A 72,089-nucleotide genomic window follows, 5' to 3' on the forward strand; every position below is an offset into this window, starting at 1 on the left:
TGCCTCTTCCGGGTAGACACAAGCATAATAGTCACAGCAATGAAAAAAAACTGTGCTGTGCACAGAACAAATCGGAAATTTCCCAGGACTTTAAGCCATCGTCATCAACCATGTTTAATACACTGCTGGATAAAGGCCTCCCTCTCCAATGCCGCTGCCGTCCACTCGTGTAACAATCTACCCGGTGATCGCACACAAAGGAAATAAAGTAGTTCTTCGAAATAAGCGAGAAAAAATAAGAATTGCAGAAGGATTTTTTTCATCATAACATAACCTTTAAAGGTTGCACGTGCCAAAATAGGCAGATCAATTATCAAGCCCTAGACTATACTTGTCAATCTTTAATGATGGTGAGCACCTCCTGTTGCATTTAAGCCGGGATGAGCAGCTTTGACTGTATGAGCTGAAGTGACTGAGACATAATTAAGACCGCATGTATCCCATGCCACGGTTAATTCCGAGCCGCCAGTAGCCCACGTGCGTGTGTATGTTCAACTTCTTTTGTAACGTATGTAGCCAACCACTCTCATCGGAGGTGCAACACGTCGTTTGCAGGGCCACTCCATCGGCCAGACAGTGGTCGGATCGGTGGGCGTGTGCTTTTACATTGGGCTGGAATAAAAGACAAATCGCGATAAACAGATTCATTACATCAGTTTAACTGTTCGTGATACATTCGTGCGCGGTTACTGTTATAGATTTATTGATAGTGAGTTTTAAAATTCGTGTAATTGGTTGTTGTTCGAGTGATAAGGCCAAGAAATATTAAAGTTTGTGCTCTCTGCTTCCCTGGGCGAAAAGTGGTGCTGCTGTGTCCTTGTCCGATTCTGGCTCAGCCTGGCTCAGAAACGAATTTTTTGTTTAAACTGTTAAACTATTTTTTATTTTATCAGGTAAAGCCCACTGAGCTATATCGCTCTTTTTCAGAAGCGATCTGGCTATCACAAATTAGAGCTCAACGAAGTGGCTTATCACGTTTATAGCAGACAAATACTCTAACGCATACTCTTTGGTTTTATTCGGTAACGTCACGTAGATAAAATAAAATAAAACAATTAAATCACGACGTTTCGGAGGCAACACAAGCTTCCGTCTTCAGGTGGAAAAGTCAACGCAGAATATCTGTGTCAGGAGCACAGTTCAGAGACGACCTTGGATTATATACAGGTAAAGGGAGGGGGGAGGAGTCAGTAAGGGGGCGTGGGTGGGTGGGCTGGGCTAAGCAGCCTTTTGATAGAATGCTGCTTAGACCAGCTAAGCAGCGGGTAACACCCACTTCTCAAAACGTCGTGATTTATTTGTTTTAATTTTATTTTATCTACGTGACTTTACCGAATAAAACCAAAGAGTATGAATCCTTGCAGTCACGAAAGCTGCAACTCTAATGCATGTTCATTCTGAATGTGGAGGTACAAATCTGAGGACCTGGAGAAAAATCCATGTGGCAACGGGGAGAAACTCCAAATATACAGGATTCAGGGTCGGGATTGAAGCCACAACCTCCTGTATACGAGGGTAGGCAGTAAACATCTCGCCACCCTAGGGCCATAAATACAGAGAGAGAGCCGGGCAAATTCTTTGTTTAGACTCTGGGACGACACTGCACTCTGCTGATCGTTTTTGGACCAGAGTTGTTTGTGCTTCAGCTATTTGTGTTTATTTACAACACACGACTCAAAATCAACGGTGGAATGTCCAGAAGTACCGACCCTCACCATCAGCCATGATCAATCCACTGCTGGATGAAGGTCTCCCCAAGATGCCACCACTACTCACGATCCGGCGATGTCACGCGTCACCAGCACCAGCTGCACATGCCACGAGTTTATTTAATCGCTCCGTCTCCACGCTGGACGAAATTTCGGATGCCTTCCCATCCCATGGATGCCGTTCTGTTATTCTTATATTTCTTGTTATTTTGTATTCTTTTACCAGATAAGGCCCACTGAGCTATATAGGTTTTTTCAGAAGCGAAATGGTCACAATTATATCTCAATGAAGTGGCTTATCACGTGGCAATGTGTTGCAGCCCAATACTCTAAACGCGTGATGTTGATTCTAAATGTGGAGGGAAAAACCGGAGGACTCGGAAAAAATCCGCACGACCACGGGAAAGAGACGTGCAAACTCCAAATATGCACCTCCGATTATCACGATTGGCTACGTACGGTGCTATATAAGTTCAACATACATACATACGTCAGGGTCGGTATCAAACCAATGCACTCCTGCATACCAAGTGAGGTAGTCAACATCTCGCCACGGCGACCTTTGGGCATCGTCCCCTCCGATCGACGCGTCCTGCCCAAAACCCACCGCCTTTTCTCAAAAGTTGGAGTGATGTTTTTAGCCTACGTCTTCCTTACCCTGTGTTGCACTTTCAGTCTCTCAATGTAATTCCAAGCAGACATTCCCTTCCCATTCTTCTTTGCGCACTTTACGTTGTTTCAGTTCTAGAGTTTTTGTCAATGACCTCGTTTCTGAACTATATACAACCCATGTGCGAAATGTAAATAATGTTTTAATGATCTGTGGTATTTTCTACATGCACTCTTAGTAATATCTGCATTCAAATTGTAACATACAAACTAATGTGTAATCCAATCATATAACTGGCAAATCAAATTGAAAATATGATACCCAACTACAACAGAACTCTTATCTGCGGCCCTATTATCCGCGACTTCTCTTATCCGTGGCAAATACTCCTATTATCCACGGCCCTATTGCTTTAAAGTATCTGCTATCTTACCCATGAAAGAAAAGTGAAACTGCTTAACAATTCGCTGGATGTTTTTTAATGGATAAGGGAAGTCGAGTGGCAAATTAATCCGATTACCGCACGGGCGTTATCTGTCATTGTTTTACCCAGATGATAAGAGGAGTAAAATCGCGGATAAACCCACAGATAATAGGATTTGCGATATTGGTTCCCCTATATCAACGCGGATAAGGGGAGCTCTCGTGTAGGTCTGGTTGCTTTGATGTTAGCTGTTGCGGTTGGACCACAAGAGGTCACACGAGGAACACAACACCGAAACAAAGGGACCGTTTGCAGTGAGGCATTTCACTTCACAGACACAAGAGGGAGATATTTCCGTTCTGCTTATGAATTCGTAAAAAAATATATACACACGTACACACACATACATGGAATTGCAAAACTATTGTTATTTATATCATGGAGGAGAATGTTCATATATGTGTCGTGTGCTGTACGGAGGCACACACAGGAGTTGGAGACAACACGTTTATTTAATAACTCCCCAACAGGGTAACTTAACTAAACGTCCACTGGTTCTACTGCTAAGCGACAGCTACACAGTTAACTATGTCGATAGCGGGTTAACTACACGAACGGGTCAGTCATCCTACACGCAGCCTGACCCACGATGCCGAGCGAAGACTGAAGACCGACGAGACACAGCCTCGAATGCTCTCAGGACCTCCCTCGGCCACGCCCCCCTCGAGACCCTTCCCGAAGTGTCTCAACGGAGCGTCACGTGTCCCTCAAGACCCCCTCGGGCCCCCCTCACTACCACGTCCTGACTTGCCCTTTCTCAGGCCGCCACCAGGACTATGCCCCCTAGGGCCCGTTTGCATACCGTGCGCACTCTGGCCCCAGAGAGAGGTTCCAGACGCACAGGAGCACTCTTATGACAGTGCCTGGCGCTACCACCATGGTGACACCCTTAACGTCACTACATCTGTATGCAGTGCCGGATTATCCTAGTAGCAAAAATAGCATATGCTACGGGCCCTGCACTTTCAAGGCCCCCTCGCTAAATGCTGTAAAGCTATCCATTCCAGTTAAGTGATTCTGCACTTGCTCTATTACTATAGTACTATACTGCCTTAAATTGTTATGAACGACTGGGTGTTTAAGGTTAGCGATTTGTCTTTTTATCTGGCTGTATAACAAAGGAAAACATACAATGAATTTACTATGCAAGTAAAAAAAAATCGTTGTAATCTTTACGTTTTTTTAAACTTACGGCCCCTTTATAACATATGCTACAGGCCCCGCACTAGCGTAATCCGGCACTGTATGTATACAATACACGCTTCAGTGCATTGTTATTGGGCAACACAATCTGGCTCGATTTTCGCGTGAGCACCACCGCGGTGCGGTGACCGGAATTCGTAGAACAAATTTAACGCCGTCTACGTCCACCGCTTCTGCCACGGACAAAGCTTGTTGCCGCAGCGTCCACATTTAATCCCTGGCGAAGGACGACTGTGGCAGTAAATTACACCCTTGGCTGAGTGGGTGAAAATCGTTTGGACACACTGCGGGGTAAAAGGTCAACGAAGGCTATTGGTTTAATTATTTTAATGAAGATACCGGTAGCACTTGGCCACTGTGGTCACGATGTCAGTCACCTTTTGAAATGCTACGTTGGACACGCGGAATAAACATGAAATGTTCGGCACGGTGTCCAATACTTTCGCTCAATGTGCTGGGAGCGAAGCTCTCTGGAACGTGGAGCAAAACGTCGAACGTTGCACCCGACAGCACGCGGGCACAAGCCAAATGAGCGTAGATAAGAGAGCGGTACGTGGCATCTATACAGTGGCCAATTTCAAATGTGCTCCAAGAACCTTTCAAATGGCTCCGATATAATTGATGTTTCAAGATTATGCTACCGGTCATCCACACAGCCTGGCGTTTTGTACAGAGCTTTGAGTTGTGCCTGCATCTACATGTTATATATAAATCCAAAATGTAAAAGTGTTGTATTAGGAAAACATCGATGTACCCAGACTCTTTTGTCAGAACATCCGATTAGCACGGTTGAAAACGTACCATGTGAAAGAAGTTCAATATTTTTACATACAGCAGGGTACTGCATTGGAATCTGTTTGGCCCATACCATTGCAGCGTCTTCCTTCGTGACAGCCCGGGTAATTAGAGCCACACGGAGACCAAGTCTTTGCTCAGGGCTGCTCGCCATTTATTCTTTCTCCCTTCTCTCCACGCTTCTACCCGACGCGACCACTCACTACCTCCCTTCCCCGTCTTCTCCCCGTTTCCCTCTCTCTCCTAGCTCTTCCCCTACGTCTCCACTCCAAACCCCTCTCTCTCTCTCTTCTTCTCCTCCTCCTCCGAGACGTCTTCTACCCCATCCTCCCGCTCTACTTCTCCCCCTCCTCTTCCGGTCCTTCCCATTTTTACCCCCCTTTTCCCAGCTCCTCCTTTTCCGTCCCTCTTCCCACGCTCGTCCCTCGTTCGGGCCTCGCGTTACTCCTCCACATCATTAATGAAAGTCTGGCTTTGTCCATGGGGAAACCAAAGACTCCAGAGAAAACCCAGCACCACACGATATCAGGGGGTGACACTCCACATCGCCACCTTGTGGCCACCTGGCAGCCCCACACCTTTAACACCTGGCAAGCCCTGGTGCATTGTTGTCATCCATCCCAGTGCTCTACCAGGTTCAAACCTATTTAGCTTGCGAGACCTGTAGTTGGGGCAATTTCTTCAGTGCATTAAAGGCGCTCATGTATGTATACTTTTATGTGTAGTGGGTTCCCCTGAGGCGCACACTCGAGCTTGGAGGCAACACGTTAATTTCTTAACACAACGGGGAACCTATATTATCACTTGACGGATAACGATCTAGGTAGTAACCACCACGAGTTGCTACATAACCACTCGATGTGATAACGACATAGGGTCGTGGCCACCACGGTTAACTACATAACCACTCGACAGGATAACTGCACAATCGGACTAGGTCAGCTAACACGCTGCCTGGTTCACGATGTCGTGCGCGAAGCCCGAAGACAGAAGACCGAGGACCAAAGACCGAGAAGAGGTAGCACGGCAGGTTGAGTCCGTAAAACAGCCGCGATTGCTCTCGGGCCATCCCTCTTATGCTGCCGAGCGTGGCCTTGCTCCGCCTCCGGCTACGCCCCCTTCTGGATCTTTCCAGAAGGATCTGGAGCCAGCATCAAGTGTCCCTCAAGCCCCCTTTTGGGCCCCCTTGCTGCCCTGTGCCGGTCACGTGTCCTCTCGGGTTCACCCAGACGTCACGTCCTCACTCGACCTCTCTCCCACTCTCACCCGAAGCATGTTTATCTGTTCACTTGTGATGCATATTTCCTTTACAAACTTTATAAAGATGCCCATGTGAAGGAATGATCTTGGGCAATCGGATGCATGGTCTGCTGTGTGACATAACATTAATCAACGCGAGGGCATGCTATTCGTCTGTGAATCTGGGACATGTTTTATAACATTATTTTTTGTGAGGGGTAGGACAGTTTAAAGAGCGTCAGGGCATTCCCACTGTCCATAAAGAGACTGTGACCTTTCATTGAGGCATTAATCATCAGATTCAGCACAGCCTGATTATTTCTGTTGTTTTCTACTGAATTCAGAGATGTTAAAATTCACGAGGCTAGAGAGACACAGTTATTAATTATCAACGCGTAGGTCAATGTTCTACAACGTTCAGATAATTTTTGTTTTCATAAATGTGGGTTTTAGTTCAGAGAATGTTTTTTTTTCATAAATGTGGGTTTTGGGGTGTTAAAATAAGGTACGATTTTGTTGGTGGTTGATTATAAAGCCACTGGATCTATGCACTTTTCAATCCAGATTGAAAACTAATTTATTTCGAAATGCATTTTGTGTTTAGTTTGTTGTCCTTCATCTGCACCTCAGATTAGCACGGTTGGTTACGTACAGTGTGAAAGAAGTTTAACATAATACATTGGGGACGTGTTGTTTATCAAGCGATTACAAATAATATCAGTGAGTTTTATTTGGTTGGGAAAGCCTCGCTGAGTCTCGAGACCTCCCTTCAGCTGGGTACTCCGTTGGCATGTTTGGCCAATTCCATTGATGAGAGTTTAGTTACACATGAGAGAAAACCAGAGAACCCGGAGAAAACCCACCAGGCATAACAGGGGGCGAACATCTCTACGCACCACAAAGTTAAATTCCATCCACTTTCTCTTCTGGCATCTCCTGGTCATCTCCCTGCCCAGCAGGTTGGGAAGTTTCATAAAGTCGCGTAATCCACCAATCCTGAGCACGCCATTTCTTGGTCACATATCGTGCCACCTCGCCCAGCTCATGAGAGATTTAGATTATAAGGGTTACCAGGTACTATTATTCTGCTTGCTTTCCCAGGCAAGTCTCACCGAGTCGCAGGACCATTTTTCAGGAGTTGCCCTACCAAGTTTTCACAGTAGGGGGCGATGTTGCTGCTGCTTTGTGTGATCACATTTGAGTAATTTGCAGGTAAATGTTCAGCATTGGAATGATTGAACAATACCAGTTAGTTTTTTTAGCTATGGAAGGAAACCGGAGAACTCGGAGGAACTCATCTAGAGCAGAGCTAGAACACACAAACTCCACACTGGAAAGGCGTGCGAGTCAGTAATCGAACCCAGACGTGTCTTGCTGTGAGACACGAGTTTAACCACTGCGCCGCCGCCCTGTCTGCCGCCCGGGTTTGGCTTAGGTATTAACACATTCAGCCCTCCCACTATTGTTCCCTCCAAGGTGTGTTTCGCATTACATTGATGAATCTCCTCCGATTTGGACAGAAAACATTCAGATGTTGATGCACTAACAAATGAAAGCGTAGTCTGTGCACATGTGGTACGTCAAAACGTGTTGTCTTATGAGCAGTCAAATAATATTCCACGTTGTTATGTTGGGGTCTTTTGCTTCCTGTCAATTATAAAATTTATCAAATCTGTACGAGCTACTCAGAGAAATTGAAAAAGTACAATTTGTTTTAAACTTTTTCACTTTCAACTGCACTTGGCATTGGAATGTGATGTCTCGTGCCGATAAGATAATGACCGTATATTGGTCTTTTTGCTGGAACGTCTGCGTGTTTACCCCGAGTCGTTTCACAATATTTGCGTAACTCCGTTTGAAGGCAACTTTCTCAACCTGTCATGCATAGAAAAAAAAATTAGCGCACGAGTTGTTTTATGTGGTACAAAAACACAGTCATGGACGACGTGTGGAAGAACAAAATATTTATAAGTGTGCAAAGAATAGTGGAGAGATGCATGTTTGGCATTACACCGAAAGACAACAAAATACGATTTATTTCACTATTTTTATTTTACGAGGTAATGCCCACTGGGGCGAACAAAGTTGACCATACACGCGCGCATACATAATAACCAGGGTGGTCCGGAAATCCATCTGTGATCCTCTGCAGGTCGTACAGCGTTGTTCATCTTTATCAGCCATGGTCGATCCACTGCTAGAGGATGGCGTCCCCAAGGCGCCGGCGCCCCTCACGATCCTGTAATGTAACAACCCACCTAGCACCTGGGCTGATTTCATCTCCCTGGTGGACGCCCTCGTGGACGCGTTCCATTCCTTGACCATCAGCCATCGTCCCTTCTCCCCACTGGCCTTTCTGAACAGTTTGAATGACGTTATCAACTTGAATATGTTCTCTAATCCACGTATTCCTCTTTGGGTGGCAAGATGTTCACTCCCTCGCCTGGTTTACAGGAGGTCGTGAGTTCGATCCTGACCCTGGCTTCTGTATTTTTGGAGTTTGCATGTTCTCCCCATGGTCGCGTGGATTTTTCTCCAGGTCCTCCGGGTTTAGAGTATTTGGCTGCTATAATTTTCCACATGATAAGCCACTTTGTTGAGCTATCATTTGTGGCCAGGTCGCTTATGAAAAATAAGCTAATAGCTCAGTAGGCTTTACCTGGCAAGATAAGAAAAATAGTTTGGTTTCATTTGTATATATGTTTTAGTGATTTGCTTACCTTCGCTCTACTTTTCACTCCTATCGTGTTTGTTCTGGTAATGTTCTTACCCGCCCCTTCTGAAAAAGAGCTGTATAGCTCATCAGATTCCTCCAGTATGAATAAATATTCTGATTCTGAAATAAATTTTAGCAAATGTGACACCGACTGACAGCAGTGATGCAGTCGCAGACAAACGAGGACCTGTATCGTCCTTACTAGGACTCATCAGCACAGTCTAGTGGTCCACCAGAATACTCGTGTCACTGACAGATGCACAGCACAATGCGTGTATTCTGGTGGAACAAGTGGATTCCACCAGCTACCACCTCGGATGCCGTGGAATGGTTTACGACGTTAAAATCACAATTGTAGCCACGCGATAGAATAAGAAGTCACCAATGCTCAACTCCTGCAAAGTCTGTCTCTGTAAACCAGGCATGATGTGGATTCCAACATACACACTACGTGGGGCCCATTAGCCTGGCTTATGCCGACAATCATCACATTTGCAAATGACGATAAGCGCACGCCGAAAAAAACTATGTTTCTCCTCGTCAAGAAATTTGACTTTCGTTGGTATTAGCCAAGCTAATTGGCCCCGCCGTGTGGAAGTAGGGGACTCCACATACGCATGGTTTCCAGACGCAGACTTTGAGGCAGTGAGCATTGGTGACTGTACTCTGCTGAGTCCTAATAAGAACGAAACCGGTCCACAGCTGTATATATCTGCATCACTGCTGCTGCTGCTGTTGATCAGGCACATTTGTTCAAATTTATTTTGATGGTGACCTAAGATCAATAGGACCACAATGCACTTCTTCAGGAATTGGTGATGATTTTGGTTTTCTTACGCATACAGAGGGCGTGTGCCCTTTAACCCAGCGGACGTTAAAGATCACCTGACGTCGTTCGAAACGAGTAGGCCGTTGTGTGCTAGCGTCGCCGTCCGAATTAGCCACATTTCAAAGATACAATTGAGTCGTTGCCACTGGGAGTGTCCCTTTTCAAATGGATTGAGATGCCGTGACGTGAGTCGCTCATCGTGTGCGATGCGCTCTCTGAGACGGATCTATCAAAGGGTGGCCCTATCCAAACAAATCTTTACCACGATTCGTAGTGGTAGTAGTGTTACAGTACAAGTGAAGACTAACGGTAGAAAAATAAATCGTGTGCTTCCTGCCCATGTGAACAGCACAAGCAGTCCTTTAAAAAGGGCACATTTTGTTTAAATGATCTCCCAGGGTTGTCAATAGCTCAGCAAGGCACAGCGACTAGCTGTCTCAACACAACCTCGCTGTGCAAGAGGACGTCGCCTGTTCGCTGTGTGCATGTATGGTGAACGTCGTTCGCACCGTACGTAGTCAACCGTGCTAATCGGAGGTGCGGTAGAAGGACAACCAACTCAACTCAAAAATCAGATCTAGATAAAGAAATCTAAATTTCGATTTAAAGCTTTCGTGACTGCAATGATTAATCTTCTTTGGTTCTTTCGGTAAAGTCACGTAGAATGAGAATAAAATAATAAATTGATAAAATAAAATAACACAATAATATTCTCACGACGTTTCGGCCACAACACAAGCGGCCTTCATCAGGTGAAGGGACGAGACTGTCTGGTAGGACAGCGCTGGAGTGAAAGAGCCGTGATCTGAACGTGGCTCTTTCACTCCAGCGCTCCAGATTTGTATGGGATTAAGGTCTAGAGACTGGCTAGGCCACTCCAGGACCTTAATGTGCTTCTTCTTGAGCCACTCCTTTGTTGCCTTGGCCGTGTGTTTTGGGTTATTGCCATGCTGGAATACCCGTCCACGACCCATTTTCAATGCCCTGGCTGAGGGAAGGAGGTTCTCACCCAAGATTTGACGGTACATGGCCCCGTCCATCGTCCCTTTGATGCGGTGAAGTTGTCCTGTCCCCTTAGAAGAAAAACACCCCCAAAGCATGTTTCCACCTCCATGTTTGACGGTGAGGATGGTGTTCTTGCGGTCATAGGCATCATTCCTCCTCCTCCAAACACGGCGAGTTGAGTTCATGCCAAAGAGCTCCATTTTGGTCTCATCTGACCACAAAACTTTCACCCAGTTGTCCTCTGAATCATTCATATGTTCATTGGCAAACTTCAGACGGGCATGTATATGTGCTTTCTTGAGCAGGGGGACCTTGCGGTCGCTGCAGGATTTCAGTCCTTCACGGCGTAGTGTGTTACCAATTGTTTTCTTGGTGACTATGGTCCCAGCTGCCTTGAGATCATTGACAACATCCTCCCGTGTTGTTGTGGGCTGATTCCTCACCGTTCTCATGATCATTGCAACTCCACGAGGTGAGATCTTGCATGGAGCCCCAGGCCGAGGGAGATTGACAGTTATTTTGTGTTTCTTCCATTTGCGAATAATCGCACCAACTGTTGTCACCTTCTCACCAAGCTGCTGGGCAATGGTCTTGTAGCCCATTCCAGCCTTGTGTAGGTCTACAATCTTGTCCCTGACATCCTTGGAGAGGTCTTGGCCATGGTGGAGAGTTTGGAATCTGATTGATTGATTGCTTCTGTGGACAGGCGTCTTTTATACAGGTAACAAGCTGAGATTAGGAGCACTCCCTTTAAGAGTGTGCTCCTAATCTCAGCTCGTTACCTGTATAAAAGACATCTGGGAGCCAGAAATCTTTCTGATTGAGAGGGGGTCAAATAATTATTTCCCTCATTAAAATGCAAATCAATTTATAACATTTTTGACATGCGTTTTTCCGGATTTTTTTGTTGTTATTCTGTCTCGCACTGTTCAAATAAACCTACCATTAAAATTATAAACTGACCATTTCTTTGTCAGTGGGCAAACGTACAAAAACAGCAGGGGATCAAATACTTTTTTCCCTTACTGTAAGGCCCACTAAGCTATATAGCTCTCGTTTAAAAGCGACCTGGCCACAAATGATAGCTCAACGAAGTGGCTTATCGTGTGGAAAGGTATTGCAGCCACATCCTCTAAATAGCATCCATGCGACTACTGGGAGAACATGCAAATACGAACCCACAACATCCTCCATACCAGGCGAGGTAGTTAACATCTCGCCACCGTGGCGCCACAAAACAATTGCCGAAAGTTTGCAGTCCTATATATATAAAGATGTTTTAACCAAATTAATGAGCATATATAAGCGTGGAAAGAACCCGGACCACCCGGAGAAAACCCAAGCGTGAGAGGGGACATACATTATATTAGTTTCCATTTTTATGTACCGCCTTCTCCTGGCAAACCAAGCGTAATGATCCTCCTTGACGTCGATGGGAAGGGAATTTCGCAACCAACCCTCGCTGCTGCCTCCGCGGTGTTAGATCACAGGCCACGTGCATAGCCACCTCTGGCCGGCGGTGGTAGCGTCGAAACACCGCCCGAGATAAACCAACCCTTGCTTGGCCTCCGTAATCTGGCCAGGATTCTGGGTGCTCTGGTGACTGGCCGAGCTCCATGTCCGTTGGCTTTAAGCACCGTAGCATAGAGAAAACTCAGCCAAAATGATATAAGATGTTTCTATTCTCAACGCCGCACTCGTAGAGTCCCACGTGGGGGCTCTAACCGGTGATCTCTGGGATAGCCAGGCACGTGCTCGGGACCTGCACACCACCGAGCTGTTCCGGCCCCAGCTTTTAAACACACGATTTGTCATCCTATTCCACGACAGTTGCTGGGCGGACGCTCCCACCGACACCGTATTAGCTGATGAGCGTCCGCGTTCGGGCGGTGGTGAGCACTCTGTTAATTCCCTAACAGCCAGGGGGCCATATGTTAGGGTACATCGATTCTGGTTCATGTTTCACCCCCCCTGCCCCACCTCCCCTACATCGATTCCTGCCAATGAAATCTCTCTCGCTCTTTCTGTCTCTCTCGCCAGCCCAGGAGGCTGCTGCCCCGGGGTCCTTCCAAACGAGGTTCCGTCTGTGCCTGCCCACTCCCCTCATTCCCCCAGGACCCCTCCGTTCAGACAAGCTGACACCACGGCCCGTGATAGGGGCATCTTATGTGCTGAATTTACCCAGTACTACCTTCAGATTTTTTCGTTTGATTTCATCCCATATGCTTTTTTTGGTGTTTGACTTATTTCATTTAACCAACCCGCACTTGGATAATTATGGGGAAGTATGGTCAAACAACCCCCACGGCCCGCACCGTGCGGGAAGGTTATCGTCTGTTTCTCTGTCCCCTGTGACATGCACTTGACAGGCGTGGTGAAGTATGGCCATATGACCCTCACGACTTGCACGGTGTGGGGAGGCCTTCATCCAGCTGTGGATAGACCAAGGACTGTATCGTGTATGTTTGTGTTTTTGTTCATATCAATAAACATATCTTCAAATTATATTCTGTTTTCAAAGTTCAACATATTACCAATTTAAAACTTTATACAGTGCACGTATACTGGATGAAGGCCCTCGTCTAGCAGTGGGTGAACACGGTTGTTATTGTAATGAAATAAATTCCCTGATTTGATAACTTCATCATGCCACTAATTCAAGTGTTACATACACGTACTGTAGCAGGGTTTCCACACGTGCATTATTAATATGGACCGTACATAGCTTACGCGAGTATGCTGCGCCCTTTCAGCTCTTTTCAACTCTAAATAGATGCTTGTGTGATTCCATTACATTGTCCCAAACATATATTTACCAGGATATATGACTTCGCTTATAATTGGAGTAATGATTCAATTTATAAAGTGCCGAATATTTCGCAGATATAAATGACTGTGACTTTTGAGACGCGGTGCCAAGCTGAGTGTCACTCGAGAGCCACGTTTTGTGTAACCAGGCTGCGAACTCAAGAGAGCAGGAACATCGTCTAATTTGCTGGAGCTTGTCCCGGACAAGTCGCTGCTGCTGCTGTGAATGGGGAGCAGCAGCAGAGGGACGATGTCGATGGCCGCGTCCCGCATGGCGGGGGCTGCCGCGGAGAAACGACGGCCGGGGGTGACCCCCTGGCCCTGCTCCTCGGTGTCGAGACGACGACGACGAGGAGGAGGTTATGAGTCGCGCTGCTGGAGAGTTCCACCGTGAGCTGTGGTGCAGGGAGACAGGAGCTCTAGTGCAGGTTGACAGGAGCTCTAGTGCAGGTTGACAGGAGCTGTAGTGCAGGTTGACAGGAGCTGTAGTGCAGGTTGACAGCTGTAGTGCAGGAGGACAGGAGCTGTAGTGCAGGTTGACAGCTGTAGTGCAGGTTGACAGGAGCTGTAGTGCAGGTTGACAGGAGCTGTACTGCAGGTTGACAGGAGCTGTAGTGCAGGTTGACAGGAGCTGTAGTGCAGGTTGACAGGAGCTGTAGTGCAGGAGGACAGGAGCTCTAGTGCAGGGAGACAGGAGCTGTAGTGCAGGTTGACAGGAGCTGTAGTGCAGGTTGACAGGAGCTGTAGTGCAGGTTGACAGGAGCTGTAGTGCAGGTTGACAGCTGTAGTGCAGGAGGACAGGAGCTGTAGTGCAGGTTGACAGGAGCTGTAGTGCAGGTTGACAGGAGCTGTAGTGCAGGTTGACAGGAGCTGTAGTGCAGATTGACAGGAGCTGTAGTGCAGGGTGACAGGAGCTCTAGTGCAGGGTGACAGGAGCTGTAGTGCAGGTTGACAGGAGCTGCAGTGCAGGTTGACAGGAGCTGTAGTGCAGGTTGACAGGAGCTGTAGTGCAGGTTGACAGGACCTCTAGTGCAGGGGGGCAGGATCTGTAGTGCAGGTTGAAAGGAGCTGTAGTGCAGGCGGACAGGAGCTGTAGTGCAGGTTGACAGGAGCTGTAGTGCAGGTTGACAGGAGCTGTAGTGCAGGTTGACAGGAGCTGTAGTGCAGGGGGACAGGAGCTGTAGTGCAGGGAGACAAGAGCTGTAGTGCAGGTTGACAGACGATGTAGTGCAGGGGGACAGGAGCTGTAGTGCAGGTTGACAGGAGCTGTAGTGCAGGGGGACAGGAGCTGTAGTGCAGGAGGACAGGAGCTGTAGTGCAAGGTTAGGAAAAAAAGATACGAACGATAGTAGAGGCGCCTTGGTGGGACAGGCGGCAGGCGACCTTGGAGTCGACCCTGTTGGCGATGGGAAGACGCCAGGAGAGGAGGGAGAAGAGGGAGGCAACATAATCTCGCCGAGGATGACGAGCGCCGAGGATGACGCATGCGAGATTTTTTACAACCATTGGAATAAAACACCACTTTTGTGCTTGATCTTCGTCCATGTTTTGTAAAATATAAAGCTGTTGAGACCAGTCATGGAGATGTTCAAAGTCAGCCTGGGTCAGTGTGGTATCTCTTGACAAAGTTCGAAGAGATACCGCCAGACCGAGCAGTCGCCCTCTACCACAATCGGCTAACGCACTGCTGATGGGGCCTGCCACTCTCCAGATGCCCATAGGCAAGGTCGCAGATCATTTAGAAATACGCGATTAGAGTGTTTGGCTGCTATACAGTCCGACATGATAAGCCACTTCCTTGAGCTATCATTTGTAGCTATGTCGCTTCTGAAAAATATCAATAATAGGCCCAATTACCCTTGGGCTACACACAAAACAGTGTCCACCTCTACAGCTTTGGTGGCGCCCTATAGGATAATCTCTCACAAGACAAAGACATGACAGGCTAATCTCTCACAAGACAAAGACATGACAGGCTAATCTCTCACAAGACAAAGACATGACAGGCTAATCTCTCAGAAGACAAAGACATGACAGGTTAATCTCTCACAAGACAAAGACATGACAGGATAATCTCTCAGAAGACAAAGACATGACATGCTAATCTCTCACAAGACAAAGACATGACAGGCTAATCTCTCAGAAGACAAAGACATGACAGGATAATCTCTCAGAAGACAAAGACATGACAGGATAATCTCTCACAAGACAAAGACATGACAGGCTATTCTCTCACAAGACAAAGACATGACAGGCTAATCTCTCACAAGACAAAGACATGACAGGCTAATCTCTCACAAGACAAAGACATGACAGGCTAATCTCTCACAAGACAAAGACATGACAGGCTAATCTCTCACAAGACAAAGACATGACATGCTAATCTCTCACAAGACAAAGACATGACAGGCTAATCTCTCACAATACAAAGTCCACTGCCCCAGCCTCTGTGGTTGGACCATCTCTAGCTCCACCCACCTATCTTGATGCACCCACCTCAGGCCTATATAAGACCTTGTCTCAGCAGCTTTCTGTCTCAACTGGAGACGATTGCTTGCGGAGACCGGATTCTTTGAGCTATTGCAGCTCTGCTAACGGAACCCGGTCTCCAACGCAGTACACGCGCTAAATAAATAAACACTGTGCCCCATGCAACCATCCTGTCCACTCCCCCTGCACCACGCACCCACAACACAACCCTTCACTCTCACCTCTCCCCGCTGTCACCCCACAACACACAGCCCCGTGAGGGCTCACGCCGAGAACGGAAGTCACTTTATTAGCGGAGGAGGAAAGTTGGTGCTAATTTCGAAGGGCGGGTTTTGACGTCTTGTTGCAATCATCTTTCACATCCTTTTCATTTCCACTTTCGGCGCGGCTGCAAAGGCTGCCGTCGGTGGAGGTGACGTCACCGCCGTGGCTCCGTTCAACCCGAACATTGCATTCCCTTTCTGAGCCACATAATGCAATCCACCAGGGCAATGCCAAACAAGAGGCCCATTCTTGTGCGTTTAATTCCGAGGCATGTGCCGAGTTAACACTGTTGACGTAAGGCATGACCGCAGACCCCCATGCTACTACACACAGGCAGGCCACAACTCAACATCAAAAGAGAGTGTTTCACTCGGCCTCTTGTGTTGCTTCGTATCGCATCACTCCCTCTGGCCCTCCGCACTCCCATGACGCCCCCTGCTCAAGTGTATACAATCCTTGTGAGATGAAAGTGGGGATATCGACAATAAATGTACAGGGACTTCAGAAAAGGGAGTTCCAATATTCATCACACGTATTTCCTAAATATATATTACACAGACGTCCGAGTTGCAATTACAGCTCAGGACACACAGCAGCAAGAGAAGTTTTCATTTCACACATCGAGTGTTGAGCCAGCTTGGCAGGATTGCCCAAAGACGTGCCCACAATTCACCCAGGCCACCGGGGAGAACAGACCTCATTATTATCACTAAAACAACAATTGGATATATTTAGGAACACACAAGTTCAACACGATGGAGGACAGCAACAGAGCAGCGTGCGTGTATGGTGAATGGTGGTGTCTCTGCGTGGAGTGTGTATGTTGAATGGTGGTGTCTCTGTGTGGAGTGTGTATGGTGAATGGTGGTGTCTCTGTGTGGAGTGTGTATGGTTAACGGTGGTGTCTCTGTGTGGAGTGTGAATGGTGAATGGTGGTGTCTCTGTGTGGAGTGTGTATGGTGAATGGTGGTGTCTCTGTGTGGAGTGTGTATGGTGAATGGTGGTGTCTCTGTGTGGAGTGTGTATGGTGAATGGTGGTGTCTCTGTGTGGAGTGTGTATGGTGAATGGTGGTGTCTCTGTGTGGACTGTGTATGGTGAATGGTGGTGTCTCTGTGTGGAGTGTGAATGGTGAATGGTGGTGTCTCTGTGTGGAGTGTGTATGGTGAATGGTGGTGTCTCTGTGTGGAGTGTGTATGGTGAATGGTGGTGTCTCTGTGTGGAGTGTGTATGGTGAATGGTGGTGTCTCTGTGTGGAGTGTGTATGGTGAATGGTGGTGTCTCTGTGTGGAGTGTGTATGGTGAATGGTGGTGTCTCTGTGTGGAGTGTGTATGGTGAATGGTGGTGTCTCTGTGTGGAGTGTGTATGGTGAATGGTGGTGTCTCTGTGTGGAGTGTGTATGGTGAATGGTGGTGTCTCTGTGTGGACTGTGTATGGTGAATGGTGGTGTCTTTGTTTGGAGTGTGTATGGTGAATGGTGGTGTCTCTGTGCGGAGTGTGAATGGTGAATGGTGGTGTCTCTGTGTGGAGTGTGTATGGTGAATGGTGGTGTCTCTGTGTGGACTGTGTATGGTGAATGGTGGTGTCTTTGTTTGGAGTGTGTATGGTGAATGGTGGTGTCTCTGTGCGGAGTGTGAATGGTGAATGGTGGTGTCTCTGTGTGGAGTGTGTATGGTGAATGGTGGTGTCTCTGTGTGGACTGTGTATGGTTAACGGTGGTGTCTCTGTGTGGAGTGTGAATGGTGAATGGTGGTGTCTCTGTGTGGAGTGTGTATGGTGAATGGTGGTGTCTCTGTGTGGAGTGTGTATGGTGAATGGTGCTGTCTCTGTGTGGAGTGTGTATGGTGAATGGTGGTGTCTCTGTGTGGACTGTGTATGGTGAATGGGGGTGTCCCTGTGTGGAGTGTGAATGGTGAATGGTGGTGTCTCTGTGTGGAGTGTGTATGGTGAATGGTGGTGTCTTTGTTTGGAGTGTGTATGGTGAATGGTGGTGTCTCTGTGCGGAGTGTGAATGGTGAATGGTGGTGTCTCTGTGTGGAGTGTGTATGGTGAATGGTGGTGTCTCTGTGTGGACTGTGTATGGTGAATGGTGGTGTCTTTGTTTGGAGTGTGTATGGTGAATGGTGGTGTCTCTGTGCGGAGTGTGAATGGTGAATGGTGGTGTCTCTGTGTGGAGTGTGTATGGTGAATGGTGGTGTCTCTGTGTGGACTGTGTATGGTTAACGGTGGTGTCTCTGTGTGGAGTGTGAATGGTGAATGGTGGTGTCTCTGTGTGGAGTGTGTATGGTGAATGTTGGTGTCTCTGTGTGGAGTGTGTATGGTGAATGGTGCTGTCTCTGTGTGGAGTGTGTATGGTGAATGGTGGTGTCTCTGTGTGGACTGTGTATGGTGAATGGTGGTGTCTCTGTGTGGAGTGTGAATGGTGAATGGTGGTGTCTCTGTGTGGAGTGTGTATGGTGAATGGTGCTGTCTCTGTGTGGAGTGTGTATGGTGAATGGTGGTGTCTCTGTGTGGACTGTGTATGGTGAATGGTGGTGTCTCTGTGTGGAGTGTGAATGGTGAATGGTGGTGTCTCTGTGTGGAGTGTGTATGGTGAATGGTGGTGTCTCTGTGTGGAGTGTGTATGGTGAATGGTGGTGTCTCTGTGTGGACTGTGTATGGTGAATGGTGGTGTCTCTGTGTGGAGTGTGAATGGTGAATGGTGGTGTCTCTGTGTGGAGTGTGTATGGTGAATGGTGGTGTCTCTGTGTGGAGTGTGTATGGTGAATGGTGGTGTCTCTGTGTGGAGTGTGTATGGTGAATGGTGGTGTCTCTGTGTGGACTGTGTATGGTGAATGGTGGTGTCTTTGTTTGGAGTGTGTATGGTGAATGGTGGTGTCTCTGTGCGGAGTGTGAATGGTGAATGGTGGTGTCTCTGTGTGGAGTGTGTATGGTAAATGGTGGTGTCTCTGTGTGGAGGGTGTATGGTGAATGGTGGTGTCTCTGTGTGGAGTGTGTATGGTGAATGGTGGTGTCTCTGTGTGGAGTGTGTATGGTTAACGGTGGTGTCTCTGTGTGGAGTGTGAATGGTGAATGGTGGTGTCTCTGTGTGGAGTGTGTATGGTGAATGGTGGTGTCTCTGTGTGGAGTGTGTATGGTGAATGGTGGTGTCTCTGTGTGGAGTGTGTATGGTGAATGGTGGTGTCTCTGTGTGGACTGTGTATGGTGAATGGTGGTGTCTCTGTGTGGAGTGTGAATGGTGAATGGTGGTGTCTCTGTGTGGAGTGTGTATGGTGAATGGTGGTGTCTCTGTGTGGAGTGTGTATGGTGAATGGTGGTGTCTCTGTGTGGACTGTGTATGGTGAATGGTGGTGTCTCTGTGTGGAGTGTGAATGGTGAATGGTGGTGTCTCTGTGTGGAGTGTGTATGGTGAATGGTGGTGTCTCTGTGTGGAGTGTGTATGGTGAATGGTGGTGTCTCTGTGTGGAGTGTGTATGGTGAATGGTGGTGTCTCTGTGCGGAGTGTTAATGGTGAATGGTGGTGTCTCTGTGTGGAGTGTGAATGGTGAATGGTGGTGTCTCTGTGTGGAGTGTGTATGGTGAATGGTGGTGTCTCTGTGTGGAGTGTGTATGGTGAATGGTGGTGTCTCTGTGTGGAGTGTGTATGGTGAATGGTGGTGTCTCTGTGTGGAGTGTGTATGGTGAATGGTGGTGTCTCTGTGTGGAGTGTGTATGGTGAATGGTGGTGTCTCTGTGTGGAGTGTGTATGGTGAATGGTGGTGTCTCTGTGTGGACTGTGTATGGTGAATGGTGGTGTCTTTGTTTGGAGTGTGTATGGTGAATGGTGGTGTCTCTGTGCGGAGTGTGAATGGTGAATGGTGGTGTCTCTGTGTGGAGTGTGTATGGTGAATGGTGGTGTCTCTGTGTGGAGTGTGTATGGTGAATGGTGGTGTCTCTGTGTGGAGTGTGTATGGTGAATGGTGGTGTCTCTGTGTGGAGTGTGTATGGTTAACGGTGGTGTCTCTGTGTGGAGTGTGAATGGTGAATGGTGGTGTCTCTGTGTGGAGTGTGTATGGTGAATGGTGGTGTCTCTGTGTGGAGTGTGTATGGTGAATGGTGGTGTCTCTGTGTGGAGTGTGTATGGTGAATGGTGGTGTCTCTGTGTGGACTGTGTATGGTGAATGGTGGTGTCTCTGTGTGGAGTGTGAATGGTGAATGGTGGTGTCTCTGTGTGGAGTGTGTATGGTGAATGGTGGTGTCTCTGTGTGGAGTGTGTATGGTGAATGGTGGTGTCTCTGTGTGGAGTGTGTATGGTGAATGGTGGTGTCTCTGTGTGGACTGTGTATGGTGAATGGTGGTGTCTCTGTGTGGAGTGTGAATGGTGAATGGTGGTGTCTCTGTGTGGAGTGTGAATGGTGAATGGTGGTGTCTCTGTGTGGAGTGTGTATGGTGAATGGTGGTGTCTCTGTGCGGAGTGTGTATGGTGAATGGTGGTGTCTCTGTGTGGAGTGTGAATGGTGAATGGTGGTGTCTCTGTGTGGAGTGTGAATGGTGAATGGTGGTGTCTCTATGTGGAGTGTGTATGGTGAATGGTGGTGTTTCTGTGTGGAGTGTGAATGGTGGTGTCTCTGTGTGGAGTGTGAATGGTGAATGGTGGTGTCTCTGTGTGGAGTGTGTATGGTTAACGGTGGTGTCTCTGTGTGGAGTGTGTATGGTGAATGGTGGTGTCTCTGTGTGGAGTGTGTATGGTGAATGGCGGTGTCTCTGTGTGGAGTGTGAATGGTGAATGGTGGTGTCTCTGTGTGGAGTGTGAATGGTGAATGGTGGTGTCTCTATGTGGAGTGTGTATGGTGAATGGTGGTGTTTCTGTGTGGAGTGTGAATGGTGAATGGTGGTGTCTCTGTGTGGAGTGTGAATGGTGAATGGTGGTGTCTCTGTGTGGAGTGTGAATGGTGAATGGTGGTGTCTCTGTGTGGAGTGTGTTTGTTCTCCCCCCCCCCCCCACCTGTTCTGCATGTGGTTCCCCTGGGTTCTCCAGTCTCCTCTTCCCACAGCTGAATAAAACCCGTACTATGTAACTGGCATACGCCAACCATCCTAATACTAAAAAACTTACCTGAAAATTACTCAATTTGGATTACAGAACAGACAGCAGCAACACCGCCCCCTGCAGCGAAAACTTGGCAGGACCCTCCTGGAAATAAGTATTGAGACACAGTAAGGCTGTACTGGGTAAACGAGCGCAATCACAGTAATACTAATTTCAAATGTTTCAAAACACAGCACTTAAAAAAGGCTCTATACATAAACTACACAATGGGTATCTCTCATCAAACTGTGTCACGTGATTGTAAGACCAGAAAAACCCTGCAACGGTAGAGGGGTGACACTGCTGGACTGTGGCCTTAGCTACACTGTGAGAGCAATTTGTATGTATGTACATATGTATGTTGAACTTCTTTCGCACCGTATGTAGCCATGCTAATTGGAGGTGTGCGGAAGGACAACAATCTAAACACACACAACAATGTCCCTGGTATCCAGTTGCATGTGGCTCTCGTCCGCCATCTTCTTTCGCGTGCAGTCTATCCAGCAGGGCCATCGAGCCAGAATCACAAGAGTTGTTTATACTGGAGGAATCCGATGCGCTATAAAGTTATTTTCACAGATGTCCAGTAGGTGCAAGTCAGAACGTTACTCAAAGAAACAATACAAAACATGATAGCAGTGAAAAGTATAGGACAGGTAAACAAATCACTTTGAAAATTAATACAATAACTTAAAAATACACACAAGTAAGCAACCCATGTAAATTCGAATGGTGTTTTAGAACCAAGCCACATGGAACTCAAGTGTCATGCTCATTTTCTATAACCAGGTGAGAATTTGCAAGAGTGACCCGGGGCATTAGTCTACCAGAAGGGGGCGATTACTGCTGCTGTGTGTGCAGGAGTTTCAGTTGAACGATTTGCGGTGTCATTTTTCAACTTTTGGAAATGTGGACCCTAGCGCAAGGTTCACAATGGCCTACTCTTGCGAATGAGTAGGCCACTGTGCTGCTTTAACATTGATGGCGTAATCAGGGATATATCTCGTTCGTTCATTACTGCCCACAGCGAACAATTATGCAGAGTGAAATGTGAACCGGTCCTGGGCCCTATCCCCTTCACCTACCCCGCTGGCCAACGTGGTGAAGTATGGTCAAACAGCCCCCACGACCGGTGCGGCCTGGGAAGGCTTCCATGCAGCAGTGGATTGATAAAAAGCTAGATTATTATTGATTACAATCAATAGTTATTATACATTTATATTCGTAATATAACATACGTATATAATTGATCTTTTTCGCATATGTTATATCAGTTGTGTGCGATGAAGAAGCGCCGTTGCCCAAATCGTAACCTCGTATTTCCTTTTTGGGTCACACGGTGTTGTTACTGATGAATGTGTCGAGTTTGTTGTTCTTGTGAATTGTATGTGTGCTTCACAACCAACGGAGCACCATCACCTCATTCACGAATTAACTTCATTTAATAGTATGTGGATCATAATTATCACGAATGAGGAGGGCACGTGTGCTCAATGTAAGCGTGTACACGGTGTAAGAGAATACACGGTGTACAACACGAGGTCATATGTAATGGACTCTGTGACACTGTATTCTTTCTTTAAAAGAAATATGACACGCACACCGGCAAATGCATAGAGACAAAACTGTGCGTGTATCACGCATTGTAAACGGCAAACGCAGTTGCATTAGCCAAAAGTAAAGGACGATGCTGCAAGTGCTCAAGGTTCTTCAATGAAAGTTTTATGAGCATCCCCCAACAGCATCATCACATATGCAGTGTTCGATTTCACTCGGACAACTTGTCTTTCTTCGAACACCGCTTTATGTACAACTCTCAGCATGTCCTCCACATTCCACAGTATCCAGGTCGCCACGGCTCGCTCGCCGTGCTTCAATCGACTCGCTCGCCACCTTTGTCTCTCCACTCCCCACGATTACTTCGCTTGCTCCGCACTCAGCGACTCCGCACTCAGCGACTCCGCACTCAGCAACTCCGCACTCAGCAACTCCGCATTCAGCAACTCCGCAACTCCGCACTCAGCAACTCCGCACTCAGCAACTCCGCAACTCCGCACTCAGCAACTCCGCACTCAGCAACTCCGCACTCAGCAACTCCGCACTCAGCAACTCCGCACTCAGCAACTCCGCAACTCCGCACTCAGCAACTCCGCACTCAGCAACTCCGCACTCAGCAACTCCGCACTCAGCAACTCCGCACTCAGCAACTCCGCACTCAGCAACTCCGCACTCAGCAACTCCGCACTCAGCAACTCCGCACTCAGCGTCTTCGCACACAGCTACTTCGCAAACAGTGTCTTCAGCTCCGGAATCGCTACGCTCTCTCCACTACCGGCTATTCTCGTCTCCAGCTCCGCTATCACTATGCTCTTTCCACTGCTAACTACTTATCTTCTTCAGCTCTGCTATCATTACGCTCTCTCTACTGCTAGCTGCTCTCTTCTTCAGCTTCGCTTCACACTCTGTTTCCAAACACCGTCTCCAACTCTGTCTCCAAACTCTGTTTCCAATTCTGTCTCCAAACTCTGTTTCCAATTCTGTCTCCAAACTCTCCTCCAAACTCCACGTCTTGCCTCGTCCAGCTCCCAACTCTAACTCCCGCTCCAATTGCCGACCCCCCAATTTATCCCCGCTCTCATTACGCCCCAATTAATTAGTCCGCGTCCCAACGGCACCCCGCGTGATCCGTACACCTGTTTCTCGCCAAACTTCAAGACGCCTCTCCAGCCCCAGCAACAGCCCCAACCAATCACAGCCGTCCTTGGCTCTCCCAGCTTAATTGCCCCAACGTAACCTGCACTGTATTTGCCTTCGTTACAGGCTGACCCAACATAACCCCAATTACTTTGCCTTCACAACAGGCTGACCCAACATAACCCGCACCGTCTCTGTTTCCATACAATACGCACCTTTCTACTCCACTACACATATATTCTTGGTTCTTTCTGGTAAAGTCACGTAAATCTAAAACAAAGAATACAAATAATACAATTAAAATAATAAAAACCACAGCAAAAAAATAGTAAAATAAATATATAAATTGCGAATCATAAATGCGAAAAACCCACGACGTTTCGATCGCAATACAAGCGGTCTTCATCAGGCGTAGAGAAAAGAGGGGGCAAGCCTCCAAATGCAACTGCTTCTAAGGGTTCCAAAGTGAGTGGGCGGGGGAGGAGAGCTGCGCAGCAAGCAACACGATAATACAGGAGTTGGGAAGATGAGAGCTCGTGCGGCGCAAACAGCATGGGCGGGGCAGCCAGTCAGCCAGCACTAATGTAGGAGCAGACAATGGGGGGGGAAGAAGGGGGCAGAGACAGGGGGAGAGAGAGGGGGGTAGAGATGGGGGGGTAGAGATGGGGGGGGGGGCATTAACCCTCCCTTCACGCATCCACACTGCTGACGGTATAAGTTGACAAGAAAACACAAATCAAGTCATGACCCAAAGTGGTTGATGGCATCTTTCCAATGATTGCTAAGTTTAAAACCGTCGTCTCGGTAGAAATTGTGTCTGTATCTGTATACATGTGTAGTGGTGTAACGCGCGCAGGGTTTGCAAACAGCAGTTGCATTATGTACGGGGTTGCAGACAGTGAGGTCAGCTAAGGATAAGCAGGTGCAGGCGGGTGGCCTCGGTGACAGTAGACAGAGAGACGCCAGTAATTATGGAAAGAGGCAGTTATTGGCTGGCTGCAAACGCAAACGCGGAGTAGGCGCCACGGAGGCGAGAGGTAGTGGTGAAAAGGGGGAGAACACGTGCGTGAGGCGTGGGAAGGACGCCGGCTTAATGAGGGCCATCTGGGGGCACTTCATGAGGAGGAGTCTAAAAGGGAAACATGTGAGGCATAGGAGTTGAGTTGGTTGGAGTGAAGACAAGAGAGAATTCAAAAAAGTCCAGGACCCCACTCTTCACACCTCGTCCTCTCCAGCGGTGTTGGCTGATCCCCCGCTGTAGGCAAGGGCGAGGTTGGAGGAGTGAGGTTAGACAGGCTAGCAGTGGAGAGGCTAGCAGAATCCTAAGTGTGAGTGTGATACGGCTAGCAGTGGAGAAGCTAGCAGAGCGTATAGTAATAGGCTAGCAGTGGAGAAGCTAGCAGAGTGTGTAGTGATAGGCTATCAGCAGAGAGGCTAGCAGAGTGAGAGAGAGCAGGCGAGCGGAGCGTAGCAGGCGAGCAGCGCAAGCGTAAAAGTGCTACGGAGTTTCGTGCTGTTGAACACGAGGAGTTCTGTTCGAATAAATTGACAAAGGAGAAAAAGAAGTTGTGCGTGTGAAATAATACCACTACATATGTATGGCTTCGTGAACGAATCTTTGTTGATAGCCAGTCGGCTTGCAAAGTACCATCGTCTTAGAGAAATCAATTTCATGTTAGCCAGTTGTATTAAAGTAATTATCAGCCATGTCAGACGTATTGGTCCTACCATGTTTCAGATCTGCCTGATGTTCACGAACATGGTCCGAGACATGTCGCTTAGTTTCCCCAATGTAACTACTGCTGCATGTGTTGCACCATACCAAGGCGCTGTAGGTCGCTTTACCTGCCACCACGCTCAGGGGCCGACAGGGGACAGCCGAGAGAGAGAACGAGGTGTGTAGGGGTTGACCAAAGGTAACCCCCCCTGGGTGGTCCGTGACCGGAGGTTGACACCCCAGACCCCCAAGGGCTGGGGGCTGGGGGGGATAGGGGCAACTGGCCGATTTTAAGATCCTTTTAGATTTAAGACCCTTTAAGACCTTTCCAGAACCTCCCAGACATTTATGGAAGGTTCTGGAGAGGGGGTGATGAGGGGAGGGGTAAGCCCGACCTGGGGATAAAAGCCGGCCCTCTGAACGGGTCCGGCAGTGTTCGCCAACTCAAGCCTGAAGACGTCCGAAGACATGAAGACTGGACTAGCACCCTGGGACCCTCAACCGAGGCTCTTGTCAGAGCCGGGTTGTAGCGGACCAGTGGTGGGACCTGTACACTGGCTGGGTCGGGTCGGTCTAGCCTCTCTTAGCGGCCGTGGCCAGGGAGTGTGTGGAGCGTGACCGGGGTGTGTAGGACACACTAGAGGGGAGGCTGTACCTCCCTTAGGCTATCGGGTTGAAGGGGCCGTACCCCTTCGTGTTACAGTCGCTGTCAGTTGAGTCTGTTGCTTAATAAACGCGTTGCCTCCAGAAGACGTCTCCGTGTAGTTAGTTAGACACGCAACACATGTCAGAGATTACATCCTTCACAGATGGGATCAGGTCACAAATTTGATGTACTGTGTTAAATCGGACCTGTGGTGGGGGGAGCATAGAAGTACAGGACAACAATAGGTTGTACAACAATCGCTGGGTGGCGGTGGTGGGTACGCCGTACGTGGCTGCCTGGAATCGATCACTTTGGAGGCAGCAGCGAGGGTTGGTGGGTCACCGCAAAGATGTTGGGAAACTCCCTTCGCGTGGGCGTCTTAGACGAACCATACCCTGGCTCGCCAGAGAGTGCGGTAGAGAAAACATTTTGGCTCCAACTGTTCCATCTGTACAAGATAGAGTGTTTTCCCCTTCATACGCGTGAGTTTTATCCGGGTGCTCCAGTTTCAACCCACGCGTAAACACGAATTAATTGCCCGATAATATCTTAATACATAGAGGATCGCAGAGCTCGGGAAATTGTTGGCAACGGCTCACCGCGTGGCTACTTTCCTGCTCGTATGTGGTTCCTACTCATCCTGCTGCTCGCGCCTACGAGTCGTTCTCTCTGTACGAGAGTGACTTACGAACGCAGTGCGGCAGCGGTGCAGAGTCACACGTTGGCATCGTGTTTATTAATTTTAGTTTTGCTTCGCTGCTCTCTATGGGAACCGGGCGTACATGGGTGCTCACCCGTCCAAGCACCACCCAGGCGTGCGAGACGAGCGAGGTGAGGTATGGTCAATACCCCCTGCCCCCCCACCACGAACGACAATGAAGTGAGGAAGCCTTTTTCATACACCATCTGGATTGACAGTGCCCATACATTTACATTTTGACACTTTTGGATGTGGTTCAAAGTCATGGAAAGGTAGTTCAAAGTCATACAAGTTCAACGTACGCGTGATATAAAATGTGACATTACTTCAACATGTATTACTCTTACAATGCATACTCATTTACTACGTGCCAGTGCTCGATAGTCGTCTTGGAACCCACACAGCAAACAAAAAACTCGTCGTTGCGAACATAAACACCTCCTCTGTAAAAGTAGCAACGGTTAGAAAAAAAGCCTAAAGGCACACATTTAAAAATGTGTGTAAGTGATGACCAACAAGGCTGTTACATTCATACTTCTTAGCGATGTGGCCACGGCACTGCGTGGTGTTGCTTTGCATTCACAGCTCGTGGGGGGTGCGTTTTGCTGACGTGTGACTTGGTACGTTGTCAGAGGTGTAAACACGATCTACGCATCTATTTGACGATTCGAATTTGATTCTTAACACAGATTTTAGCAGCTAATATTAAGAATGCAAAAGAAATAAAACAATGGTTAGGACAAGTAATGATCGGGCAAAATTTGTGTCGTGAAACCCTCCACTATCCAACGCGCCCAAATAAATTACATAGTCACGTGGTGTAGAAGCTCTCCCACCGGTGAGTTGAAGAATTCTCACAGCCAGATGTAGCAATTCTTACACTCACTAAACACATTGTTCAATCACCTTTCATTTGGACGCGTGGTGTCATGGGCTCTCACGATCCATGCTGCCAAAAACAGGACTCGCCACAATCTATACGTGTCATTCAGGTCAAGATTCCCGTAAATCACGTGACTTTGTGTGGCCACCCCCGTTGTGAACCCCGACTCCGCTCATTGCACTCTCTGACACTGTGTACACGAGGCCTTCGTGTCGCCTCTTCCTGCCTCTCCTCATCTCTCCTGACCCCTTTGCTCCCGTTTCTCCATTCCTTCTCCCTCCCTTTTCTAGAATCCCCCACTCTCATTATTTTTTATTTTTCCATGCATTGTATCCTTTACTCGCCTGGCCGTGGTGGTACCAAGGGTGCAACGTAGCTAGTTGACGACAATAATACTGGTAGGAACCTCCTGGTTACACCAGCCCACAGGGGATTATTGTATCCGTCCGTCCGTCGTGCATCCAAAAATGGGAGGGGTGGGGCTGGGTGGAGATGGGAGGGTGGGGAGGCGCTGGGTGGGGAGGGGCTGGGTGGGGAGGGGCTGGGTGGGGAGGGTGGGGCTGGGTTGGGGGCGGGAGGGTGGGCTGGGTGGGGAGGGTGGGGAGGGTGGGGCTGGGAGGGGTGGGGCTGGGTGGGGAGGGGCTGGGTGGGCAGGGGCTGGTCACCCCGTGGTGCCCTTATAAAACTCAACGTTTAACCTACTCACGCCGGCTTGTGTCCGCCCTCACAGTCGGGCATGTTTGCGGAATACACCACGCCACCGTTGACCCTGGCCATTGACCGAGCAACCCAACGTTCCTACCAGCTCCATCCGCAGGAATGTGTTGACAAAATAATCGATTCAGAATCAAACCGTCACCGATAATATAATCACAACTCTAGATTTAAAAAGCATTTCTTTATAACTGCTTTGTGTTTATAGTTTGTTGTCCTTTGCCGCACCTCCGATTCATTATCATGGTTGACTACGGACTGTGCGAAAGAAGTTCAACATACATACAAATTCCAATGCATTTCAAAGTCAAAGTGATATGCGGCTGAAATGAGCATCGAGGCATTGGTGCTCATCTCCTGTCTACACCCCCCCCCCCCCCCCGAGGCAATGGTGGAAATTCCACATTCAAATGACGGGGATGATTTATCCATCATAGAACAACGATGATGGACTTTCAGTGCTGTACTCGTTCTATCGACTTTGGAGAGAGGAATGATGGGCTGAGCCAACCCCTCGGCTACGATTTGAACTCGCAACGTTTCGATTGCGAGCCCCCACTCTGCCGCTGCTCGAGCCTTCTCCTGGATTTGTATTTAGAACTTTAAAAGGTTTGCGATGTAAATCGGCGTCATCAGTTCCTGTGGTTTGACGAGAAAGAGACCTGTTTATTAAATTATGTGATAATAAGAATAAAACTTTTTTGAAGCCCATTACCAGTCCACTGCTGGATGATGTCCTGCCATGTCTGTCATTGGAAGCTGTTTGACCATACTGCACCACGCTGGCCAAAGTGGGTAGTTGAAGAGGAGGGGCGGGCCTTATGGTCACACCGCTTCACGCCATTATTTTAACCGACGAGCACGGTTGGCTACGTACGGTGCGAAAGAAGTTCAACATATATACATACATACAATTATTCACCGGGGGAAAGCCTTGCTGGAGTCTCAAGAATGGTGTTTCGGAGGGTTTGCTTTGGGATCCAGGAACCACAGGGCGCAGATCTGGCAGAGGAATCGTGGGGGGCGCTTTTCAAAAATACGCTATGCATTATCCAGCTGCTATTTGATTACAGATAATTAATGAGACCGGCAGGCCCCCATCCGTGTGGCAGTCTGCTGAGATCGCAGATAATGGGGCTTTTAGTGTCCTGCAAGTATACAATTGTTGATTTTATTAGTTCTCATCCCAGTGTGGCGGATTCCATGATAAGTGTGTTGTGGCGTCAATAAATATTGTCCTATCAGCTGGTGGTGCGAAGCTGCGTTTATGTGCGTAATCACATCACGCTGCATACTGCATTTTGTTGGATCGTGTTAAACAGCTGCTATCGAGCGGCCCCCTCCTCATCCTCTTCCTTGTGAAGCCCCGAGTCCTCTCTGGAACTAGACGAGGTAAACGTCACTTCTCTGTTGCAACTCCGGTCGTCTGGAATCAACTCCCTTCTCCCTCTTCCCTCCTGCTCTGTCACTGAGACGCACATCGACATCGGTGTCGAACTTGTCAGAATCTCAAGAATTATCTCTCATATGAATTTGTTTTCCAGCGCCTATGAATGTCCTTTTTAAAGTTCTAGCTGTGCGCATTGTCAATGTGATGCGCGTCTCCTCTGCCTTAAACCCAGATGCGTAACTTTCGGGACTGAAGTCCGTGGATTTTCTGTACCCCCGCCCCCTTGCAGCGCGGTTGTGCTCTGTACCAGGCTCCTATTAAAATAAGAAATATTTATTTTAAAAAATGTATGCATGGTGCTAACGATTAAACAAGTGAAGCGCTGCTGCGCTCGTCTGGTCGTGTGGTTCGCTCGGATGGCTTCAGCTGCTGCTAGATGATTCGGCCGTCTCCGGGAGTCTCTCGACACCGAGGTCCGGCAGGAATCACGCGGCGTGACGATGGCGTCTGTGGCAGACGGCCACGTGACGATTTATTCTCTCATCTCGATTTTTTTTTACTTTACCAGGTCAAGGCCCACAGGGCTATATAAATATTTTTCTGAAGCGACCTGGCCACAGATGATAGCTCTACGACGTGGTTTATCATGTGGAACTTCATCACAGCCAAATAATTTCAGCGCATTTTTTTTTTAATGTGGAGGAAAAACCCAGAGGACCCAAAGAAAAGTCCACACGACCTTGGGGAGAACATTCAAACTCCAAATATACAGAAGTCAGTGTCGGGATCGAAACCACATCCTCCTGTATACGAGGCGAGGTAGTTAACATCTCGTCACCGTGGCGATTTGGGTCTCGGATTCAACTCTCCAGTGGCTGCGGGAGTCGCAGTAGAAGTTTTTGCTATCTGTGGTTGTATATCGCTCGCTGCCAATGTAGTATCGGCGAATGATTTGTTTAAATTTGTAGTACAGGCTGGAAATAAGCACATTTCAAATAAGCACTATCCGATTATAAGCATGCTTACATTGCACTCACACCGGAGGGAGGAAGGCAGAGGGAAAGTGCTTATATGATCAGACTAATTTAGATATAAGCACAGCTGACCTTGCTGGCAAGCCGTGTGGTTACATCCAAATGTTATTGATATACACAACGTATCCGAGTTGAAACCAACCGATTTGGACACACACGACTGGATGCAGTATCACGAACGGGAGACTCGATTCAACGACGACGATGGTGATGCATCTTCATCATCGTCATCATCATTGTCATCATCGTCATCATCATCGTCATCATCGTCGTCATCATCGTCATCATCGTACTAGCTAACCAAGGGGCTCAGCGGCATAGCGAGCGGCTCGCCATCCGGAAGGTTGCGAGTTCAAATCCTGGTTTGGGCGGGGGGGATTGATTTGAATATTTATCAGCCCATCATCCCTCCGAGGTCGATAAAATCCAGCGACACTTTGTGGGGAAGGCAACAGTGGTATGTGGAGAGACTCGCCCACGCCATAGAAATATGGAATATCCACTACTTGCTCAGGGCTATATAAATCAGACAAGAACAAATCGGCTCAGCGTCCATTTGAGTTGGAAAATACTTCGACTTGAGTTCTGTTTTACTTTCGCCGCAATGCCTGACAACAAACGCGACTCAATTGTCCGATGAGACTTGGGAAAAACTAAATGTTCTCTATTGTTGCACCAACAGAGTTTCTCTCCAGTCCAGCCCCCCCCCCCAACACCCCCTGGGGGCTGCTGGCTAATAAGTGTCCATAAACAAGGAGCGGCAGCATGTGGGACTTTCACGGCCAGTGATCCATGCCATGAGCGTCAGATGCAGCGCAGAGCGTCGGTGATGAGGCCCCCTCGTTGTGGGATTGCGACGGGCGTGGTTAGGGTTCAGTCTGTGATTTTTGTAATTATATATTAATGCTTACCGCGAGTTACATAACACGCGGGATCGCGCGAACGTCTCCTTCACATTTTTTGTGTCCGTCGGCTTTTATGCGAGCGTTGAAAGTCCGCGGTTAGCCTCCATCGCCTTGGCGTCGTCCTTCGTTTGTCCGTCGCTCAGTCATGCTGCGTATCATTCGAGGAAGCAAAAGCACCTGGCCAGCACACCAAGAGTTTCTACGAGAAGGATTACAGTATATATATCTCTCTCTGTACAAATCTACTTTGCGAAGTGCTTGGGAAAAAGCACTGGTTTGAGTTACTCCTGCAATAATAAGACTAATAACAACGATATTTTAGAAACGCCGGGTATGATTTTGTAATTATTATTATTCGCTATTATCATAGTTCTTCATTTTATTGGAATTTCGAGAGGAGTCATGGATATTGTTATTATCAGTTTTCGATTTCGCTGAGATTGTATCTATACTTATAAGTGTAGTTTTATTTCTATGTACAGCGCTTTGAGATACTTCAATATGAAAGGCGTTATTATTTACTCGCACGAGAAAACGAGTACATGACAACTGGCCAAATATAATCGAAAGCAAGGGTCGACTGAAGACTCTGGGAGTTCGTGGAGGCTCTCCGAGATTAATGGCTGCGATGCGTGGACTGCTCGTCGATTTATTTATTCGCTGTATGCAGGCTTAAATCGGCGGCTCAAATAGACATCTGTGAAGCTCGCAATCCCACTGGGCTGCATAGGCGGCCAAAGCAGATGGATAGCAGTACAGCGCAGGGAATGTATTCATCCCCATCTTTGTGGGGCTTTTTGAGCATTTAATTGCCGTAAATTTGTGTGGGTTTTACTCCAGCTATTCCGGTTTCTTCCCACCTGAAGCCAAACTCTGATAATGAATGGAATTTAATTGGGAGACACACGCGATTGGATGCACGTACCACGAGGGGGAGACTCGATTTCAACAACGATGTTGATGCATCATCGTGCTAGTTTGAAAACTAATTTCTTTAAAACTGCTTTTTGTGTTTAGTTTGTTGTCCTTCCCCGGCACCTACGTACGGTGCGAAACAAGTGGAACATACACGTACACACATAGATACTATCCAGCCAGGCCGCTCAGCAGGATAACGAGCGGCTCGCGAATTGTCAAAATATGTGAGTGCAGGATTCTCCTGATAAATAAAGTATGTATTGAGAGTTCGCTTGGCAAACAACTGAGATTGTTTTAATGTTCTGGACATCTAATTATAAAACGGCGATTCACTGAATGTGATGTGGGCTTGATCGTTCCTAGAGTGCAGGGCGATCGTCACGAAGGAAGGCGCAGCGGTGTTTCAGAGCAGGAGGTGATGTATGTTGAACTTATTTCGCACCGTACGTAGCCAACCGTGCTAATCGGAGGTGTGGGTAAGGACAACAACCTAAACACAAAAAGCAGGCATAAAGACATTATCCGTAAATTTTGATTTAAAGCTTTCGTGACTGCAGGGATTCATATTATTGGTTCTTTCGATTTAAAGCTTTCGTGACTGCAATGATTCATCTTCTTTGGTTCTTTCGGTAAAGTCACGTAGAATGATAATAAAATAATAAATTGATAAAATAAAATAACACAATAATATTCTCACGACGTTTCGGCCACAACACAAGCGGCCTTCATCAGGTGAAGGGGGCGAGACTGTCTGGTAGGACAGCGCTGTCTGGTAGGACAGCGCTTCATCAGGTGAAGGGGGCGAGACTGTCTGGTAGGACAGCGCTGTCCTACCAGACAGTCTCGCCCCCTTCACCTGATGAAGCGCTGTCCTACCAGACAGTCTCGCCCCCTTCACCTGATGAAGGCCGCTTGTGTTGTGGCCGAAACGTCGTGAGAATATTATTGTGTTATTTTATTTTATCAATTTATTATTTTATTATCATTCTACGTGACTTTACCGAAAGAACCAATCTTCTTTGGTTCTTTCGGTAAAGTCACGTAGAAGGGAAACAATAAAATAATAAAAATACAAAACAATAAAAAAATCTGACGACGTTTCGACTGCAACACAAGCAATCATCATCAGGTGTGAAAACCACAACGAGAAAATTTGAAAAAAGTGGCGGTTTTTTAACGTTAGCACCACGGAGAGCGATTTGACAGTTTGTTCAGATGGACGAGTCCATCTATGTTCGGAAAAGAGAAGGGGGGAGACGAAAAATAATGGATGCGGTCTGAAAGCCACCTTAAGCGTGATCAATCAATTAATACCCGAAATTGTTTATCAAATCCTTCCAATGATTGCTAAGCCAGAATCTATCTTCTCGGTTGAAATTGTCTCTGTGTCTGTATATGTGGATAGCCTCATGAACGAATCTCTCATGGTAGCCAGATGGCTTGCAAAGAACCTCTGTCTTGGAGAAGTCAATGTCATGTGAACTTACCGAATTAGAATAGTGATCTGCCATGGCCGAGGTGTTGGTCCTACTGTGTTTCAGGTCTGCTTTATGTTCACATGATATTGACTTCTCCAAGACGGAGGTTCTTTGCAAGCCAACCGGCTACCATGAGAGATTCGTTCATGAGACCATCCACATATACAAGCACAGAGACAATTTCAACCAAGAAGATGGATTCTGGGTGAGTAACCATTGGAAAGATGTTTTAAACCATTTCGGTTCTTAAATTATTTTATTTTACGGTGACTTTCAGACCGCAGCCCTTTTCGCTGGCACTGCCTCTTAATACTTTTCACAACACGGTCAATGGTATGGTTTATAACATACTCTTTGGTTTTATTCGGTAAAGTCATGTAGGTAAAAAATAAAATAACAAAAAATCACGACGTTTTGGCCACAACACAAGTGGACTTCATCAGGTGAAGGGACCAGACTGTCCAGAAGACAGCGCTGGAGTGAACACAGCCAAGCCCAGACTGCGTCCTACAAGCTGTGTGGGTGGAAACAAAGCGCCTTGACAAAGGAGTTAGCATAAAAATTAGCATGTAATTGGGGGATTAGCATGATGCACGTAGAGGGAACATGTTCAGACCGGCGAGGGGGGGGGGGGGGGAGGGAAGGGAAAATAAGCAGCTGTGAAAGTTTGGGATACCACTTCTTGAAAAAAATATACTGTACCATTGAAAATTAGTTAAATGTTTGGTTTGATTTAGAACATCTTTCCAGTGATTTATTAATTTGAAACCATCCTCTCGGTTGAAATTGTGTCTGTGTTTGTAAATCTGAATTGCCTCGTGGACAAATCTCTGATAAAAACCGGTAGGTTTGCAGAGAACATTGGTATCGGAGAAAACTATATCGTGATCACCCACAGCATTGAAACAGTGATCAGCTACGGCAGAAGAATTCGTTCTGCCGTGTTTCAAATCTGATTTGTGCTCGCGAATTCGGTCAAAGATATGTCGTTTCGTCTCCCCGATATAGCAGTCACCACAGGTGCAGCTCAATTTGTAAACCCCGGGGTACTGTAAGTCAGGAATGACATCCTTTACAGATGGGATCAGGTCACAGATTTTGTGTACTGTATTGAACCGGACCATGATCTTGTGTTTGTTTAGAATTTTGGAGATCTTTTTAGTAACGCCTGCTATATATGGTAGTGTGATGGTTTTGATCGGAGTATCAAGTGGTTGTTTCTGTACGGAGGAAGAAACAGCTTGGCGGATGGTACGGTCAGAGAATCCATTCCTCTTGAGGGCCAGATGTAAATGTTTTAATTCACTGGCCAGGTGGTGTTGGTCCGAAATACAATGAGCTCTGTGGTATAACGTTTTGATAAGATAATTATTTTGAGTCGGGTGGTAGTGGGAATCAGGTTTCAAGTAGGAATCTGTGTGGGTGGGTTTCCTGTAGACAGAATGTCCAAATGAGCCATCAGGTCTCCTCTCAAACAGAACATCCAAGAAGACAGCTTGCCACACAGCTTAATAGACGCGGTCCTTGCATGACAGCATTCATTCAAGCTCTGTCTTCCGGACAGACCTGTCTCTTCACCTGAAGAAGGCCACTTGTGTTGTGGCCGAAACGTCGTGAGAATTTTATTGTCTTATTTTATTTTATTATTTTATTCCCATTCTACGTGACTTTACCGAAAAAACCAAGAAGACGGAACCAGATCACGGATTTTATGTAATGTGTTGAATTGGACCTGGATCTTGTGTTTATTCAAGATTTTGGAGATCTTGGAATATAACTTTCTACAAACAAACTGAGGGCACCCCATTGGGCTCCCCCTTATATTCAGTTGTAGCCAACATTTTCATGGAGAAATTTGAGACTGGCGCCATCCAGACTGCCACTGTGCGCCCAGCCTTATGGAAGAGGTACGTGGATGACACATTTGTCATCTGGCCACATGGCCAGCCTGCTCTAGACCAATTCTTCGACTACATAAATTCCATACACCCAGCCATCAGATTTACCATGTAAGTCGAAAAAGATGGCAAGCTTCCTTTTTTGGATGTCCTAATAAAAAAGAGACCTGATGGTTCAATTAGCCACTCTGTCTACAGGAAAGCTACCCATTCGGATGCTTACCTGAAACCGGATTCCCACCACCATCCAGCCCAGAAGAATTCCCTCATCAAGACTCTGCACCATATAGCCCAATGCATATCCGACCAGGAATACATAGCTAGCGAACTCAAGCACGTACACCAAGCTCTTAAGGCTAATGGTTATTCCGACTACACAATCCGCAAAGCTATCACTCCAACCATGAAGAAGGACCCTCTTGAGGAGCCTTTCAAAATAATCACTTTACCCTACATTGCGGGGATCACAAAAAATATCTCCAAAATCTTGAATAAACACAAGATCCAGGTCCGATTCAACACATTACATAAAATCCGTGATCTGGTTCCGTCTGTAAAAGATGTGATTCCGGACATACAGTACCCTGGCGTCTACAAACTAAGTTGCCTCTGTGGTAGTAGTTACATTGGAGAAACCAAACGACATATCTCGGTTGCACTCGTGAACACAAAGTAGACCTGAACCACGGTAGGACCAACACCTCGGCCGTGGCAGATCACTGTTATAATTCAGTAGGTTCACATGACATTGACTTCTGCAAGACAGAGGTTCTTTGCAAGCCATCTGGCTACCATGAGAGATTCGTTCATGAGGCTATCCACATATACAAACAGAGAATTTCAACCGAGAAGATGGATTCTGGCTTAGCAATTATTGGAAGGATTTGGTAAACCATTTCGGGTCTTAATTGATTGATCACGCTTAAGGTGGCTTTCAGACCGCATCCATTATTTTTCGTCTCCCCCCTCCTCTTTTGCGAATATAGATGGACTCGTCCATCTGAACAAACTGTCAAATCGCTCTCCGTGGTGCTATCGTAAAAAAACCGCCACTTTTTTCAAAATTTATTGTTGTGGTTTTCACACCTGATGATGATTGCTTGTGTTGCAGTCTAAACGTCGTGATAATTTTATTGTTTTATATTTTTATTATTTTATTGTTTCCCTTCTACGTGACTTTACCGAAAGAACCAAGAATACATTATCCAAAATACAGGTTTTTGGGTTAGATCGCTTAAATATATAAATATGTTGTTATACCCACCACCACCCGACACAGCTCATGAGTAAGGTTTGTCACGTAAACAGAACATGCCAATTCGTTGCTAGTACAGCACATCGGTGTTGGAGAGTAAAGCCACAACGTGACAAACTTTACTAATTGGCTGTCTCGGGTGGTGGCGGGTTTAACGACACATTTATATACTTAAGCGATCTAACCTGAACAAAACCTGTATTATAAATGATATTGGTCGCGAAAGCCTACGTGTATAAAGAAATTAGTTTTCAATGTAGATTATTTACAAGTGCATAGCTCTAATGGCTTCCTAATATCGTAAGGAAGAGCGTTCCAGATGGTCGCAGAAGTGCATCTGAAAGCGTGCAATGCGGTGACAGTCTTTGTTCGATGGCGAGCCTAAAAGCCACTGCGAGGATGACCGCAGTTTGTGTGATGGTTTATGCTCCTGGACCAGATTAGCAAGGTATTGTGGTTCATTTGTGGCAAGCACTTTGTGTGTAATCAGTGCGACCTTATAATGTATCGGCGCTATGTGTGGAATCCAGATTGAGTGTTTCGTAGGTGAATTTTTGAAATGTGGCAAATTTAGACTGTAACGACGGCACACAATGGCCTACTCATTTACAGTGACGTCACAGGATCTTCAAGGCCCTCCGTGAAGCAGACGGAGCGTAGTATTCTACAGTGAGTGCACGCCGCAGTGATAACCGGGGTGGGCTGGCGGATGCGACCCGCGAACCTCGTCAGCTGGGCCCAGTGACGGAATGAGATAACAAAAATCGGCCCAGGCATTGACAAACACACCGGGCCCAGTTTGCCGTGCGATCTCATTGGCCCATATGGGCTGGTCCAAAAACAAATGGAACGGTGAGGAAACATGTTTGGGGCTGCTGACTATAGAACTCAATGCCAACTGAGAGCATAAATAAGCAATGAAGCTCTCGCAATGGACCGGCCCACCGGGAATTGCCCGGACTGCTGCCCTATGGCCAGTGCCCTTTGACCAGTCCGGGATCTTGCTGGGTCACGTCACCGCACCTATTGACCCCTCTAGGGTTTCTCAGGCAAACAAAGGACATTGGTGTCGTTATGCCCCTTTGCTCTGCGCATCGCTCGTCGACGCACATCCCTCACTGGCTTTGAAATGTGACCAGAGAAGCATGTTGCGTCATGCACCCTATTAACGAGTGGGTCAATCATTAAGTCATTAGGATACCGTCTGACATCAGCAGCCCCATGTGCGATGTGAGGCTCCACACAGACAAAGATCCCCCATACAGCCCTTCAACAAACTGTTGGAGGCAAGTGCGATTCGAATCTATGAAGGCAGGCACCGGCGCACAAAGTGGTGCGTGTCCAGCACCACGCTCGGTCCACTTTGTCTCCCCCGGTGCTGATGTTTACACACTATGTGCCAGTAACTAATTTTTTTAGGGGGAAGCCGAGGACCGACCTGGTTTTCCAGCTCAGAACCGGTTCAGATATTCGTCACTGTTATTGGTCATGAGCGACCAATGTAGGTTGCTAGGTGCATAGCGCAATGGGCTAAACGCTGCCCCACTGCTCGCCACTACAAAGACAAACACAACTTTCCTTCTCATAGCCTGAACATACTGTTGAGCAAGTGCTATTAGCGAGGACCTATGGAGGCCAGCACGGTACACGACCACCTTTGTCTCCCTAGTGGCGATGTTTACACACCGCACCAGGAACTTATTTGGGAGGCCCATGTCCGGTTAAAAGAATTGTCACTTGTGTTGGCCGTGAGTGGGAATACAATTTAGGCCGTTAGGTGCGTAGCGCAATGCGCTAACCCCCGCACCACTGCTCCCCACTACAAAAGGCTGCTCATCGCCTGAACAGACTTTTGGGGCAAGTGCTGTTCGCGAGCACACACACGCAGCTATGGCTATGAACACACATCATCTCAGCCTAATGCACTATTCATCGTTTTGCATCTATAATTTACAGGGCACTGTACGCAGTCGATGTACACTTAAATTATAAATTTCACACACACACGGAACGACGGACGGACGGATTTATTTGAGTACGAATGAGATGCAATGCATGGTGGGGGCGGGTACTGCACAGCACAACCGTTTAAAATGAAGACATTTTCTATTTCTACATATTTTTTATTTTACCAGGTAAGGTTCAATGAGCTATGTAGTTCTTTTTCAGCTCAACGAAATGGATTATGGTGTGGAAATATATAGCAGCAAAATGCTCTATACGCATGTGGAGGGAAAACCCGGACGACTCGGAAAAAAATCCACGCGACCACGGGAATTGGCATGCAAACTCCGAATATACAGCAGCAGGCGTCAGAGTCTGGCTCAAACCCACGACCTCCTGTATACCAGGCGAGGTAGTTAACATCAGGCTACCGTGGCGTCTGATTTTGTGGCGCTGCTGCTGCGTTGGCAGTAGTGCACAATCACAATTAACAACAACAAACGTAACACATTCATTAATAATAATACAAACTTTCGCCAAAAATAGGAAAATAATATATAATAGGCGAAGTTTTGGGCAATGGTCCTTCTGAAGGGCACGCTCCGTGTGCACGACGAAAGCCTGCGGCGCCTATGGCTCACGCCGAGCATTGTGTCAACCCCACCCCCTCTAACTACTGCAGAGACAGTCCGTCTATCTGTCTGTCACAGGACGATAGACAGATAGATACCGCAGCAGCAGATCCGTCAGTGTGTCTGTGTGTGAGCAGTCAGTAGAAGGGAGTGGTGTTGTAGTCAGTGCGCTGCGCTAATCGCTACGACAGCTGCTGCGTTGGGCAATGGTCGGACGTGGTGCTGGCCACCCACCCCCTCGTGTGCCGTGTCGGCCTTCATAGGTGCTCGCTAACAGCCCTTGCCCCAACAGTCTGTTAAGGTTATATACGGGGGATCTTTGTTGTTGCAGTCAGTACAACCACAGTGGCTTCGAAGTGCACCTTGCCCAGTACGAGCGCCGTGGTGACATCACCGCCACTTTGTTGATGCTATTGTTTTTGCAGTCAGCGCAACATGTGTAACATCGTCATTGCCCACGCTATAACAATTTAAACGGGGTGGGGGGCGGGGCTGATCCCCATTCAGTCCCCTCTGGGTACCGCACAATTGGTCAGTGACCTGGAGAACGGCATCATCGTTGGCGTGGGTCGCTCCTGATCTCTGTGCGCAGTGCAGCAGGGATCTACTGCGCTCTCAGGGTCGCCGTGCCCGATTGAAGCCTCGTGTCGCTGGATGGAGTCACTCGGCTGCGACGTCGCATCAATTCTCAAGGACGGCCATGCAGGCACCCCCCATGCATCAACATTAAGTGCACGGTTCACTTGCTTTACGGTCGGTGCTTGCGAGCGTATATTTAGTTCATGCTGGGCATGGTGAAAATAGAATATTGATCGTCGTAAAAGCTTCCTCCTATCAATAACATTTTTTGCGTTTATAATATGTTTCAGAAACGCTGTTGCTTTGTATGTACTGTATATTGCACTTATTTGGCACAGTACATAGCCAACCGTGCTTATCGGAAGTGCGAGGGAAGGACAACAAACTAAACACAAAAGCAGTTCTAAGACACAAAAATAGTTCTCAATACAAAAAGCAGTGCTACGTTTGGTGCTTGCTAGCGCATATTTAGTTCATGCTGGGTATGATGGAAATAGAATATTGATCTATCTTAAAGGCTGTTGGTTGGTCTATAGACGGCTGATTGTCCAGTGACTAGGATTCGTAAATAAAAAAAAACATAAAACTTTTTACCCGTGGCACACCACGAGCAGGGGAGTAGTCAAGGATAGAATGCATGAGAAAAAAGAGATTAAATTAATGAAAAAGGATGGAAAATTAACGAAAAAAAGGAGCAAAGAGCCAGGAAAGGAGAGGATCAGGATGAAGAGGCTACACGGCTCCACTTAAAACTCTGATGCACGGTGCAGGGTCTGTTTTAACAGGGGGCGGGGAGAGGGGAGGGATTCAGAGTGGGGGTAGCCACTCACAAGTGACGTTATTTACGTGAGCGTGATCTGGTTTTTATATATGTGTAGATGAGAGGGGAGGGATTGAGAGTGGAGGTGGCTACACAAAAGTCGCGTGATTTACCAGAGGATGGAACTGATCCGGAGAAATAAGTAGTGGTTCAAGTGATGGTGACACTCCAGGCGTATACACTGTGAATACTTCACAGTAGACGTCATTGTAGACATTAAATATCCAGTGAGATCATTAAAAAGGGTAGACCATTGTGTTCTGGTGTCATGGTCCAAATGTTATGAATTTGAGAAAAACTGCACGGCAAATGACTCAACTGGGATTCCACAGACAGCAACATCGCCCCCTACTGTGACTCCACAGCAGCAGCCCGTGTCTGTGACACAGTGCTTTCGTGATAGCCTGTTGCTATAAGAACGATGCGCCAAGAGCTTAAATACTACATTATTATGTTTTCTGTGTAGTGACATAGAATCAGCCATTACAGTGCGTGGCATGGGATGCTCGAAGAGAGGAAGACTATGGGTATATTAGCCCGGTCTGCCAGTGAGACACATGGGCAGAGCCTGGAACCTCCTGGTGGGATCCAGAGGGAGGCGTGGCCGAGGGCAGAGCCAGGTCATGTCGGGGAGGATAAAAGGGAGGCTCCGACACTCAGTCGGGGCTGCTTGTTGTCTGGGAAAGGACCTCATCGTGCTGCTATTGTCCTCGTCTTCACATCCTCGGCATCACTGGTCGGGTAGCATACAGACCGTGGGTAGATATCCCCTGTGACTATATGGAATGGAATAAAGGATGTCCCTCCAACTCTTTGTATGTTCACATTGATACACTACATTTGGTGTCAGGAGTGATAACAAAAAAAAAATTGATAGGGTTGTGAGGGATTTTTTTTTCCCTTCAACTCTGGAGATAAGGGGAATAGATGTCAACGAAGGTGAAAAGAAAGGCTCCTACCGTCGGGTCCTCGCGTGAAGAGGGCAGCAGCGAGGGAGGTTCCCAGACAGGCATGGCAGCCAGGACCCCGGTGAGGGTTCCCTAAGAGGTGATTCCGGCGGGGCAGCATGCGAGGAATCATGACTCCGCATTGTTGCCGACGAAGGAACGACAGCGTGCACACAGTGCACTCGTAAGGGACCTGCTCTCCAAAGTGGGAGCACTTTTTGAGCGGCTGTTCGAGGAAGAGGCTGCATTTGGGTGTGGCGTGCCACGTTTGGCCGCCACTGTGTCAAGGCGGCGAACGTTGGAACCCGCTGAATTGAAACATCCAACGGCATCTCATTTCGGGGTGCCTCCCCTCAGGCAGCGGTTGCCATTCCTGAAGGAGTTTTTGACTGCAGGGGGTGACTGGGGAGCCTTCAAGTGGCACTTTGCCGCTACTCGTGAGCTGACGGGCTGGTCCGACATGGAGGCACTGCGGGCGCTGCCTTCCACCCTGGATGACTACGCCTTGGTGGCGTTCTATGCCATTCCTTCAACGGATTGGGCGACGCTGCAGCATGCTTACGCCCAGATGGCGGCGATGTTTGATCCCCCATCCAATGCCAGGTGGAAGTTCGTGATGCGGAGTCGGGGGGAGACTGAGACGCCCCTCACCTTCTGTAGTGCGTTGATGTCGCTGGCGCAGGCTGCATACCCAAAGATGGAGCAAGAAGGGCTGGACTCTTTGGTGTTGGGAAAATTGTTATCGTTGGCCTGATAAATGAACGTTTGTCTACCGGCCACGGAGGAGGACGATCTGTCTTCAATTAAGGTGGCCTGATGTATCCAGGCCCACTGCAACCTGCAACGGCGAGTTGGGGTGGCGAGCTGTGCAGGATTCCCGGGAGGAGAGGGCAACTAGGGGTACCAAGAGTCCTGTTGGGCCTGCGCTTCAATGTCGTGGTGTCCGTGCGGGAGGGTCAGCGCAGAACGACGGCGGGACCAGCGGAGCGGGTTCTTCCCTCCGCCATGGAGAGCCTCCATCACTTGCTTCCGATGTAGCCTGCGGGGCCACATCTGTAAGGGATGCCCCGCTGATCCGGGGCAGTTCTTCCTGCCTTCGCCATCCTCCACCCTGCCAACCTCTGCTCCTCCGGGCTCAATGGCAGGTCGCGATACATCACACACTCGGCCGTCTCAGTCACCGCATGCATCTTCATCGCAGTTTGTGTTGGGTGCGCACGCCATCAGCCCTCATATTTGATCTGGGGCGCGAGAATTGTACATTAGCGCGTTATAATTGGCTACAGGGGTCTGGGCAGTGGGACGCACTGGCACACCGGGTCATGGCGGCAGGAGCTGGATTGTCCGCGGTGAAGGGGGTTTGTGCAGGGTGTAGAGGTGTGAGTGCTCATAGATACAGGGGTATCCGCCACCATTATTTCAGAGTTTATTTATAGGACTTTGCCATCGATGGTGGATTGCCTTGGTCTTGTGGGTAGTCCATGTGCAGTGCCTTGGATTCACTCGGGTGACAATCGCCTTTCTTCCACCGTCACTTTTATTTCCATCGTTCCGCACACACACACACACACTATATAATTTCACACACACACACACTATATATAATTTCACACACACACTATATATAATTTCTCCTCTCCACGCTCCGCCAACTCGAACACTCGAATTCCCCTCAGCACCGTCCGCTCATACTCCTTGTCTCCCCACACAGTCTCTTCTTCACTCCCCGCACACACAGTGGTTCTCTCCCTATCTCCTCACACGCAGTGACTCATCTATCTCTTCACACGCAGTGACTTATCTATCTCCGCACACACAGTGACTTGTCTATCTCTTCACACACAGTGACTCGTCTATCTCTTCACACACAGTGACTTGTCTATCGCTTCACACACAGTGACTTATCTATCTCTAACTCTCCCTGTACCTATCTATACCGTAACTACCACTCTGCTAACGCTAACTCTCCCTATCGCTATTTATTGTCCTCTGGGTTCGGCTCTCAATCTATTCTTCACTAACATTTGCCGGCTCCCCTCTTCGCATCTCTCGCTGCTCTCTCCACCTCTCGCCAACAACTCCCCAACAACAACTCAACTCCCCGTCCAAATCACCTAGCGTTTTATCCCCTTTCCAATCAGCCTTAATTAATTGCCACGTGCCTCGCTGGCGTTTTCCCGCCAGCTCACACCTGTCCAACGGCCCAGACTTCGTGACGCCGCCACTTAACGCTAACAGCCTCTCGACCAATCACAGCCCTCGTGCCTTGACTCCCTTAATTACTTTGGTTTGCTTACGCCACCCGTGGCTTCGCCACCTGCTCGACCTTATGTGACCCACACTGTATATAGCCAATTTACCCATGTGTATCTTCTACTCCACTACACATGTGTTGCTGCTAATGGTGGGAGTTTAGGTATTGTGGGCCAAATTGTTGCGACAGTATGGATTGGGGATATTGAAAGGACGGGCCCGGTTTTAGTTTAGAGTTAATTGGCGGTGCCTTGTTTATTGGGGATTGATTTTTTGAAGAGAATGCCCCTCAAGATTTTTATTGACCAGGGATGTGTTGAGTTATGATCAGGGCATCGGTTGGGATTTTTAATGTCCCTTACTAGCAAACGCTGTTATTTGGGCCCTGGTACATGAAACTGTTCGGATTCCCCTGGGTGCACAAATGCTTGTACCCTTGCGGCTGCGGAAGCGGCTCGATCAGGAAATTACTGAGGGTGGGGTTATTTTAACCCCTTCGAATAGAGCGGTTCGTGGTCTTGCTTTAATAGGGGCACAGACGATAGTGCACACGAGGAGGGGGGGGCGCCTTCAGGCGGAGGATGCCTACTTATGTAAAATACGATGCCGTGTTGATGCGATGAACGGTTGGAAGGGTCCAGGGGGTGTGTCCCCCGTGGTCCTCCGATGGGATATGGAGGTACAGTGGTACTGTATTGTTGTGCCAACTGTCTGCGGGCTAGAGTAACGAGGGCTGTCCATGTGCGATTGATGCACCTAGGGGTGGAGAAAATGCTATATACTTTGAAGCATGACTTCTTTTGGCCTGGGATGTCGGAAGATGTCCACAATGTATTGAAGGGATGTGTGGAATGTGCTCGTCGAAAGCCCCTGCTGAGGCTGGCCTGACCATAGTTGCAGACTATTGGGGTGTCCCGTGTAAACGAGCTCGTTGCCCTCGACATCCTGGGGCCATTTCCCACCACTTTGAGGGGTAATACATTTTTTACTGGTAGGGGTAGAATACCTATTCTATGGGTCTTTCGGTAAAACCACGTAGATAGAAAAATTATTTTAAAAAATATCACGACGTTTTTATCGCAACACAAGCAATCCTCTTCTCACCGGAAGACGATCAGTTGTGTTGCGATCGAATATTTTTTTTTTATCTACGTGGCTTTACCGAAAGACCCATAGAATATGTATTTCTGCAGTCATGAAAGCTTTAAGTCAAGGTAGAATACCTGTCACGGTAGCTGGTGGCATGGCGCCTGCCAGATCAACCGGCAGCGTCCATTATGGACGCGTTTTTGCATGGTTATGTGCTAGATAAGGGGGCCCCGGAACGTCTCCTTATGGACCAAGGTCGAAATTTTTCGTCTAAATTATTGCAGAAGGTATGCGATTTATTGGGTACAAAGAAAATTCGGACTTTGCCCTACCATCCCCAGACAGACGGAATGGTATAGCGCCTACACAGGACTCTTACGTCCATGCTGTGCTGACAGGTTAATGAGGCACAGTCCGATTGGGAGCTGCACGTTCCGAGTCTTCTTGCAGCTGACAGGATGGCCCCTCATGCCTCTACCGGATTCTCCCCGTTCTTTTGATGTAGGGCAGGGAAAGTGACTCCCCCATGGAAGCCTAGTAAAATATTGATCTACATAAGAAGAGTATCGCTGTGCCTGGACTTATGAGGCTCACCCTTAAATGATTGACGACAGAGAAGGAGGCATCCCGTGGAAAATCGGCCAAGCGGCAAGTCGCAAATGAGCGACGGGTGGGGCTTAAATAATCTGGAAAACTGTGGAAAGTTGGGGAGAGGGCATGGCTGCATTGCCCCCAGGTGCCAATGGGCACATCTCCTAAATGGTATAGGCCATGGCAGGGCCCAGTGGAGGTGATTGAGATTAGGAGGCCGCAGTGTGTATGGATCCAGGTTGATCATAGGCATTGGTATGTGTACCCTTCACAGTTGAAACCCTATTTTCCACCTTATGAGGACGTTTCATCTCCACTATGTGAAGGCCGGGTGTTTGATGTGTTTAATGGGCCCGGACATACGATCATGGAGGTTGCGCCTCTGCGAGACACTGTTCCGTCATCTGCAGGATCCCAGGCCCTGATGCCCATGGAGTTACCAGCGGTGCCACCCACAAGCGAGCCAGGGTGGACGGGACAACCTCCACCCATTTCTTGTTCCCCTCCATCGTCGTTGCGGGAGGGATTGCGCCCGTTGGGCCATCTTCAAGTCATCTCCGGGGTTCCCGAGGGACCCGTTCTTGCCACGTATGACGGACCAGCGACGAGAACTCGTCCGAAAACGACTCAGTTTCATTGATTGTTGTTCTGTTATTGTACGGTTGGAGGCTGTCGGTTATTGTTATGTGTTGGAGGGTTTCTTTTCGGTGTTCGGTGATTATTATTGCGTTGGTTGTTCCATTGTACAGAGTATGAAGGTCAGCCAGGACGGCTGGGTTTTTCTTCACGGCGGGGGTGGGGGTTGGTGTGATGTAGTGACGTAGAATGAGTCACTAGAGTGCGTGGCATGGGATGCTCTACATTTTATGGAAGGACAGGATTATCAACACAGAGATGTAGTAAAGAACTTGGCATGCTGTAGATATGATTTGGCAAAAGCAGCTACGCTGGGTGGGACATTTTAGTTCTTCCCCCGCACCTCCGATTAGCACAGCTGGCTGTGTACGGGGCGAAACAAGTTCAACATATATACATGTGCATGATTTAAGTTATCCGGTTACCAAAACAGACATTGGAGAGGTATCCACGAGGTGAAAGAGAAGGCCTCAGGCCAGATGGTGGGTTACTTTCAAGGCATATCTATGAATCTCTGTGCGAGTCTGTGGGTTTCAGCTAGAACTCGAGTCACTTGCGGGGTAGCAGCCAAGATTGAGGAAACACGTCCCAGTGAACGTCCACAGCAAAACGTGGAGCAATTAAATTATAATTTACATGTGTCAGACCCACTTCATCCGTAGATCACAATATGCTGTGTATTGAAAGCAGGAAATAAACCAAAGCAGGGTAAGATGGCCAAAACTAGGCGAGGGGTAAAGGCCATTTTAACGAGGTAAAGTTTTCAAGGCACGACCTAAATCGCACGAACGACTCGGCTCATGCGTTCAGACAATTTTCACAATGACACATTGAGTGATGGCGACGGATTGGGGAGGGGTTCTTCACCACCAATGGGTTCATCACCACCAATGGGTTCATCAACACCAGTGGGTTCATCAACACCAATGGGTTCATCACCACCAATGGATTCATCACCACCAATGGATTCATCACCACTATTGGATCCATCACCACCAATGGATTTATCACCACCAATGGGTTAATCACCACCAATGGATTCATTACCACCAATAAATTCATTACCACCAATAGATTCATCACCACCAATGGGTTAATCACCACCAATGGATTCATCACCACCAATGGGTTTCTCATCACCAATGGGTTCTACACCACCAATAGGTTCACCACTACCAATTGGTTTCTCATCACCAATTGGTTCATCACCACCAATGGGTTTCTCATCACCAAATGGTTCATTACCACCAATGGATTCATCACGACCAATGGGTTCATGGCCACCAATGGGTTCACCACCACCAATGGGTTTCTCATCACCAATGGATTCATCACGACCAATGGGTTCATGGCCACCAATGGGTTCACCACCACCAATGGGTTTCTCATCACCAATGGGTTCTACACCACCAATGGGTTCATCACCACCAATGGGTTCATCCCCGGTGAGGATGATGATGATTATCGTGTGGGTGGTGATGGCAGGGGTGCGTATTCTCGATCAGGGCTAATGCATTCCTGGTAACGACGATGACACCGCATCAACGCATTAATTTTCTGCATCATAAAATATGTGGATGGAAATATTATATTACCGTGCATCACAAAGTAACAGCAGAAGTATTGGATTTATGCATAGTTTACTGAGAGTTCTCTTTAAAACAAAATAACAATGGATTTAATTAGGGATTTTTTTCTTATCGCTTTTGGGGAAAACAAACGCTCTCAGTGAGCGACCACGTAACTCAGACAATGTCCAGCATCTTATTAGTTGATGTCAAAAGTTCGTTGAGCTTTAAAAAAATAATTAGAATTGACTATCGGAGTTTTTCTTCTGTAAAGTAAACATTTGCAATGTGCTGTAAATCATTCACAACACATTACTTGTGCAAACAATACTGAAGGTTGTAATTCCATACGCATAAATAGCATTATCTTCGCACACAGATAACACTGGTACATACTGAGAATAAGAAATCAACAGTGGATTTCCGATAAAACACACATTAATATGGGAGTGCTGCCTCCCTCGCTTGCGTGGGTTCTCTCTAGATACTCCGGATTCCTCCCCCACATAAAAAAAGCTAACACCTTAATACAATGTTCTTTACTAATTTTCAGAGTGGGGCCTCTTTGATAGCACGATTATGGAGGATGTTTTCACTTGTTGCGTATTGTCGTGTGCCGCATGTCAGGGGTGTGCACAAAAGGCCACCACGGGTCGCCAGTGGCCCACGGGCCTTGCAATGAAAAACACTTTCTTAACATAGATAGAGGACCATAGAGTGTGGACAATTGTTAGTAGCACAGGCACACATCGCATGGCTGCTGCTGCTGACTTCCCGCTCGTCTGTGATTGCTCCTCCAGGCGCATTTAAGTCATCCTCTCTCTCTCTCTACGAGAGGGGAGAGCGAACACTGGGCTGATGTGACGAAGAGTTACAAGTTGACATCGTTATTAACATTGGTGGGAATTTCAGTCACAAAGGTAGGTTTCAAAATTGAGCTGCAGCATTTCAGTGAAAAAAAATAGAATAACAATGATTTATTTGCAGACAGTTTAAAATCCACTGCTGGATGAAGACTCAAGTCATGCCAGTCATTGAGGTTGTCAAATAATTTTCACCACGTTGGACAATGTGGATTGGTGAAAGAGAGGGGGGTTTGGGCGGTTCGGGTGAATACATTGGTCGTATGTCACTTGGCAATGAATATAGCCAAAGCCTGGAATCGAACTCAGTTCCCCAGGTGCATAGTGCAATGCGTGAAGCACCGAGCCACAGTTCCTAGCCGGTGGTAATAATCACGAATCATGTCTCTGTACCCAGCTGCACCCCCGCTAATTTGGAATGTAACCTCCGATGACCCAAAACAACCCTAGTGACTCGGCCTGGCTTGTGTATGGGTTCTGCATGCGTGCGTGTGTCTTTGTGTTCACGGTGGTCAACTTGTAGGGAGCGGTAGTGCAGCGGTTAGTGCGTAGCACTACCAACCCGGCGACCCGGGCTCGATGTCCGCTTATGGCCAACACCAGTGACAATTATCTGAACCAGTCCTGGGCCTCCTCTAGGTCGACTCAGCCGCAAATAAGTACCTGGTGCGGTATGTAAACATTGTCAATGGGGAGACAAAGGCGGCCATCCACCCCTTATCTGCCGTGTCCGGCATTCACAGCCCAGTAATTTAATGAAGGCTATATGGGAGATTTTTTTATTTGGATTTGTTCATGCATGAAAAACCGGTTAAAACCAGTTACCGATTAACCGTACGTATACAAATGTCTACAGCAGTAAACACAATGCATTTGGATGTTTTACTGAGAGACGAAGGCGCTGCCACGGTGGCAGAGTGATAGTGTGCACTGACGCCTGCTTTATTGAGGACAATATTTGCACATAAATTTCGATTTAAAGCTTTCTTGACTGCAGGGATCCATCTTCTGGATTATTTCGGTAAAGTCACGTAGAATGGGAATAAAATAATAAAAATAATAACAGAATAAAATTCTCACGACGCTTCGGCCACAACACAAGTAGCCTTCCTCAGGTGAAGAAACAGGACTGTCCGGAAGACAGTCACTCAAGCGCTGTCTTCCGGACAGTCCTGTTTCTTTACCTGAGGAAGGCTACTTGTGTTGTGGCCAAAACGTCGTGAGAATTTTATTCTGTTATTATTCTTTTTATTATTATTTTATTCCCATTCTACGTGACTTTACCGAAAGAACCCAGAAGATGAATATTGGCACATGCAATAAACACTGACCAATTGATGGTCAACAGTGCGCTGGACTTGCGATCCAGAGGTCGCCGGTTCGACTCCCATCTGGCGGCACGGCAGTTGAAACGATGGAGGTGCAGTTCTTAAATCATTAATTCCGATCTGAGTGATTCATGATATGGTTCATAGTTTGGGTTGCATGGCCACATTCGCACTCCTTTGGCTTGCGTGTTTAATTTTCCATTCACACAGGAGGCGTGCGCATCGGCCTGTCCATGTTCTGATGCGGTTGATGGTTCCTTCAGCAGTGTCTACGAGAAGGAATGTCAAAAACAGGAGGTGCGATGATGGTTGGGTCTCTAATGAGATGTTTATGCTGCACGTCCGCGAAGTTCTACTCTGTTCGTTAGCGTTCTTCCGGATCTGGGTGCGAGATTCCAGGATGGTGACTGCAGCGGCACGATCCCAGAAGGGGGATCGGGACTTTAGTCGGTGGCGAGGGTAACATCGTTGAGGTCTTGGTTGATTGGTAGGTGGTTGTCGTTGGCAATCAAACGTGTAAAGTCCCTTGCAATTTGCGTATATTTGGTGACAGAATGTTCACCAGAACAAGGATCCAGGGGATTGGTGTCGGTTTTAGTGTTCCAGTTATGATGTGCATTGCGTTATTTAATTGTGCATCTATCAGTGTGATAAACTTATGAAGTGTGCGTAATTCACTGTGGCGTAATCGTATTTCTACTCGTGGGACATTAAAGTGCATCGTAAAACCAGCACTTAATATCAGGGAGCACTCTGCGTTATTTCAGAGGAGATGCGTTCAACGAGTCAAGTTGTATCATTTACACCCCAAATTCATCAAAATATATGCACCGACAACAGCGCATCATCATCATCATCCTTGGGGTCAGGTGGTCTGACTTGGTCATAGATGACATCCCGCGCTGACCTCCCCAACACACCGGACCTCATCCAACTCTGCCGTCTGGGTCTCTTCGGGAACGCCGCCTCGTTTTCAACCGAACGTTCGGGCTTGCCTCGTCCTGCGGTTGAGAATCAATTTAAAAGATGTTCAGTCGAACCTCTAAAATCTCAACAACAAGCTCCATATATAAGGACTCACACGACCTGTATCGCCAGATAGTTTATTTTATTTTTAGAATGTATCATGCGTCTCTACATGGCACTCCTTCCAGTCATATATTCCAAAAGTATTTATCCGTTCATCCTGTCCTACCACAACTCATTTGCGTCATCACGTGTGCATATCTTTGCGGCATTGTGAGAGACGTGAGAGGATTTACGAGAGACGTTGCGAGAGACATTGCGAGAGACTTTATGAGAGACATTGCGAGAGACGTTGCGAGAGAATTTACGAGAGACATTGCGAGAGACATGAGAGACATTTTGAGAGACGTTGCGAGCTAATTTACGAGAGACATTGCGAGAGACGTGAGAGACATTGCGAGAGACGTTGTGAGAGACATTGCAAGAGATGTTGTGAGAGACATTGCGAGAGACGTTGCGAGAGACGTTGCGTCCCCCGTAAGGAGATGGCGTCATCTGCATTGTGCGTGCGTTGCGTCGCTCGTTCCCGTGATGAACGGCGTCAAATCTATCAGCGGCGACCGGACAGTCTTGCAATGCCTCTCCATCGGCAGTTTGACTTTGCGGCAGGGATGAGGGCATTCATTAGGCTGATCATTTTCATCCCCGTGTCCCCCATCAGTTATTCCTGTATCCGCCCAGCTGCTCGCCAGACAGACTCTCGCCGAAAGCTCATTCGGTTGCATGCGAAGCTCACCAGCAATTTCTGACGTGCTGCCCTCTGTCTAGCCCTGTTGCTGATGTCGTGATTTACAGTCATGTTGCAGTGTACTCGTTAACTATCAGAATAACGAAAATGATCATTTCAACTTGTAATACGCCACACAGCGTTTGCTCGCTCTCGAAGAGAGAGAGGATAACTGACTCAGAGGCGCGAGAAGAAAGCACAGACTAGCCGCAAGGCAGCAGCAGCAACAATGAGCCGGCGCCAACAATTGCCCAAGCTCTGTGGTCCCTTATATATTAAGACGTCACCGGCGAATTATGGTGTGTTTACATGTGAGGGGGCAACACTCTATCCCATACGAAAATGGACAGATTATATTAGTCCACAGTTTGCTGTACCGCCGTCTTCTGGAAAGCCAGGGTACGGCAGATCCTCGACGCCCATGAAAAGGGAGTTTCGCAACATCTGTGTGGTGGTCCGCCAACCCTCGCTGCTGCCTTCACGATGCTGGCATACCGGCTACATGGAAAAGCACACTTATTTGAAGATGTGATTCAATACAAAGTCATATATTCGGAGCATTGTTGCATCATACGATTGTCAGAGATGGCCAAGGATTAGGGAGGCCTTCATCCAGCAGTGGATAATTCACATCCTATGATTGATGATAATGTTTGTACAATATTCTTATTGTTGAATTAAAAAAAGGATTTCAATATTTAAAAGTTTTCAGTATGCCCATTAAAGTAATTTAAACATCTTCCTTTTAAGAAGTATATAGGAATTTGCTGGCAATGACTAAACGATTAAACCAAAATTTGTCATTTGCGGAATGAAATTTACTTTATGTTAATAAACAAATGCTCCGAACGCTGAAGCGGACACGGCTCCTCGCTGTCACGGCGATATCTCCGTTATTTACACGTCCCCTGTCACCCCCCGCTCTTCCCAGAAAAAAATAATTGAAAAGCTAGAGCACACATTGGCAATCCATCATTTGTTCCTTTTACAGCCAGGCCAAGGAAAATCAAATCCCATCAGTGAGCGCCTTTTCTTTCCTCAGCATAATAAAATAAAAAGAATCGTTTTAAAAATCTGACAAATTTAAATGACCTCTTGTGTCACTGTATCCTTGACAGCCAGTCCTAGCTTATTTAAGACAACCCCTTCGCTGCAACGCGAATTCAATAATAAAAAAACACCCCGACGTAAAACGACGTACGGCGTGAATATTAAGGTAATGAACAAAGACGTGCGGGCGGTGAGTTATAGCATCCGTTCACGGCTCCCCCGGGTGCAGTCCAAACCATCCCAGCCACCGGCGCGTGACGGAAGCGCTTTTAACATGGGTCAGGGATCCCCAGCTGCGGCCAGCTGGGTCTCGGCGAGCATTTCAACAGTGCCGCGTGGCTCCAACCCGGTCAGCTCCATGCAGGACCCAGAATAACAGAATATGTATCTCTACTAGAGAAATCCGATGAGCCATAATGGCCTTTTTCACAAATTTCCTGCAGGGGCGGGTCAGTATAGGAAAGAAGATTCGTTGCACTGAGATGTGAACGGATAACAAATAAGACAATATGTATATAATGGTCTATATATCGAAAATTGTAAATAGGCCAAGGTCCTGCCCTGCAATTGCTTGGTCGCACCACATCTGATGGACGGGGCCTCCGCCACTAAAGAGAATGCCAGAGAACGCCCTTCAGTAGAGGGTAATGGGCCTACTCTTTCACGGTGACCAGCCATCCCCGCCGCACGCGACCTGCCAATAAACTAGCTATGCCAAACCCATTTACAGTGTTGGGTAGACAGTGACGGTGGGGAATTTAATCATTAATGATCAATAATTTGTATTACTACTTATTTATGTATTCAGAAGAGTCACACTGAGTTGTAGGAATCTTTTTCAGGAGGGTACTGCCGCATCGGGTTTTTATTTTAAGATGTTTTCAGCCAATTAACGATGAGTTGTGTCAATTTTATACGTGAGACAAAACCGAACCATCCGGAGAAAACCCACGCACGCAAGGGGGCAACACTCTATCCCAGTACAGATGGAAACAGATACCGATTGAGTCCACTTGCTGTACTGCCGTCTCCTGGCGAACTAGGGTATAGCACGTCCTTCCTCGACACCCAACCACGGGACGGAAGTTTCACAAAATCTAAAGCGAAGCTAAAAAAATGTTTTACCAGGTAAGCCCGACTGAGCTATATAGCTCTTTACACACTCTTATTGAACTTGCCTTGTCTGTTTATATTCTTTAAAATATTTGACGCTTAATATCTTCGGATCTACGAAGTCTAACGAGCTGACATTTTCGTCTCTCGTGACAATTCAAGATTGAATAAAAAAAAACGATCCAGGTCCAGCCGATCTTGGTATTCGTGTTTTAACTTACATTTAACCATTAATAATCATATTTTCTGCCGCCCCCTCTTTTTAAATCGCGAATGGTCGCGCCCAGCTACGAGGGGAAACGTCTTGTCCAATCAGAGCTGCTGTTCTTTGTGAGCCTATGACCAATAAAAGGAGAGCTGATATCGTCGCTCGTCATGGCGCCGGAGTGGACGCTGTTTTCCGCTCAGCGCAAGACCAACAATTACAATATTAATAATTACTACGATTACTATTCTTAACATGCTTACATATATTATCAGAGTGTGTTTTTTGTTTGCATTTTGACCACAAGTATTGTGGTTAATGCACACATGATTCCTTGTAAAAAGGTTTCAGTTTTGTTACCAGAAAAAAAGGATAAAATACTATTATTATGCTTACATAGTTATAATCGTAATACATAGCATTATCATTTGATTTGTGATGCCCGTTCCGACGTGCTCAGGGCAACATGGTTATGCTAAAGTTGACCATGCAGGTGAGAACCGTGCTCATGATTTTCAATTAAACACCCTTATGTTATCGCTATTGTAATTGCCAAAATGTTCGATTTATGATTGTTGATACAAACACTTTCAATTTAAGTGTTAACTCTGCACGTTGAATACACTGTTGCAATACACTGTTGCGTATATGCGCGCATTGTTATAGCATTGCAATCCATATGTTGTCTTACCGTCTTTCATACACTACAGTGCCTAATGATCGCAAAAACGACAATTAAAACTCGCTATACGTATCGCGTTCTCAATTTATTTTCAATCGATTGTCATATATCAATGCGCATGCTTTTATTGTAGAGTCAACGGTTGACATAGGCAAGCCACCATCTACAGGTGCATAAAATAGGTTCGACTTCGTGCGCAGTCGTTAGTGGTTGTTAAATATAGCCCCTGCCATGAGAATGTGGAATTTTCACTGGTGGAGATAAGCGCCGCATAATGCTCATAGGAACATAGACACCTTTCGTCATTCCACTGCTGGATGAGGGCCTCAACACGCCACGCTAGTTGAGGCCGTTTGACCATACTTCACCCCCGGCTGGGCAGTACGGATTGCGAAAGGCTGGCAGCATAGATGTTATAGTACAACTACATATAAACAACGTGGCCCCGCAGCCCTATGACAACCTGTTTGTGCATGGTGGGCACCCCTCCAGCCACTGTCCAGGCTCTGCTTAGCTTTCGAGGTCCAAACAGGTCACATTCCAAGTCCCGATGATTTGTTCATAAGCGTTGAGGGTTATAGTCTTGCTGTTCTTAACAGTAAACATCTCGCGATGGTGAAATGTTAATTACCTCGCTTGGTATACAGGAGACCGTGGGTTCGATCCTAACCCTGACGCCTGCACATTTGGCGTTTGCATGTTTTCCCCCTGGAAATCTGATATTAACTTTGCTTATGCATAAACAAGAGAGACGAATGCTACTTGCATTCCTTTGCTGGAAATAGACATTACATAAGCTAACTATGAAAATGGCCAGAGTTTATGTTCAAGTCTTAACCTAATGACAATGGGACTAAAACTTTACAAAAAGAAAAGAACTAGTTTTTCAATGCACATTTATTTGCAGCAAAACGTAGAAGATAAATTATTTTGATCTCAGAATTAATGAAATTTGATGTGCTGAATACAAGTGTGTGGCTTGCATAAAGCAAATTAAACCCTTGATAAGTGACTTATCAAGTGGAAATGTATAGCTGCCAAATACTCTCAACGCATGTTGATCCTAAATGCAGAGGGAAAAACTGGAGCACCCTGAGAAAAATCCATGCGACCACAAGGAGAACATGCAAATTCGGGATCGAACCCACGACCTATATATCAACCGAGGTAATAAACATATCATTACCGTGGCACTCCTAATATTTACGTGCGATCCACCAACTCTCGCTGCCTCCACAGTGTATGGATTACATGCCACGGCTGAAACGTACACCATTGATTCCACTACCGTTCTGGGACATCGAACTGCCTGGCGACCTTCGGATTGCAAGTCCAGGGTGACAACGATGACATCGCAGCAGCAGCAGCAGCATCCCATATGCCGTATGCACATACATACATCTTGTTTGGGTTGCCGAACGAATATATTATAAGGTCATACTCATTTACACACAAAGTGCTTGCCACAAATTACCACATTTCTTTACTGATCTCATCAAGGAGCATAAACTATCACACAAACTCCGGTCATCCTCGCAGTGGCTTTTGGCTAACTTTTGGCTAACCAGCCGCCTGGAACGCTCTTCCTTCTGAAGTTAGGAAGCCACTGGAGCTATGGAGTTTGAAATATTTATTAAAAACTATATTTTTTCAAACTGCTTTTTGTGTTTAGTTTGTCACCCTTCCCCCGCACCTCCGATGAGCACCGTTGGCTACGTACGGTGGTGAAAGAAGTTTATCACACATACATACATCTGGCTGCAGTTACAAGGCTCACTGAACTCATTCTCACCCTGCGTAACTTATCGATGCAGCTGCACCCCCCCCGTCCCTCCGCCCCCGTGAACTCATTAGCTGGGTGCTCGTCGCCCTTATTTTTAGCAGAGCACCCTCCGCATTGCCACGACGTGTGGGAGGGCAGTGGCCCCTTCAACTTATTGCTTTGAGGTCCCATCCAACACAAAGTGGCCTGGGAGTCTGCATGCCCTTAATGAGTTCGTCATTCTTTTGTTTTGTTTTAGTATCTCCCACAAATTAACTTTGAAAAGATGCAGAATTGCTTGGCCAACTAAAATTCCGGTCCAGCGGAAAGTCATGTCGTGGGTTTTGTGAGCAATCAAATCTTCAATTTGGTTAACATTCTTCTCTCGTGCACTACGAACCCGGTGACCCGAGTTCGATTACCGCTCACAGCGGCCAATACCGGTGACAATTATCTGAATCAGTCCTGGGCCTCCCCTCGGGCGACTCAGCCTCAAATGAGTACCTCGTGTGCTGTGTAAACATCGCCACTATGGAGATAAAGGTGATTGGGTGTGGTGATGGCCACCCACTACCCTCGTGTGCCATTCCTGCTAACAGCACTTGACCGAAAAGTCAGTTACGGATATACGGGGGAGTCTTTGTTTTTGTCATTTGTGCTGAACAAGCAAGCGAAATGTGATTCACAACCACACAGACTTCGTGCGGTTCTGCTGTACATCCCTCCGCTGCATTTTAGGATTTGTCCCACCGCTGTTCGGGGTGATGTCCAGGTGACTACGACGTGGGCGATGTTGCCGATTGCTCTCTTGTCTCCTACAGCTGTGTGGCAATTGAGCTTTCAAGGCGACACTGGTCTCCGCGTTTCAGGCAATTAGTGGTGGGAGAGACCATGCCCCCCCTGTGTTCACCTCCTAGCGCTGCACTTTAGAAATAGGCCCGGAGGAAATTGGTTTCACTCTGTACCCAGCTGGTTCACATTGTCCCCAAATGGCAGTCGACTGCAATTATCAACTTTAATTATTAACCACAGACATCTGCGGTACCATTTTCTCTTTGCTTGAGTTGCACGAAACATTTTTTCGGCCGATTTAAATTAGCGTCAAGCAATCCCCTTGGTTAGAATCCACATATACAGAAGCGTGGTCATGAAAAAAACTAATGAAATAAAATATTGGAAAATGCACAAAATAGCATGCGTGGAATTTCATTGAGAGGCAGAAAGAGAAACACGTGGATGAGAGAACACGCAGAGTAAAGAGACACGTGTGGTGCTTGGGCAGGACTCGTCACGGTGAGAAGGGGCGAACAGGGGCAATGTACGATTGTCAGAAATAGTGCTGGGAGTGGCAGCCGAGGTAAGGGATGCGTATGAGGGACAACGCCCACCGCGGAGATGGAGTGATGAAATCAGCGTGTGTGCAGGTGACAGGTGGACCATTACATCGCAGGAACATGATAGATGGCGGCTGATTGGGGAGGCCTTGCTCCAGCAGTGCATTGATTATGGATGATGATGACAATGTTAATGTAAATAGATATTATTGGCACTTTACCTGGATGCCTGAACATTGTATTTGTTTCACCAAGTGGGATTTGTGTTTCATCTCACGTGAAACCACTTCAGTGGCCCCTTTCAGACCATGAAAGTCACCAGTAGCAGTTTGCCTTTTAGAAAATAATTTCATTCCTGCCCCCACCCAACCTCGCTTCTCCGCTCCACATCTAAAAAAAAAATCACAGTGCAAATAGAAAGGGCACAATGTCTAAATTAACCAGGACTGCTTCCATTGCACAGAGTCAATTCTACTAATAACGGTTCGTGCATTGATGATAATGAAATGAAACAAGTGACATGCCACTTACTAGAATGGTACAGACTAGGCTGTAGAACTGCGTGTGTTTCCCTGTCAAACATTACCTTATTATGAAAGCAAAACATTCCCCAGTGATTTGATTTGTCCAAAGCTTTTTTTTGTTAGTCTTTTCAATGTAACAGCATTCTCAAGGGTGTGTAAGTTCTTCTTGCTGCAGGCCAACGTGTTTCGTTTCATTTCCTGAGCATATATCGTGTACATGTAACGTTACAGCAGGCCTCCAACAAACGTTACAATATATGATATATACAATGTTAACACATTTTACCGAAAGAACCAAAGAAGAAAATGTTAACACACACGCACGCACACCAAATCATGCCTGAATGAATCATAACCAATCTTAGCATTTGACAGGTACTAACCACGTCTTAGGTCCATGCTGCAAAAATCACCTCTGCCACAATTGCTACGAATGCCTTAGGCTGTATACAATGTTTCTTTACACGAGCATCTGTGATAGGATTACTAACACTTTTGTTGATTTGTAAACAAGCACTTGTTATTGTTTATCCTGTTTGCAGTGAGAGGTTTCGTATAAATAAAGTTGTTGTTTGTGCTCCTCGTTAGTTTGCATGTTCCTTCCACCCTGCAGTGCCCTGTATCTGCCACCACTCTGCAAGTGCTGGACTGTTAGTCTATGGGTCTCTATGTAACTCTATGGATCTCTATGTAACTGTAAGGATCTATGTTACTCTTGATTTACATGTAGCTGTATGAATAACTATGTAACTCTTTGAATGTCTGTAATTATATGAATCTCTATACAACTATATGCGTCTCTATGGAATTACATGGATCTCTATAGAACTATATGGATATCTATGCAACTATGGATATCTATGCGACTCTATGGATCCCTATGTGACTCTATAGGTCTCTGTAACTCTATATAACTGCAATGTCCTGTGGTCATCCTTGTACCAGAGCAGCTTAGCTCCATGGGGCCTCACTGGCTGACATAATGAAGCTTGAGTCTGAATCAGTTTAACACGTAGGCTTTCGCGACCAATATTATTCATAATAAAGGTTTTTGGGTTAGATCGCGTTTATTTATAAATGTGTCGTAACCCTCCACCACCCGACACGGCCAATCAGCAAAAAAGTGTCACGTTGACAAGAGACAAATAATTCACTACTTCAGCCCACCGGTGTGTTGAAGAGTTAATCCACATTTACAGTTTGAGTACGACGTTTCGCTGGTAAATACTTCCAGCATCATCGGGCAATTCGCCAGAATGGTAAAGCCCTCGCTTGCTCCCGGTTTTATATAGAGCAGCAGGGTGACGTCATCACTTAACTCATCAGGTGCAGTGATTAGAGGCGGAGGGGGGGGTAATGTAATTATATAATCGATTAGTAATCAGTCATTGGTTATGATTAGTAATGAGTTGTAGATTAGTAATTCTTTAAATCAAAATGTAATGTGTATTATTTAATAATACGCTTCCAGGCCGCACTAAGCCGGTAGCTGTCAGAGCGATTAAAGTTATTCTTGTTCCTCTCAATTTCAATGGATTCTCTAATTAGTCTTTGCCAGTAATAATTAGTTTTACACACCACTGCAACATTGTCAAAATCAATTGAGTGTCCTTGTTGACAAGCATGTTTTGCCACTGCCGACAGTTGTGTTTGAGATAATTTAATATTTCTCTGATGTTCTTTTAGTCTTACGCTGATGTTACGTCCCGTCTGCCCAATGTAGCAGCTGCCACATGAACAATTAATCCGATATACACCTTCTGTTGATAGTTTAGGTAATGCGTCTTTAGTGCAAGATACTAGTTTTTGAATTTTGTGTACTGTACCAAATCTTACTGTAATGTTTTGCTTTTGCAAAACGCGGGCTAATTTGTCAGTTACTCCTGAGATATATGGCATTTTTATTGTTTTAACAATCTGGTCGCTTTCAGTAGTATTGCTTTGCGATCGTGATTTGGCATTCAGTGCTCTGTTAATTTGAGCATTATTGCAGCCATTCTGTCGTAGTGCGTCTTTAACGTGTTTAATCTCTCTCACTAGACTCTCACCATCTGACACTGTTTTCGCCCGATGTACGAGCGTCTTGATAAGAGAGGATTTTTGAGCTGGATGATGATGTGATTCTGCATTCAGATAGGCATCGGTGTGCGTTTGCTTTCTGTAAACGCTGTGTGTTATTTTACCGTTTAGGCCATGTCCAAGCAAAATATCTAGGAATGGGAGTGTGTTATTCACCTCCATTTCCATGGTGAACTGGATGGCCGGGTTTTGTGCATTGAGATGGCCATCCAGTTCACCATGGAAATGGAGGTGAATAACACACTCCCATTCCTAGATATTTTGCTTGGACATGGCCTAAACGGTAAAATAACACACAGCGTTTACAGAAAGCAAACGCACACCGATGCCTATCTGAATGCAGAATCACATCATCATCCAGCTCAAAAATCCTCTCTTATCAAGACGCTCGTACATCGGGCGAAAACAGTGTCAGATGGTGAGAGTCTAGTGAGAGAGATTAAACACGTTAAAGACGCACTACGACAGAATGGCTACAATAATGCTCAAATTAACAGAGCACTGAATGCCAAATCACGATCGCAAAGCAATACTACTGAAAGCGACCAGATTGTTAAAACAATAAAAATTCCATATATCTCAGGAGTAACTGACAAATTAGCCCGCGTTTTGCAAAAGCAAAACATTACAGTAAGATTTGGTACAGTACACAAAATTCAAAAACTAGTATCTTGCACTAAAGACGCATTACCTAAACTATCAACAGAAGGTGTATATCGGATTAATTGTTCATGTGGCAGCTGCTACATTGGGCAGACGGGACGTAACATCAGCGTAAGACTAAAAGAATATCAGAGAAATATTAAATTATCTCAAACACAACTGTCGGCAGTGGCAGAACATGCTTGTCAACAAGGACACTCAATTGATTTTGACAATGTTGCAGTGGTGTGTAAAACTAATTATTACTGGCAAAGACTAATTAGAGAATCCATTGAAATTGAGAGGAACAAGAATAACTTTAATCGCTCTGACAGCTACCGGCTTAGTGCGGCCTGGAAGCGTATTATTAAATAATACACATTACATTTTGATTTAAAGAATTACTAATCTACAACTCATTACTAATCATAACCAATGACTGATTACTAATCGATTATATAATTACATTACCCCCCCCTCCGCCTCTAATCACTGCACCTGATGAGTTAAGTGATGACGTCACCCTGCTGCTCTATATAAAACCGGGAGCAAGCGAGGGCTTTACCATTCTGGCGAATTGCCCGATGATGCTGGAAGTATTTACCAGCGAAACGTCGTACTAAAACTGTAAATGTGGATTAACTCTTCAACACACCGGTGGGCTGAAGTAGTGAATTATTTGTCTTTTGTCAACGTGACGCTTTTTTGCTGATTGGTTGAGTCTGAATGCTAACAGTACCGGTTATGTGCACATGCGTATACAGTATGTGTGTAGTCCCTTTCGTCGATCCGCTGCTGGATGAGGGCCTCCCAACACCGTACAGATCATGGGGCCTATTTGTCCCCGAATCACTACACAGTGCGGGTTGGTCAAGGCCGGTGAACGTCGATGGGGGCACATCGAAATATTGTAAAATAATAGATTTTTCCTGCGCTCTGTTTTACAGTGACTTACAAATTCATTCACCTGGTAAAACATGTTTTTTACTTCAGCTAACTTATGTTCAACTACAAGGACGCTTTGAAATTGTTACATTTACTGGTGCTCGTTGCTCCTTTCACAGAAATTCTCGCCATGTCCCCCTGAGCAGCCCACAGCTCCAGTTTTGCCTCCCCCCCCCCCCTCCACATTTAGAAACATATTTAGGTTATTTGGATGCTTCTGTAAATTCCCACGAGCGATGATGATGATATCAGCCACTTCGACAACCTATCATTTTTCATATTCTTAGTTCTTTCGGTAAAGTCACGTTGAAGGGAAACAACAAAATAATAAAATATATGTAAAACAATATATTTTATTATTTTGTTGTTTCCCTTCAACGTGACTTTACCGAAAGAACTAAGAATATGAATTACTGCAGTCACGAAAGCTTTAAATCAAAACCTATCATTTGTGTAATGAGCAACTTCCGCGACACGACGTGTCGCGGAAGTTGCTCTGAGTACAACACTTAGATATTAACATCTCTACTAGCTACACACAGCCAATCATTCGGCATGGTCCCACTACCATCACTCGGCTATGCCGCTGGCTGGCGGCGTGATGAGGATTGTGATGGAAACCCTGCAGGAGATCTTCCGCGTGGCTGGACGATGGAGATGACGGCGAGCAGCGAAGCAGTCCGGACCCAAGAATCCACACACGAACCCCGAGCCCCGGTCCGCCCACGCTTATATCTCCCCAGGCGTGGCGAGGCTCCGTCTCCGGCCACGCCCTCTCGTGGAACCTTCGAGCAGGTTCCCGGATCATCTCGGCCAACCCTGCCCATTACCTTTGCCCCAGATACCTCTTCCTTTCAGATTGGATGTGCTTCCCTTTCCCAGACAGCAGGTGTCATCATGTCATTACATTTGTGGCCAGGTCACTTCTGAATACAAGCTACATAGCGGAGGTGGGGGGGGCTTACCGAGTGAAATAAATAAAAGTATAGTTTTTAGATTGATTTTGCAAGGCATTAATCCTTACCTGGAAAAAAATATATTTTAAACCACTTGCTTACAGCACACGTCACTTTGTTGTCACCGGAAAGTAACTGAAATGGTTTTTCTTGCTTTTTATTTATTAAAATATATACCGTCTTTTTTATAGTGGCATCGGAACCTTGTCAAGGGATGGGTTGTGCCTATTATGAATCCCTGTCAGAGTATTACAGCCAATTAATAAAGTTGTCACGTGAACCAAACGTGCCAATGTGTTCCTGCTTCAGCAGCACCTCCGGGGTTCTGGTTGGAGAGCGATCCACACGCATGTTAACAATTTTGTTCACGTGACAACTTTATTCATAGGTTGCGTCGGGTGGAGGATGTATGACACACATTTATGCTTTCTTGGCGATCTGACCCAAAAATTAGTTGTGAATCGAGCCAGCATTGTTTGCTGTTACTCTCTCGGTGCATCGTGATGTCATCAGTAGCAGAATAAGCAGCATCAGTCAGTTTTTTGGACGATACTATATCCACTGCTGGATGAAGACCCCTCCAAGTAATTTGCAATCCCTCAGTGTTTTCCGAGGTGACAAATGAGCTAATCTCATCAACTCACGTCTCTGCGGTGGTCATCCCGCACCTCCGATTAGCACGGTTGGCTATGTACGGTTCGAAAGAAGTTCAACATACACGTACATACATCCCCTGAGGTGGGTTCTCTTCCTTGAGCTGCCAATCCATCACCAGTCTCATCGACCGGCGTCCAAATCCGTCTAACTCTAAGCGATGTGTCCTGCCCTGGCCCGCTGACTTTTCCTCACGGTTGCCCTCCCTTAAGTGGATTCTTGTACCGAGATTCCTTTCTGCACGTGGACAATCTCGCTTTGAGGGGATCACGTTGCAAAAGTGAAGCATGACATTGTAGCTCTCGCTGTCAAGTTATTTTACTTTGATGAATGAACAATACACGTGCCTCAACAACACCTTGCCACCGCTTGGGTTTGTAATAATTAAACCTTGCGGGCGAATGAAAGGCAAAGTAGCTCCTTTGCTTGTGTGCAGCAGCTATTATTGAGCAACAGGGTGTTCCATAAAATAGCAGGCGATAGAATACCATTTACGCCATCGGATTAGTGTGTAACTTTTATCCGTTTGGATTAAACGGTTGAGATAGCAGAGCAAAGATTTTATTACGAACAAATTGCTCAAGCGACATGGTAACTCGAACGGATTATTATTACTGGTAAATTATTATCTTGCTTGGCGCTGTTAGTAGTCATAGTTGTTGCGGAGAGATATCTGCTTGGGTGTAGAGCTGTGTGACGCCGTCCTTCACCGCTCTTCGCTTTCTGACCACACGCCAGGCGCATTCGTTTGTGTAATTTGATCACTCAAGTCCGTGGCTGTGCTTTCTCCTTCACCGCATTGCTTTTTGTCATTTGGGGAATTTTCGAAATTGCAGCGGCAGCAGGAGCAGGAGCGGCGATGAAGCCAACAACTGTGAACTTATTTCAAACTCTCCGCATCTCCTCAGCAGCGTAACTCTGAGAATGCTGCTGCGTCAAGTGATCGTTTGGCTGCGCCCCCCCCCCATTTCTTTCCAAGTGTAATAAATCACTTCAACGACGATCTTTGACTTGTGTCTTCTTAATTTATTTCTTTAATGGCTGGACAGCTCCACGTTCCTTTCCAAGTAATCACTGTACGTTCTTCGTTGTGCGGCGTAAGTTGGTGTTGTCCCGCGCACGGTTCGCTCACGCTTTCCGCTCCTGCGCACCGCTGGCTGACGGCGCGCAAGGAGACAACCCCCCGGACCGCCACGTGGCTGCTGGCGTTCCGGAGGCGTGAGACGTGGTCCCGCTTCAAGACTTCCCACACTGACCTCGAGCCCCTTCCTGCTTCCCCTTATAACCCTCTGACGCAGAGCCAAGCCCCACCTCTATCCACGCCCCTTCTAGAACCTTCCCGATGGTTTCCCGCGAGCACCCCTGAGCTCCGCCCTTGAACTTTGGCCCAGATGATCCCACTCAATCCTGATTGGCTAATGGCTGATGCAGCGGAGCCTATCCAGCCGGTCGGCGACCATCGGTGTACTCTCTTATTACACAAGTACACAACGGGGAGCTGCCGAAGTGGCGTAACGGTCAGCAAGCCGCACTTGAGTCACAATACTGAGGTCAACCGTTTGGCCTCCCGACGGAAGGATTGAAAGAAGAGTTGCAAATTTAATTTAAATGCCCCCCGCCTCTCACCTCTGTCCACCGAGCAGTGAAAATGGACATTAATACACTAATGTTAGTCAATTAGTCGGTCGCAAGTGATGGAGTAAAGTGTATGTACCTGACCAGGCATGGAATTTGTAGGCCACAATACCCTGTAGAATAGGGGTCAGCAACCAAAATAATAATATTTTTTTTTCGAATTCGGTAAAAAAATTCAAAAGCCACAATGCTTGTGTATACGGGATGGTCCTAATAAATTATGTCACGAAGTAGTCCTTAAGAGCAGCATGGGGCTCTGGAGCCGCAGGTTGCTGGTCCCTGTTCTACGCGTTCCGACAGTGGAAGTTAGTCTACCAGCAACAGTGTAGGAGATGACAGAAGACTGGATATTGAAATTTGCCTGTTCTCCCCATGGTCGAGTGGATATTTCTCTATATTTAAAATGTGCCTGTTCTCCCCATGGTCGAGTGGATATTTCTCCTCTGGGTTTTCACTCCACATTTATAAACAGATGTTTAGAGTTTTTTGCTGCTATAAATGTCCACATGATGAGCCACTTCGTTGAGCTATCATTTGTGGCCAGGTCGCTTCTGAAAATGAGCATTATAGCTCAGTGGGCCTTACCCGGTAAAATAAAAATAGTTTAAATAGTTAAATAGCTAACTGATTGATGAACAGTGCGTTTTAGCACCTGCGTGTATGGTTAGTGCACGCACTGTCCTACCAACCCGGTCACCCGAGTTCGATTCTGGCTCACGACCACCAACAGTGGCGAATGATTTTAAATGGTCCTGGGCTAGGTCGACTCAGCGTGAAATAAGCACTTGGAGGGATTTGTAAACATTGCCTCACGTGGTATTGTCCCACCCTGCTCGCTCATGTGCCATGTCGGCCTTCATAGGTGCTGGCTAGCAGCACTTGCCCCAACGGTCTGTTCAAGGCTATACCGAGGGGGTCTTTGTTTTTGTTAATGTTCGCTCAGCCTATGGCTCTGTGTGTAACACCAAAGCTCACATCGTTTCACATTGCTACGACTTTGCCCATGCACTGCTGAACATTGGTCTGTGTTTAAGTCTGTACCCAGGGTTACAGATGTGTCGTGGGTTCCACGGAGACTTGGGACATAACTTGGAGGCAACACTTTTATTCATAACTTCAACACAATTTCCCCCCACACTCCCACTATCTAGGGAGGTACAGCCTCCGGGCTAGCGTGTCCTCATACCACGGATACCTGGCTCTCAGCCCTCCGGCTATCTGTGCCCTGGGGGGGGGGTAACTGACCCGACCCAGCCAAGGTACGGGTCCCGACCACTGGTCCAAGTTCAGCCCGGCCCTTACAAGGACGTCGGGCTTGAGGTCCCAGGGTCCTAGCTAGGGAGGCTACTCTGACCCGACCCAGCCAAGGTACGGGTCCTGACCACTGGTCCAAGCTCGGCCCGGCCCTTACAAGGACGTCGGGCTCGAGGTCCTAGGGTCCTAGCCTAGCTGGTCTTCTGTCTTCGTAGCACTGCCACGAGCCGACCTGAGAGCCGCCTTTTACACACGTCCCGGGGACTCTCCGCCCCTGGTACCGCCCCCTTTCTGGAACCTTCCAGAAGATCCTGGAAGGGCCCCCCCAGCCCTTCACCTGGGGTAGGGGAGGGGGACCCAGCTAACTATGGTCCGGCTCTATCCCCTTGTACAGGCTAACACCCCCTACAGACCTCTGGCTGTAACTACAGGTTTGTGGACAGGCGGTGTGTGCATATGCGTTTCCGACGCTACCGATGTAGTGACGTGTATGGAGTCACTGTCGTGTAGCGCCAGTACCGACAGAAGAGTGGCAATGTATGTGTGGAGCCTCTCTCTAGCACCGGAGTGAGTACAGCACGGAAGGGTGCCCTAGGTGGCATAGTCCTGGTGACAGTGAGAGAGAGAGGTCGGCTGAGGACAGGACACTCGCGGTGAACCCGAGAGGGCACGTGACCGGACGAAGTGGCAAGGGGGGCCCAAAAGGGGGTGAGAGGGACACGTGATGTAGGGGCCCGAGTCTTCGGGAAGGATCTGGAAGAGGGCGTGGCCAAGGGCGAAGCCCGGCCATGCCACGGCCCATAAAGGCCGAGTCCCGGCTACGTTTTCGGGCTTGACGCACGGCATCGTGGACCAGGCAGGGAGTTAGCTGACCTGGTACCAGTATATAGTTATCCCGTTGAGTGGTTATGTAGCTAACCGTGGTGGTCACCACCTTATATCATTATCCCGTCAAGTGGTTATACAGTGAGGGAAAAAAGTATTTAATCCCCTGCTGATTTTGTACGTTTGCCCACTGACAAAGAAATTATCAGTCTATAATTTTAATGGTAGGTTTATTTGAACAGTGAGAAACAGAATAACAACAACAAAATCCAGAAAAACGCATGTCAAAAATGTTATAAATTGATTTGCATTTTAAAGAGGGAAATAAGTTTTTGACCCCTCTGCAAAACATGACTTAGTACTTGGTGGGAAAACCCTTGTTGGCAATCACAGAGGTCAGACGTTTCTTGTCGTTGACCACCAGGTTTGCACACATCTCAGGAGGGATTTTGTCCCACTCCTCCTTGCAGATCTTCTCCAAGTCATTAAGGTTTCGAGGCTGACGTTTGGCAACTCGAACCTTCAGCTCCCCCCACAGATTTTCTATGGGATTAAGGTCTGGAGACTGGCTAGGCCACTCCAGGACCTTAATGTGCTTCTTCTTGAGCCACTCCTTTGTTGCCTTGGCCGTGTGTTTTGGGTCATTGTCATGCTGGAATACCCATCCACGACCCATTTTCAATGCCCTGGCTGAGGGAAGGAGGTTCTCACGCAAGATTTGATGATACATGGTCGCGTCCATCGTCCCTTTGATGCGGTGAAGTTGTCCTTTCCCCTTAGCAGAAAAACACCCCCAAAGCATAATGTTTCCACCTCCATGTTTGACGGTGGGGATGGTGTTCTTGGGGTCATAGGCAGCATTCCTCCTCCAAACACGGCGAGTTGAGTTGATGCCAAAGAGCTCCATTTTGGTCTCATCTGACCACAACACTTTCACCCAGTTGTCCATTCAGATGTTCATTGGCAAACTTCAGACGGGCATGTATATGTGCTTTCTTGATCCCCTGCTGATTTTGTACGTTTGCCCATTGACAAAGAAATGAGCAGTCTATAATTTTAATGGTAGGTTTATTTGAACAGTGAGAGATAGAATAACAACAAAAAAATCCAGAAAACCGCATGTCAAAAATGTTATAAATTGAGTTGGATTTTAATGAGGGATATGAGTATTTGACCCCCTCTCAATCAGAAATATTTTTGGCTCCCAGGTGTCTTTTATACAGGTAACGAACTGAGATTAGGAGCACACTCTTAAAGGGAGTGCTCCTAATCTCAGCTTGTTACCTGTATAAAAGACACCTGTCCACAGAAGCAATCAATCAGATTCCAAACTCTCCACCATGGCCAAGACCAAAGAGCTCTCAAAGGATGTCAGGGACAAGATTGTAGACCTACACAATCCTGGAATGGGCTACAAGACCATTGCCAAGCAGCTTGGTGAGAAGGTGACAACAGTTGGTGCGATTATTCGCAAATGGAAGAAACACAAAAGAACTGTCAATCTCCCTCGGCCTGAGGCTCCATGCAAGATCTCACCTCGTGGAGTTGCAATGATCATGAAAACGGTGAGGAATCAGCCCAGAACTACACAGGAGGATATTGTCAATGATCTCAAGGCAGCTGGGACCGTAGTGTGTTACCAATTGTTCACCAAGAAAACAATTGGTAACACACTACGCCGTGAAGGACTGAAATCCTGCAGCGCCCGCAAGGTCCCCCTGCTCAAGAAAGCACATATACATGCCCGTCTGAAGTTTGCCAATGAACATCTGAATGATTCAGAGGACAACTGGGTGAAAGTGTTGTGGTCAGATGAGACCAAAATGTAGCTCTTTGGCATCAACTCAACTCGCCGTGTTTGGAGGATAAGGAATGCTGCCTATGACCCCAAAAACACCATCCCCACCGTCAAACATGGAGGTGGAAACATTATGCTTTGGGGGTGTTTTTCTGCTAAAGGGACAGGACAACTTCACCGCATCAAAGGGACGATGGACGGGGCCATGTACCGTCAAATCTTGGGTGAGAACCTCCTTCCCTCAGCCAGGGCACTGAAAATGGTTCATGGATGGGTATTCCAGCATGGCATTGACCCAAAACACACGGCCAAGGCAACAAAGAAGTGGCTCAAGAAGAAGCACATTAAGGTCCTGGAGTGGCCTAGCCAGTCTCCAGACCTTAATTCCATAGAAAATCTGTGAAGGGAGCTGAAGGTTCGAGTTGCCAAGCGTCAGCCTCGAAACCTTAATGACTTGGAGAAGATCTGCAAAGAGGAGTGGGACAAAATCCCTCCTGAGATGTGTGCAAACCTGGTGGCCAACTACAAGAAACGGCTGACCTCTGTGATTGCCAACAAGGGTTTTGCCACCAAGTACTAAGTCATGTTTTGCAGAGGGTCAATCACTTATTTCCCACATTAAAATGCAAATCTAGTTATAACATTTTTGACATGCGTTTTTCTGGATTTTTTTGTTGTTATTCTGTCTCTCACTGTTCAAATAAACCTACCATTAAAATTATAGGCTGATCATTTCTTTGTCAGTGGGCAAACGTACAAAATCAGCAGGGGATCAAATACTTTTTTCCCTCACTGTAGATGCAGCAATATTTTAAAGAACTGTGGCTCTATTGTCGGACACTGCGCGCTTAATACTCAGCAATATTGCATTCATTTAATAAAATATGTACAAGCAAAATGCCGTTGGGACGCGGGTTAATTAATTGGTGGTGTAATGAGAGCGGGTTTAAGAGCGGGAGTCACAGTCAACAGGGGGGGTTGAATGGTGGAGAGCTTGGAGAGAGGTTGAAGAGCGGAGAGCTTGGAGAGAGATTGAAGAGCGGAGAGCTTAGAGATGGGTTGGAGTTTGGAGAGTTTGGAAGACAGAGTTTGAGAGAGTTTGGAAGACAGAGTTTGAGAGACAGAGTTGGAGTTAATAGTTAAAGTCGCTGTGTGCGAAGTCGCTGTGTGTGAAGACGCTGAGTGCGGAGTCGCTGATTGTGGAGTCGCTGAGTGTGGAGTCGCTGAGTAAGGAAGTTGAAGGTGGAGAGAGCATAGTGACGGTGATAGCAGAGAGCGGAGACGACGAAGTTAGCGGCAGAATAAGCGAAGTAATCGTGGGGAGTGGAGAGACAAAGGTGGCGAGCGAGTCGTGTGAAGCACGGCGAGCGAGCCGTGGCGACCTGGATACTGTGGAATGTGGAGGACATGCTGAGAGTTGAAATAAAGTGGTGTTCGAAGAAAGACAGAAGTTGTCTGAGTGAAATCGAACACTACATTTGGTGTCAGAATGTCTACAAACCACGCCGACATGTGGAAGACGTCGGCCAAGAGAAGGTACATGCTGACGGACTCGTCCGACGACGGCAACGAGGTGAACGTGGTTGCCGCATCGGGGCAAGTGGGTGCTGCTCCCCCGGCGGGCGGAACGAGCGCTGCCGACGGGGCTAAGCCAGCCCGCTGCCGTTCTCACGTCGCCGGGAAACGTCGACGACGGAGCCGCACCTCCCGCGGCGCTGCAGGTGGGGCAGCAGGACGCACAGCATGCCGCTGCTTCGCCGCCATCGAGAGGGAGAGCGCCGGAGCTGGAGGAGAAAGAATGCCGCCGCCGCTAATGCGGGTGCCAGGGGGGGTAAATTGTGCGCATCATGCGCACGCGACCGCCATCGTGGCGGCCGGTCGGGACGCGGTTCCCGCCGAAACGCCGTCCCGCCATTCTCAACGCCTGTGGAGGAAGATGTTCAGCCATCTTGGTGGCATCCTTTCGCAAGAGGATGCCTGACTCACCACCCAAGCTTCGAGTTCCTCACAGCCTCTCAGGCGAATCGTGACACAATGCACCCGGCCCTAAACACACACCTCACCCATCTTGCGTGCGCCGGGTTGTTGTTTTTGCGTGTGGGTTTTTGTTGCTCGCTGGGCTGCTGAACGGGGTTTCTGGCTGTGTGAGTGTAGGATGAACGCAATGTCTGTGCTCG

Source organism: Petromyzon marinus, chromosome 52, assembly GCF_048934315.1.
Source record: "Petromyzon marinus isolate PM22_M1 ecotype Great Lakes invasive population chromosome 52, UKy_Petmar_22M1.pri1.0, whole genome shotgun sequence".
Classification (NCBI taxonomy): domain Eukaryota; kingdom Metazoa; phylum Chordata; class Hyperoartia; order Petromyzontiformes; family Petromyzontidae; genus Petromyzon; species Petromyzon marinus.